Here is a 72,089-nt window from a genome sequence, read left to right as displayed (position 1 = left end):
CCAAATTTGATGAAAAATGGAAAGCAGGTTTTGATTAATGTACCTAGACAAATGGAAATTTCGTTTATGGTAGAGGTTCATTTTGATCATGATCCGATTTCCCTGCGAAATTTCTCAGTTAATTTCGATCACAATCAGAACTCACATTTTTCTAGTTTGTTCGACTGTTTATTCAGTTTCTTCAAGCAGAATAACATTTTCCGTAAGCGTTAATCATAAGCGTTGTTGTTTTAGTATTTAGTTTATTTCACAACTTTTGGTTGCATGCATGTGTTTAACTTGAGCTTAAAACCAATTCGTTTTATTAGTAAAAAGTATCTGATTTACAACGACACTTCGAAAGTCACGTAATATCTCAGTAAAAAAATAGCTTCAACAAAATAAGATGTTTACAATAAAATTGTGGAAGAAATTTTTAATCATTCTCGTCATTGAGACGCCATATAAAAAATGTTAATGTAAAAAATAAATTTATATAAAGGGAAATTTAAATAATTTGAAAAATAATTATGTTATATTTAGCAGTTATTCAGCTGTACAACAAAAGTTAAGTTAACTAGAGGCATTGTCAATCTTCTCCTTAGATGGTTCCTCTAATTTGAAAGAAATTCCGCAACATGTTAGCATATAAATAAATGATATTACTCTTTGTTGCCAATTTTAAAAGAAAAAAAAATAGCCATTAAAAATATAAGTTTTTCAAGTAATTTTCCAATTAGCTACTTTTTCTAGATTGAAGATTTTAACGATAGAATTGTAAAGAAATGTACACACATTAATAAATTTAATTCACATATTAAATTTGTCGAGCAGAAAAGGACATGCTTTTAGGTTTTTTCAACTTAGTTTTTTGGTGTTACAAAACAAATAAGTATTTCGTCTGAATTAACTAAAAACTCAAAATTTATGAATATGTATGTTAAAAAATACTTTATACAATATTAAAAAATTTTACTAAAAATCAATTACTTTTTTTTCAAGAATTAAATTAAATTCAACAATGGACATCCTTAAATAAAATCCAGTGATTCTCTCTACCAGATCTAGCATTTTTCGAATCCTAGTTGCAAGAGAAGTAAAGTATAGCTAAATACCTTGATGGATTATAGTTATGTCACAATATTTTAATTATATGCGGTCAACAAAGTTTTAAGTATCCAAGCCTAGTTTTTTCTAATACATTGTTCTAGTAGTTAGTTTCAAGTTCAGTTCTTGTAACTAGAATAAACAACTACGGCAGTGATTTTCCTAGAAAAAAAAATTATTGTAGTTATAGAATCTATATTATCTAGTTAAACTAATTATGATATAACTAGAGGACCTTGTAAAGAAATATTACTAGAATGTAGTTACTTTTTTCGAACTAGGTGGCTCCAATCGAGTGACTCAATCTAGTTATGACTACTCGCTAAATGATTCTTATTTACTGTATAAATCCTGGATAGAGCGTGTCAATTGGATTTATAAAGTACATAAAACATAAAACGTTTATATACGCATAATATATGAGTCGTAAAATTAATACTTTCTTATTGGACCGTTCAATTTCACCAAAGTTCAAACAAAATTATTAAAAATTTGTTAATTAGTTTCATTCTGTTCTTTATTTATTACATATTAATATTATATTGTCCTCTAAAAACGTTACGAAAACAATTTTATTTAAAAACTTTTAATTTAACAACTGAAATAATTTTTTAAAGTAATTTTACTACTTTACAAACTATTGGTTTAATGCATGTTATTAAATGTTTGCCATATTGAATATTCAGCTACGTAATCATCGAAAAAGTACTTGTCTTTCTACAAATATAATCTACATAAATATTTTTCTGGTTATCAACATTTTAAGGGATCGTCTAAAATACAAATTTTTCTTTTTTTTTTCTGTGCGTATGTATAATATTGTATATTAAAATATCTAGTGAGAGCATTTTTAAAGTAAAACTGTAAAAAAAAACATAAAATATCGTTTGACTCTTTAAAATATCAGTTATCGCATTTTTTTTTATTTGTTTGTTCTTTTGGTGTGTTTTTAAAAGTGCACTGCACTGAACTATCGGTATAAGATTAGTGCAACGTGTATGCATGCATAATAATGATAAAATATTGTTGATGATATTGATGAAAACTAGTTCTTAAATATTTGGTTTGCTATGCACTTAAGATCACAATTTCTGGTTTCTCAAAAACAAAACAAAGTAAACAAAAAAAACAGAAAAAGCTGCTTGCTAACTTGTTTCATTTTTCTTAATGTGATGCAGCAGCAGTTATTTTTATGCAATAACATTCCATTTTTATGATGTATCCCGTTACCAAATCATTTGGAAAATATAATTTTTTTATTGTTTTTTTTTTTTTAGAAAACTGCAATAATCTTTTTTTACTGACTTGTCTTAAAGGCTATGTGTGACCTTTTCCATTTATTTTTATTAATTCATTCTCTACTCGTTTTAATATTTTCTTTAGTTATTTTTTTATTTATTTATTTATGTACATATTAATCTACTATTATTACTTACAGTGAAACTTTCTTGTGAGAGTTATTTTGTATGTTATTATTATTATTTCTAGACACGCATACAAATATGTTTTCATTTTGAAATTAAGATTTTAAAAACCTATAATCTTGCAATTAAAAAAAATTAATTAATAAAATTTTATACACTATTACTAATATACATACCTACAAATATAAATACAATTTTTTAAATAACATAAGAACAAAATTAATTAAATATAATAACTTAATTGTCAAATTATATTCTTCAATAATTCTGGCCAATGTATTCGCCTCATATTTCAATAAATTATATAACATACATATTTCAAAATTTATTTATACTATATATTTTAAATATAGTATTCTTACAATAAGATGAATCTCAAAAACTTAAGTGTGTACTAAAATTAGTTCTGAATTAATTTTATTTAAATAATGCAGACAAGAAATGTAGCGTATTTTTTTATATTTATGTTTGTATATGTAGCAATTTGTGTATATTGTTAATACAAATGGAATTGTCAAAAACCTGTTGAATAAATAAAAAACAATAACAGAATATCAAATGATAACGTAGATAAAATATAGATCAAAATAACTCCACTCTTAAAAGGTTGTGTAAAAAATGAAATACGAGTACAATAGAATGGATCAATTCTTGATTAAAAAAAAACCTAGTGCTGAGTTATTGATACTGTTACGCAATATTTCTGATAAAACTTTTCTATTCAGAATTATAAAAATTTGAGCATCGAGGAAATAAAAATTGAGTGTTTGTCTTTAACAATATCTCACCAAATTTTATTTCAAATCATCATTTCATTTATCTTTATATCAAATAAAGATATTTAAAATTAAATTTATTTTAATGAATACCAAAATTATTGACACTCAAATGCAACTATTGTGTATAAAAGCTCAATTATTGACATAGATAGGACTTTGTGGTTGATGAAAAATTAATATAAAAAGGAAAAAATTCAAATGCATTGATCCAACAGTTATTCGCTCGATTATTTACAAAATTAGACAAAACATTTTATACTAATTTTTCATACTACACAAAGTCTATTTTACACATTTCTGTTTTCCTAAAAGATAGAATAAAAGTGTATATTGTTGTATACCACTTTGAAGCATTGATTACTGAGTCACCCTATTGACACTTCATGTCAATAATATTAATTTAGCTAAAAATTTGTTGTCAATTGTTGGCACCCCTATTTTATAACTATATACATATGTATGCATTTAATATTTAATATACGAACTGTTTTTTTTTGAAACTCACTTTTTGCACCAACCTGAAGTATGCTTTTTTAAACATTGCGGTATAAATTAACGTTAATTAGCAATTTATTTTAAATACAAATTATAATAAAAATATACTAATATTTATACCTATGTACCAAGATTAATAGATAATATATAGTATATAAGATTTACGCATTACGCATTTTTAAATTCTTCTGAGACGCACAATAATAGAAATGAACTAGACCTAAATATTAGAAGGCAATTATTATTTTGTTAACTTTGACGTATTATTAATATTGAGGCTCTTTGAAATTTACAGGTTGAGCAAGAAGGGACACGTTTTATAGTTTGCATTAAAATTGAAGCAAAACAAAATTTTATTAGAAATAAAATAAAGTAGCTCGCATTTATGGCATTAAAATGTTCTATAATCTTTGGAATTCACAGAAAGCTTGAAAAAAAACATTACAAATTCTGAAAATTTCGCCACTCTGAATTCCTCTGTCCCATTAACATTCGCAATAAACGTACATATGTATGCAAACTATATAAAGCAAGCTGATAAGGAATAATTAAGAAAATATAATTGTAATAAAAAACTAGTTATTTATCAAATAAAATATATTAAATTAAAGACAACAAACGTAACAAAAACCAGAATAATTGATTTGAACTTGCGAGTAAGGAAAAAAGAAATTGTCTTTATTTTTTTTCCTTTTTTTTAGTTTTTTCATGCTCTCACTGTTAAGGTTAACATTTCGATTCTTCACAAACGGTTCGCACAATACTATTCTGGTTATTATTGTGGTTTTTATAATCAAGTTTATCACTAGAATGTTTAGAATATTTTTATTCACTTCTTTCTTTTTTATTTTGATTCATAGATATTTCATGATTGTACTTGTAAACATAAAATGGTTTTCATTTAATATCAATTCTTTAAAGGCTCCGCAAATTTTGCATAACGAATAAGAATCTTGCAAATTTTCTTTAAATAATACATAAACAGATTCGAGTTAGGAGCTATTAAATATTGATGGAATACAAAACAAGTTTTTAAAATTAACCATTTGTTGAATTACAGAAGACTTGTTTTTATACACATATTGTTAAAGTTTCGCTATTGCATTATATTATAGACTCACGGAGGCTTAGTCCGTTTTTGGTCGAAAAGTTGATGGAAAAATTTAAAAAAATATTAGCTTTTTTCCAAAATTATTATTGAAAGACAACGATTATTGCACATAATTTAATCATAATTTCATAGTAATAGTTGAAAATCAAACCTATGAAACCATTCTATAGAAACTTCACGGATATGTCTGACCTATAACTGGACACACACCTGCCAAGTTTCATGAATCTGACTTTATTATTTTTCACAATATTTAAAATTAGCTTTTAGAGTTGTATGGCAGGTACCCGAACCTGTCAAGCAATTCCACTAAAACTTCACAAATATACATGATCTATAATTGGACACACAACAGCCAAGTTTCATGAATCTGATTTTATTATTTTTCCCAATATTTAAAATAAGCTTTTGGAGTTGTATGGGAGCTACTCGAACCTGTCAAGAAATTCCACTAAAACTTCAGAAATATGTCTGACCTATAATTGGAAACACGGCTGCCAAGCTTCATGAATCTGACTTTATTATTTTTCCAAATACAAAAAATTTGCTTTTGGAGTTGTATGGCAGCCACCCGAACCGATGCAGCTATCCCACTAAAAGAGCATGTGTAAAATATGGATACATGTATACAAAATTTTTTATTTATACCTTTATTAATTTTTGAAATATTTAGAATAAACTCTTTGAGTTGTATGGCAGCTACCCGAACCCGTTGTCCGAATTAGTCCAATTACAATAGGGCTCGTCCTTGGCACAAAAGAAACATATATATGAAAAATATATGTCTACGGACGGACGGACAGAGTGAAACTAATTAGTACTTTTTTCAAATTTTTTTTGGAGTGCGAAAATTCATTCAAGATTCACTTCCGTGTTCAATTCATAAAATTAATGTTTTTCTCTTTATAAAGGTTCAATTTCAAATTAATGCATAACTATCACACTATAATAATTTAATATTGTATGTATATAATTCTATGTATATATTGTATGAGTTAATTGTCATATTTGTTTTTAATAAAATAATATAATTAGCTTCTTTTAAATTATAATTTTGCTACCTTCATTATTTTTTACTTTTTAGAAGTTTCGTGCTTTTCGAGTATTGAGAAATAAATAAAATTCCATGTATAGTGTTTAATAATAAACTGAAATTCTAATACAATGTAATTTCGATAAACAAAGTTATTATATTTATTCTCAAACAAGGAAGGCATACTAAAGAATAAATGTTTAGAATACTGACTTTTAACACAAATGAAATACTGGAAATGCAACTACTTTAGGTTTTTTGATATAAAATTTACACATGTAACTTAAGCTTTTTATATAAATGCATAGTGATTCTTTCGAGAGCATTAATTAAAATTATGTTCTTAGTAATAAGTGTGTGTATTAAATATATCATATATACATTATATTTCGGAACATAATTTTTAAACTATTTCGAATATAAAGCATAGCACTCACCTGAAAAGAAATGCAAAAGCTTTATTTCAGAAATTTAGTATAATTATATAGAAATTGTCCATACCATGAAAAACAATGATAATATAAATAGCAGAGAAAGGTTTTTTAAGACAAATTGATACATTCTTTGTGATATTTCCCTAAAGCAAAGTAAAATGAAAAACAACTTCTTATCAAACAAAACTAAAAAAAAAATTTTGTATCACCTATAAAGTACGAGATATTGAAATTTAATTTGAAAGATATTAGTTTTTTTCCTGAAAAGTTATTTTTTATTTCAGTTTATTACAAGTTAACAAACCATAAATGCTGCTGCACCGGGAATTGGCGGATGTAAGTATATTGACGGAAATAATAAGGGTAAAAATAGTGTAATTGAAAAAATTATTTAAATTGTTGCTGTATATTAGAGTTTGATATAGTTGTTTTGGCAGAATAGTTTCTATGGGAACTTTAATAATGGCTTTTTTTTCGGGGGCTATTTTCTTTATTATGTATAACAAAAATTATAGCGCATTATGTACATATGTATATACATGCACTGTAATATTGATATTATTAACGGGCGCAGAACATGCACTTTAATTTACAATTTTATTTTTATTTTCTAATTCAGTTTATTCATTATACAATTTTTAATTAATCTAAGAGGGTTTAAGTGTTGGGAAATTCAATATAAAACACAGGTGAAAGAAGTTGCATTAATAAATAAAGTACAAATAACATATGTTTAATTTTTTTTACATCATGATTTTAGTGACCTTTCTTTGAAATTATATATATACAGGGTGGTTATATATCATTGTTTAGTGCATCAAAAATGGGTAAAATTTTGATGTGGAACTACTTGTCCAAACTCAACGGTTTCCGAGATACAGGGATTTTTACGCATTTTCACGAAATTTTTACTCGCTAGCGGCTCCAAATCAACAAGGTTTTGAAAGGGCTATTAAAGGTCTTGAAAGCAACGTATTACTTCATTTTGTACTTTATGTACTTTTGGAATGACAGACTTTCGAACGTTGGAAAAAATCTAATTCTTCCCTTCTTTTATTTTTTTATTTTTCGCCAACCCGATAATTCGTATTAAACTTTTTGAAACTTTGAAAAAGAAATTTCTGAATTTGCTACAATAATTTCATATATACTTTTTTGTCAAATTTAAAACATTTGCGAGGAATTGGGAAATATTTATAGCACAATAGAAATAAATTCTTTCTTATTTTGAAATCTTTATCTTTGGAATTTGGAAATATTTTATTTGGTCGTTGTCTATCAAAACATTTTTTATTCAGCTGTATTTTATTTTGAAAACAAATAACGTTGGGTCAAACCAATGGTTTGTATTGTAGCACTTTTGCCTTCAACAAGTGAAAATACTGCTTTTAAAAACAATCTACGTATACTTACCATCCTGTTAAAATTATTTTCATTCATATACGAAACAATTTCTACGCTTGCATGCATTTAGGATGAACAATTAATGCAGTCTTTCAAATAAAGAAAAAATTAATGTAAGTTAAGAAAAATAATTATATTTTTTAACGGCATGTAATTTAACGTTACCTTTCTGCGTTTATAGAAATTTGAAAAAGATTACGGTTTCGCAAATATAAGGTAACAAATATTCAAATTTCACAAATTTCTAGGGGCAATAACTTGAAAGGGGATGGAGATGAAAAAAAAATTTTCTTTTAACGAAATGAACTATTTTTTAGTGTCTGAAAGTTGTTAAAATTTCAGACTTTTACAGCCTGGGGTTTAGGAGAAAAACGACATCAAAAATTTAAAAAAACGGATTTTATATAACGGTAAATTTTAACGGCCATTTTATTTTTTTTAAGTTCAAGTGTAGTATGCCGTGAAAGAAGTAGTAAGCCACTGACTTTCTGCGTTTGCAAAATTTTAAAAATGCATACGGTTCTACTACAATAAATGGATAAAAAGTAATATTTTTTGGGTTTTGGGGTAGTATAACTTTTAGAGGGGGGGAGATAGGTAAAATTTATGTTCTACGAAAATTAGTTTCTAGTAAAGATCTATGTACATATAAAATTTTAGGTTTCTATCTGCAAGGGTGTAGAAGTTTTGTAAACAGATGCACGGATGGACGGAAGCACGGACAGAGTGAAACTAGCGCTTTTTTTTTGGAAAAGTGCTGAAAATGACATTTTTAGGGTTTTGGGGGGGGGGGGGGGATAAAAGTTTTCTTACACGGAAATAAATTTCTAGTAAAGATCTATGTACTTATTAAATTTCAGCTTTCTATGTTCAAGGGTGTAGAACTTTTGTAAACAGAAACACGGACAAACGGACGGACAGACGGACGGACGGAAGGACAAAGTGAAACTAATAAGCACTTTTTTTCATAAATTTTTGGAAAAGTGCTAAAAAGAGCGAAAAACAAAATTGCTATCTATTATATTCTTTTTAGAATTCTTTTTATAAAAAGTATTGAAATATGTTTGCCCTACGAAAAGATAGAAATTGTTTTTACTTTCAGCAAAAATATTACGAATTATCATATATTTTCTTTACAAAGCTCTTCAAAATGGCTTATGACCTGACTTTAGATATGCATATTTTTGTCAGTGCATATTTATTTCTTTCGCATGCAACATAAGAGGATACACTAAAATTTTGATACAAAATTGAAGCAATAAAAATTCCTAATGCAATATTTCAATCTAGCATTGTGTCTTTAAAATAATTATTTTCTTTCTATAAAAAGGAATTTGCTTTGCTTTTAAAATTCCTTCTCATAAAATTTTTAATATCAAATTCTTTTCCCACTTATTTTCACTTAAACCAGTTAATCTAAGGAAAATTAACATTCAAAATGTGGTCATAATAATGCATCCAGATATAAATTTTGGTTAAAATGAACAACCAATTAAGAGCGATTTACTTTGTTCTATTGTGATAAAATAAAATGCGCGCTATATCATGTCCCCTCTTTTAAACTTATAAATGTAGTTAAAAAATGCTGAACTTTTATTTTATATTATGTAAAGTAGAAATTAATCAGTTTTAATGAAATAAAAGAAGAAGATTTATTTAAGAGTTTCATTTGCGTCTAATATTTTAGGTTACACGCTGGTTTTCTTTCATTATAATGCTTTTATTAAGTATGCATATACATAGCATATGTACATACATGCATTGGTAATTATGATATAAGTACATTTTATAAACTTTATTTTATATTACATAAATAATTATCATATAATTAATATGACTAATAATTTAGTCAGCATCTGTAGGGCTTTTTATGTAATTTTATTAAAATAAATTGGAAATTAAGGTAAAAAATTATTAAATCGAAATAAGGTCCCCATTTTTAGCACTTTTTCAAAAATTTTTTAAAAAAAGTGCTTATTAGTTTTACTCTGTTCACCGTCCGTCCGTCCTTCCGTCTGTTTACATGTTTACAAAAATTCTATACCCCTGAAGATAGAAAACTGAAATTTAATACGTATATAGATCTTTACTAGAAACTTATTTTCGTAGAAGAAAGATTTTACCTATCTCCCTCCTCTAAAAATATACCCCCCAAAATCCTAAAAACGCCTTTTTTAACTATTTATTGCAGTTAAACCATAAGCACTTTTCAAATTTTGCAAACGCAGAAAGGCAGTACCATTATCTAAAATCCGTTTTTTTCAAATATTTGAAGTTATTTTTATTCGAGACCCCAGGCTGTAGGAGCCTGAAGTTTAAGCAGCTTTTAGACCCTTAGGAATAGTTTATTGCATTAGAAGAAAATTTGTTTCCATATTCACCCCCTCTCAAGTTATCGCCTCTTGAAATTTGTAAAATTTGAATTATTGGCGCCATATATATTTTCGAAACTGCAAGCTTTTTCACATTTCTATAAACGCAAAAAGCTAACAGTAAGTTCCATGACATTAAAAAATATAATTGTTTTTCTTAACTATCGCAATTAACCCTTAAAATCGAGTATTATGTTAACCCCTCTTTATAATAATTTTTGCTTTATTTTAAAGACTGCATAAGTTGTTCATCCTAAATATATACAATCGTAGAAATAGTTTCGTTTATGAATGAAAATAATTTTAATAGTGTAGTAGGTATACATAGACTGTATTTAATAGTATTATTTTCACTTGTTGAAGGGAAAAGTGCTACAATACAAACCATTGGTTTGACCCAACTTTATTGATATCTTGAATTAGGGCAATTTTTATAAACCCAAACTTTTTGACATCATTTAAAATTCTTATAACGGAACTGAACATATAAATTTAAAAATAGAGCATTTTAAATTTAGCTTTCTAATATTCATCTATTCCAGTTGTTAAAATATAACGCGATACTTTTTCATTTTCAGTGGTTCGGATGGAACAAAGCGAAATTCCATTACGCGCAAGGGTTTGTTAAGCCTTTAAGAAACATTTTTCTTTTCATCTTTAATCAAAAAATCGTGAATTAAAATATATTTTAATTAAATAATTTTAATAATTTAAATATTTAACAAACATTATTGTTAAATATTTAAATTATTAAAAAAATCGAGGTAACGATCGCTTATTAAGCCCCACACATAAAATATTTCACATGAAAGTTGAATTTATCGCGAAGTACGTCACTATTACAGACACTTAATTACCATAAATAAATAAAAAAAAATTTAAATGTAAATAATTGATAATTTTAATTATGAATAAAAAATATTTGAACAATAAAAATATTCTAAAGATTTCCAGCGAAATGAAATTGAATGTTTTTAGGTTTCCGATTGATGAAATTGTACAATAGATTAATTAATATTTATTAAAATATTTTATCTAAAGTGTAAGTTTTTAATATCAAATGAGAGGCGATAGCCTGTAATTGTTAAAAATACGCCAAATAAAAGTCGCTCCAAAAATATTTTAAATAAATTATTAAAAGAAAAATTTTGAAGCAAAATTAACTGTATTCTTTTTTTAATTAAATGTTTAAGGAAGTTAAAAGTTTATACCTATAGAAATTTTTTAATTATGTTAAAAAACCATAGAATTAAAGTCGTTATTATTTCATTGCATATTTTGAGCACTGTAATAATTTCCAAAGGCTTATTTGGATGTTATGAAAAATTATCTTTAAAGATGACCCTTTAAGATGCTAAACTATTTTTTTTTCTAATTTTAAACAAAAATATTTTGGGTAATTCCAGTTCGTTCGCCTCTTTGTCGCATCATTAAAGTTGAAAATAAATTCATAAACATTGAAGCTTTAATTATATCAATCGAAAGTGAAGTATTTTTACATCCATATAATATGAACATAAGTATAATAATTTTTTGCAATAAAAAATAATTTTTGGAAAATAAATAATTAAAACTTTATTATTATGTTAAAAAAATTTGATACTTTAAATAAATTAAATAATTCGTTTTAGGACATGAAAATTAAATTTTATTCAATTTTTTATTACGATATTCGTGTTCAGCAATTTGCTGAATTTTGTGAAAATTAATTTATTCGATTACATTTTATTTAATTTTTTGAATTTAAAATGAAAAGATAGAAGTTTAATCTAATAAAGGTAAAAGTTTTATTATTAGAATAAAAGATGGTAGAATTGGAATAATAAAAAAATAAGAAATAGCTTCATAATTTTGTCATACATATAAATTAAGACTACAAAACTACGATTTCCAAAGTACACAATAGTAGTTTGGATTAAAATTTCAGAACCGGTAAATTTTATTAAGCAAAATAACACTTTGTACAAACTCCCAAAAGTTTTGTTTTTTGGCCCCATTTTGTCATATGTAATTCTCAGGCAAATAGTACTGCATCCCAAGTCTCCGAAATAGCTCCAAATAGAAGAAAGCGAACGCAAAAAGTTTACACTAATTTTTAATACATTAATTCTAGTTTCTTTTTAAATATTTTTATAGTTTTATGCGATAGATATCCAGAAGTATAGTTCTGTTGATTTAGCTCCAAATTAACCAAGAAAAAGAAGTGGGAAAGAATTGGAATAGATTTCTTTATATAGTTCTTAAAATAAAAATACTAATTGTAAATGTCATCGTGGTAAATTCGTAAGCGAATTTCACATAATTGTTTGTAGTCCATCCGTTAGGAAGAAAATTTTTCACTTCTTATTAGACCCGTAATTTTAAAAGATTAACAAAATAATTTTCAAACGAAACGAAAAATTTAAAAGTTTACAAGCCATCCATGTGTCACCATAGGACGTTTACCAGCAAAACTATATATCACACTTTAAGGAAAATTATGTAATGACACCTAATTTCAAATGCCGAGTTTTCAACAGCGCTGCACTATTCCGTAGTAGAAAAACCTAATAAACTACTTTAAGCGAGATGTTTGTTAGTCTTTATCCAAATTAACATTTTTCTAGGTGTACTAAATAAAGGTTAACAGGTTTTCTCAAAATTTTAAAGAGGTATTGAAAAGATATTTTCATATAATCTTGAGCTACATTTTCTCTAAACTAAAAAATACATTTTGTGGTCGGTTATGTGCTTGTCAAATCAGGTTTTTTTATTTTTGTATACATAATAACACCACTTAATTTTTACCAAAATAATTAGATAACCCTTTTTTTAATTGATAACATTTTTAATAACTTCTTAATAGTTAAACTTTAGAAAAACAAAATGGCCGTTATCTAAAGTCTTTTTTTTCCAAATTTTTGATTTCGTTTTTCTTCTAGACCCCAGCCTGTTGAAACTTGAAATTTTAGGAGCTTTTAGACATTAACAAATAGTTCATTTCGTTAGAAGAAAATTTTTTCCCATCTCCCTCCCCCCTCTCAAGTTATCACCTCTTGAAATTTGTAAAATTTGAATATTTAGCACCTTATATTTTCAAAATCACAAGCTTTTTCAAATTTCTATAAACGCAAAACGCTAACGGTTAATTCCGTGTCATTAAAAAATATAATTATTTTTCTTAACTCACACAATTAACCCTTAAAATCGAGCATCATGTGAACTCTTCTTTAAATTTATTTTTGCTTTACTTCAGAATGCATAAATTCTTCATCCTAAATGTTTGCAATCCTACAAATAGTTTCGTTTATGAATGAAAATAGTTTTAATAGTGTCGTAGGCATACATAGACTATATTAATTAAAAGCAGTATTTTCATTTGTTGAAGGGAAAAGTGCTACAATACAAACCATTGGTTTGACCCAACTTTATTTTAAATCAATCGAGATTTTTCATTATTTCTTGAATGGTTGTCATATTAATATTTAATAATGTGGTTTCTGTGCCTTTAAAATTTGCTTATAGTTTTTCCTTACATATACTTATTTTTACATATTTATGTATGCAAATTTATACCTTAAGAAAATCCAAAAATTTTTTAATTCTTCGAATTTCCCATAATATAATTTTTTTTTATTATTTTTGTAACCGAATGACAGACAAAATAATATTGTTGCATACTAATATATGATAAATGCTATAGTATGTATATAAATTATATTTTTACATATTATATTAATTTTATATATTAATTATAAATAAATTTTATGTACAGGTCTCCCCAATTTTCAATTTTTTTTCTTTACACTATCTTTTAGGCAATGTATATAGATACATTAAATTCGTTTTCGTGTACAAATTTATATTTCACATTTTGCATTTTTTCAATAATTTCAATATTGAATATAAATACATGTAGTCTCAGTAAGTATATGTGTATGGTATTAATAAATATACATATTCTTCTACTGTAAAATTTTTCAATCCATCAAACTCATCCCAAAAAAAAAATACTCGTTTACATTTTAGCAGTTTTCCAAAAAAATTTTTAAAAAAGTACTTATTAGTTTCAATATTTTCGTCCGCTCGTCCGCCCGTGGACATTTTTACGAAACTTCTACATCCTACAAGATAGAAAGCTGGAATTTTATATGTACATATATTTTTACTAGAAACTTATTTCCGTAGAAGATAATTTTTGCCTATCTCCCTCTTCTAAAAGTTAAAATTCCATTTATTGCAAAAGCATTTATTGCAGTGAAATAATAAGCATTTTTCAAATTTTGCAGACTCAAAAAGTAGGGTCTGACTTTTTCTATCGCGGCATCACATACTTGAACTTCAAAAAACAAAATGGCCGTTAAAATTTACCGTTATCTAAAGCCCGTTTTTTCCAGATATTTGATGTCGTTTTTCTTCTAAACCCTAGGTTGTAAAAGTCTGAAATTTAACAGCTTTTAGACGCTAATAAATCGTTCATTTCGTTGGATGAAAATGTTTTCCTTTCCACCCCCTCTCAACTTATCGCCTCTAGGAATTCGTAAAATTTGAATTTTTGGTGCTTCATATTTCCGAACCCGCAAGTTTTTTTTCGAATTTCTATAAAAGCAGTAAACTAACGGTAAATTCACGCAATTAACCTTTAAAATCGAGCACTATGTTAACATCTCTTGAAAGTTATTTTTGCTTTATGTTAAAGACTGTATGAATCGCTCGTGCTAAATATATGCAATCCTTAATGAAATAGTTCTGTACATGAATAAAAGTAATTTTAATAGTGTAGTAAGTATACCTAGATTGTTTTTAGAAGCAGTATTTTAACTTGTTGAAGGGAAAAGTGATACAATGCAAACCATTGGTTTGACCAAACTTTATTTATTATAGCTTGGGGTTAAAGTAAAACAGAAATAAAAAAAATTAAAATGTTGTAATGCAGCAAACAACAACAAAAATTAAAAACGGAAAAGCGAACAAAAAGAATTGCAATGTTATTAATGGAAAGAGAAATTACTTTTAATTCATTCTGAAATTCAATATGCAATATAACAATAGTCATTTAAGTATCTCGTCGTGATGCCCGAAAACCAAAAGAGAAAAAAAAGGAAACCGAGGACCAAAAAAAAAAGAAGTTCGTATTCGTTTAGGCAAATTCGTTTATAAAATCCGCGGCTTTAATTTCGTTTCACTAATGGCTGTCCCATTTATGTGTATGCACTTTATATGCATTTTGACATTTCGCCGCTGAAAATCGCGTTTGTTCCGTTGCCAAAAAAACAAAATAAAAAGACCTTAAAATCGTTTTTTTGACATCCTCTCTTTCCATATGTATGGAGTTTTATATGTAGGATACTGAACATTTGATTTTGCCGTTATGTTGTTATCCTGGGCTAATAACGGAAATTGTTCTCTGAGCTATTCCGCAATTGTAAAATTTTATATTCTTGTAAAGACACGGGCAAGAAAAAATTTTTCAAAGACTCTATAAGATATCCCTCAAGGAACGTAACCTGAATTTCTCAATATTTAAAAAACCCTGTACAAAACATTTACTCTTCCGTTGTCTAGATCTGACACATGTGGATTGCGTTCTTGTTATTATTCTCCAGTTATCATATTTAAGTCGTTTATATTTCTTTGGACAAAATCAAGCAAATAACTTGACATCACCCCGGACGCAGCTTTGTTTATGACGGAAAGAATGCAACAGACAAGTCTTCACTTAATTATATCCTTCTGTAGCAGGATATGAAGTTTGGCCTAAATGGGGATGGATGGGGATGGGCGCCACTTAAAGAATCTCAAAATCTTTCTTTGACAATTAATACACAATCTTGTCACCATATTGATTGGAAATAGTTTGCAAATTAAACAATATTTACGATGAAAATCCTGTTTTATACTAAGCTGTTTTAAAACTAAACTATAAATTTAAACAGAATTTGAAATTCGTTTTCCATTTGTAAGAATGTAAAAAACAAAACCTATATAATACGAAATATTTCGAACTTATGTATATGTATATCTTAAGTTTAAGAATAAATTGCGATGAAGCATTCATTTTAAGAAACACAACCGATTTTTCAAGCAATTAAAGGCATTAGTTAAACTTTTGAAGAAAACGCATATTTAAAGTTCAAGTTGAAAATGAATACTAATAAAAGAATAACATGCGTACATAAATAATATAAATTTTGGTGTATTATGTGTACATGCATGTGCATATAATTAAAAAAATTATAAAGTTATTTTAAAATAGATTTTAATGCTAAGGTTTAGATATGATCGTGAAATTTGTCGCTCATACTTATCTCATTAGTGTCCGATTTGTATCTGTTCTGCACACATAAATTTATCACATATCAAAATATGCACTGCTTTGAATAACACTCTCATGTTGTAGGGTTACAAAAGAAGTTTAACATATTAAATGAATTAAATTTGAAATAAAAAACCATTTGCAAACCTTCCAAAAAATTAGTGCACTTTCATATTAGTAAAGGCAGAACTCTGCTAAGTAATCTAAATCGCAAAATCATTTCAAATCTATAAGTAACGTATGTCCATATATAAAATGTTATATATACATATACATATATTATGAAAGTGCAATCGTAAAAATTTGTTAAGTGTTAGTAAGTTAATAATCGTGAATACAAATACATAAGTAAACTGGTTTTCAAATAAAATACCGAAGAATAAGATTTGTTTTAGAGAAAAAGAATAGAAAAAAAATTCGAAAGTTATTTTGCCTCTTTTTTTTAACAAAATTTTTTTATTTTTATTATTTAATTTTAACAGCATCTTCTCAACATCATCATCATCGCCCGGTGCAACAGGTTCAATTGTAAGAGCCAAAAATAAATCATTTCTTTTTCTCTGATTTTGTTTTAATCGATGATTTTTTCAGTTTTTACTCAATTCGGTTTTAAACACGGTGACCATGTGCTTTTAATTAAAAACGGTACGAAAAATTTGAGAAGAAAGTATAACATTGATATTAGTAAGTATTGCTAGTGTATTCAGTATTTAATACAAATGCATAATGAAATTAAGTTTCATATTATCAAAATTACTATATAATTTTATCGACTACATATAGCCACTTTGTACAAGGATTTTTGAAGAAACCCATTTTCTTTTCAGAAGCCTAAGAATATTGTTTATTTTAACTGTGGAAACTAATATGGTTCACCACAAATAAATATACAGTACTTAATTTTTATTTTTGACTTTAAAACTTTGACTCACGTTTTCTTGTTTTCTTTTTCGCATTTGATTTTAATATTACCCATGGTAATATGTGTTAAAGAGTATTCAAAGACGTCTAAAATTCAATTGTGAAGTGGTAAAAAATCTTATGCCGGCGTTGAAGAATGTTCAACATTTTGTTGTTTTCGTTTGTGTTCCATGAATACTTTTATCTTCAATATGAATGCAAAAACACGTTTTCATTTTCCTTTTGATTCATGATTTTTTTTTTGTATGTGTGAATTTTTGATTTTGTTGTGTTCTTAACAAACACTTGAGCCTTTTTTCTGTTTGAATTCGTAAAAATGGTTTGAAAAGGAAGAAACCAAAAAAACAATTTTGTCTGTGACATTGCTTTTATTCGTAAGACAAGTTAAAAAGTCGAAAAACCTTGACTTTTTAAAGTATGCAAAAAGAAAAAAGAACAAAAAACAAAAATAAACAAACAAAAACAAAGAATAAATAAAATTATTGGTGATGATTTATGTATAAATTTCTATTAGGTAAATATAGGTAACTATATAGGTGAATATCGTACTCTAAGGACTTAACACAAAAAGTAATAATACTCGTAATAATACATAAATGCTTTAGTATAATCTTCGCACGCTAATCGAGAATATTTACAGAATTTTTGAATTCGAAATAACTTATAAACCTGAATATTTATATATGTATGTATATATGTATATATACAGTGACGGATCTACTACATATGCAAATTAAGCGTCTGCAAAGGAGGCCAAAAAATCGGGGTGAAAATATTCTTTAATTTAAATAGAAAGCTTTTTACAGCGAAATTAACTTGATAACATATACTTTTACGCCATTAAAAAATAAAAAGCTAAAAGTTTAATTCCAATTTAATAAAAAGCTAAGGATTGTGTATTATTTTGCTTTTTTCATTGTTTAATAAAACAATTTACAGTGCATTAGAATTACATCTACAACAATGTGAATGCATACAATCAGCCTAGCAATACCATTATAAATATATAATGCGTTTTATACTTTGTAAAAATGAACCTAGTGATCTTACTAAACCGTTACACTATTTTCTTACATATTATTCATGTACATCTATACATAATTTTTTGAATCTTCTCTATTATTTCTAAGATTTTTCAGATTAGTTTGAACATTACTTGATGAAAATAATAGAAAAAAAACACGAAAATTTTACACATCCGATCATAAATCTTTTATTTAAGGATTTATATTTAACGTATTTTGAACTTTTTGAAGGCTTTCTTAAGAGTAATTTAAAATTTTAATATTTAGTATTTTAAAAAATCTCGATATTATACACATTTTTTAAAGAGCTTCAAATTTAAATTGTGTTTATATTTAAGTATAAATGAGGAGAGATTTATGATTTTTTGATGTATACATTTTGTATTTTTCAATAAGGTAAGTTGAGTAGTGTCGGCTAACGAGAATGATAATGAGAGTAATATAATGTAGTATATTCTAACAATTTGAGTTAAGGCGGTTATTAAATGGTGAAGGCAAAGGTTGTGCTTTTATTTGTCCCGCTCTTTGTGCATGTATTTTAAGAATTTTAAATAATTATGAATGAAAATATTATTATATTTAATTGATATTTGAAACATAACTTCGGAATTTTACCTGCTTTATAATAAATATGAATTGAAGTATTTTGTTACTTCTTTTAAAAATTTAGCCATTTGAAAGCTATATAAAAAGGGGTCGTGCTTTCAAGTTTCTATCTCAGGATTGAGATTTTTTAGATATAAAGAGATTATATGTATATCATCAATAGAATAGTTAGAATAGTGTACAATATTAAGATCTTTCAATAGACATATTAGAATATGATACATTATATACTTCTGAAGTATGGAATACTTCAGAATATAAAATATTGAATATTTGTGAATTTTATTTCAGCGGAATGTTTCGCAAAATAGTTTCAACTTGGTGACTTAATAGATATTAGCATGATATTATTTCAACTATAAAATTCATATACATATGTCCGTGTATATACGTAATATGTTGGTAATGTATTTTCTTCTAATTCGTTATGGTCATCTTTTCCTATAACAATTTAAATATATTAGTATATGGTTTGAGGAAAGATCATGCAAAAAAAAAGTGGAAACTTTTACAATACCTACGATCAATGATCATATAAAAAATCTAAATATAGTTAACACGTTCACTTCCAACGTTACCATAATATCGCAAATTTATATTTTCTTATAGAAAAGAAAGTTTCAAAAATATCTTCTTGTAGAAAAAAATGTCTAAAATTTATAAAAAAAAATTGATTTCAGAAATTTCCACAAATAATGAATCCAGTATACAACCTTTTGCATAAAATAGAAAAAGAAGAGTTCATAATTTAGTTATGCTCTCTTTTTGGGAGAAATTTTTGTGTCTATAAAGGAATTTTTGAAACTTCAGCGATAAAAAAAACCTAGGAAAGTCAAGCTTTTGATATTTTTTTATTGTTCCTTATTAAAAAACAAATATGATCGAAGTTGCTTTGAATTTTTTTCTAAATTTTGAAATCAAACATTTTCTCTGCAATTCAGTACTCTAACATTTGGAAGGTAGGTCATTTTTTTAAATTCGAAAGTAAATTTTTCTAGCGAATTTACCAACCGCTTTTTTTTTTAATTTGAATGTTAAATATTTGAATAAAGTTTTAGAATCAGCAAAGTTAAAAAAAATTAGTCAATAAAATTACTTTCTTCTTTGCTACATATTACTTCTTCTCTACTACTCTTTTTATAATTTGGTTTTCAATATTTTTTATACATATCCGATTGTCTTTTAAGTTTGAGTGAGCTAATTGCAAAAAAGTAAAGCAAAATAAAAATATAAGTGAGTTTGTAATTGCATCGAAATTGGAAAAATTTAAAAACGAAACTGAGAAAAGCTAAGATTATTTTTCATAAAAATTTCCCAGAAAAGATAGAAAAGCAAAACAAAAATAAACCAACAATTGATTTTCTTTTTAAATTACAATAATTACTGCACTTTTTTTAAATTGAATTTTCACCAATTTAAAATTGAAATTAATATTAAAAATTAAAAAAACGTGATATAGGCTAATATTTTCTGTCCTTTCTTTATGAAACGTTGCACAGCTGAAAAATTTCAAGTGGAATATACTTTTTACCTTTTTCGTTTATTTTAAAGTAAAACACAATACAAGCGCGATGTACAATAATTTTGTTTAAGAAACAAATTTATTAATTAAATTATTCTGTGAAAATTGGTGATCTAAATTAAATAATAGTAAAAAGAAAAATTCAAAAAACAAATCAAAAGTGCCGAATTTGAAGGAAATATAAAATTGCACATGACTTACATTCCATTGCCATATGAAAGTTATAAAATTAGCTTAGTCATACACTAGTATATGATTTAATAAGTATTTACTGTATAAAATTATCTTTACTGTAAAGATACCGCCTATGCTTTAAATAAACAGTATAGTGTGTGCTTCTAGTATCAGAACCCATTTCTATATCTTTGATTCAGAATCGAAATTCAGGTATTTCCAGTTAAGTTCTTCGTCTGTTCGTTGTTGAAATACCTAATTAAAAACAGAAACATCTCAACTAATTTTAAATATTATATATTATATAAACGACATTGTTTATGTATGCACATATGTATATACATTTCAGGCTATAAAATTCGAATCTTATATCTCAATAGTCTTTTAATATTGCCTGTAGCTTTTCGGCGATTCTTTAATACGCATACATACATATATGATATAGATACACATTTTAAAACTGTACACATACATTATGTAAAAACATTTATTTGCATATTATGAACAAACAGGTACAAGTGAACAAGTATATTGTGTATACAATATGCATACTTATATTAGGAAATAGTTTACGTTATTAAATGTTAATTTTACATGGAACACATTTGACCTTTATTTACCTGTACAAAAATTATGCAAATTATTCTGCAAAAAAATTAGGTCAATTAAATATTTTTCAATTTGAGATTCCAACAAAACATTTGACTAATAGATGAAAAACAAATTTGAAGAGTTAGAAATTTTGGTTCATTTCAATTTTTTTAATTTCCTTTTTTTTGTAATTTAATTTTTTATCATAATATTTACGATAATTTACTAGTAATTTTTACCGACCGTATTGTGTAAACAATAGGTAGGTTATGTGATGGCAACAAATTTTGCATATCGAGTTTTCGGTGGGAACGTACTTCTCCATAGTAGGGAAGTGTAAATAAACTATTTTTAGCAACCTGTCGGTCTGTCGGTCTGTGTGTGCACGCGTGTATCTCAAGTTCGGCTGAACCGATTTTGATGAAATTTTATATGTAAGTTTGTTTCCACCATGGCACGGATCGATCAACTTTTGGTATATATCAGGCCTCGGGAACTGCACTTTTTAGCGGGCCGATTTTACATTTTTCACCATTTTGAAGAAAGTATTCAACCGATTTACTTGAAATTTCATATATAAGCTTTGCTCGATCATACGCAAAAATTCCTAAGTTTTGGAAGAAATCAGGCATCAGCAACTGGGCGTTTACTACGGGCCAAATATACATTTTTGTGTATATAAAGAGAAATAATCAACCGATTTCATTGAAATTTAATATATGAATTCCTCACATTAAAGCAATGAACATATAATTTTTTTGGAAAGATCAGGGCTCGAGAACTGATTTGCGGGCCGATTTTACATTTTTCACCATATCCACAGAACAAATTGATGGAATTTCTTGAAATTTGATATTTGAGTTCTGGTTGTTACCGAAACTAACTGGCGAGCATTTCAGGGAATTCGGGTAGCACAAAGCGAAACTCTACTAAGAGCCAAATTTACATTTTTCTAAGTATGTTAACTATAAGCTTACTAATGTTCTAAAAATTGGAAAGAAGTATTTAACAGACATTTTTATAATATTCTGTAACACTTTCATTTAACTAGACAATACACAATGCGGTCGGTTATGTGCTGACCACATCAGATTTTTTTGGATTTGTTACTATATTTTGAAAATACAAAAATTAAAATAACTGTCTAAGTTTGATTCTAACAAAATCAAAAATCTGCCTTGTCATTGATAACAAAAATGTTGTCAATAACAGGAAAGACTGAATTAAGTTACTGATACTTTCAGTTATGATGGCATAAGAAAGGAAATCTCTTTCGACAAGAAAATAATAACTGTTAGCATTCAGTTTTTAAAGAAGTTCAATAGATATTAAAGTATAATAGACTTGACTCAAAGAAATGTAGGGAATAACTAGGGAAGTGGAAGAAGTACACAATAAATTATTTTTCTAGAAGTTGATTTAACGATATTTATAAACTACTAATTAAATTCGAGTTGGCGTATACATGCATATGTAGGAGGAAAATCTAACTGTGCTCATTTAGATACAAAAATATCACCAAAAACTGATATTCTAGAGAGTTAACATGAATGGGAAGAGGAATAAACTAAAAGTACCTTTTAGAAAAATTATGTTGACTAATACTTTGAATAGTAATCTTTTTTTGCATGATCACACATCTTCAAGAACTAAAAATTTTCCACTTTTAACTGTTTGTTATTTGTTATATGTATGAATTTGAAAACTCGGCAAGCGAAATTTGATGTTATAACATAACTTTTGAGCATACTTCCATAAATATATTATGTATATACAGCAATCCCTCCTATAACGTAATTTTTGGGACCGAACAATTTTTACGTTAAGTGAAATTACATTATAGGAGGTCCAACTAATATGACTAATATGCATGTACATACATATGTATGTATGTACTTGATATTTGCCTAAACTAGTAAGTTGTCTGTTGGTAAAGAAAGAAATTTAAATGAAAAAAAAAATAGATTATTGCATATTAAATTATTTTAAAATTACGTAAAACGAGGTAAAAATTACATTAAGTGAAAATAGGTAGGAAAAATAAAATTTACATATATCGAAATTATATAGTAGTATATAATACGTTATAGGAGGGATTGCTGTACATAATTATTTACATGAAATTTATCTCTCATTGAAATTTCCATTAATATATCTTTCCATGTTTGATTTTAAGAATCAATAAAGATTAAAAATCTGTCACTAATTCTTTCTCTTTTTTTCACATTGCCAAAACTCTTTTCAAAGTAGCATGATCATTATTTAGATTTAGATCAATTTCATATTCCAAAAACGATTTTGTTTTTATTTTTTTACATTTCTCAATTCAAACTTTTAAACGTAGCAGAAAATTTTTACCTACCTCCCTCCTCTAAGAATTATTTTACTTATTACTGTAGGGAAACCATAAGCATTTTTCACTTTTAGCTTGTTGTACCGATACCATATTTGAACATTAGAAAAACGAAAATTTACAGTTATCTTTAAAATTTACAGATATCCAAAATCCGTTTCTTGCAAAATTTTTCGAAAGTGTTTTCCTTCTAGATCGCAGGTTGTAGTTGCCTGAAATTTGAATGAATGTGTTAAAAAATTTTAGGTATCAGCAGCTTTTAGGTACTAATAAATGATTCATTTTGTTAGAAAATTTTTTCCCACCTTCATCACCTTTCAAGTTGTTGCCTCTCGAAATTTGTAAAACTTAAATTTTTAGCACTTTATATTTCCGAAACTGTAAATTTCAATAAATTCTAGAAGCTAACGATAAATGCCACGCCATTTTATATGATTTGCCAAATATATAATTATTTTGCTTAACTTGTGTAATTAACCCTTAAATTCGAGCACTATGTTAACAACCCTTTAAATTGTTTTTTATTTCAAAGTATGCATACATTGCTCATTCTAAATGTATTCAATCTTTGAAATATATTCGTGCATGTATAAAGTTAATTTTCATAATGTCGGCTGTAGTACAAGATTAATGTCACATAGAAAAATGTACGAGAATTTGTGATATAAAACGAGTTGTAAAATTAAGTGATGCTCGCATAAATTCACATTATGTGAAATTAAGTGTATAAAATATTTTTACCTACTTAACAAAAATATAAACAGATAGAAAATGAAAACTTTTTATAAATCGTAATTGACAGAGATTTCAACGGGTACATTCTTAAAAGAAAATTCGATCACATTCAATAGCTTTGTAAAAAAATGCCAACAGATGTCGTAAACCAAAACATTTATACTTTTTGTTTAAAAAAGCAAGAATTGTTTCGCTGATTTTTTTTTTTGTAATTTTTATTTATCAAATTTTAATTATGAGATTTCAAGCGAGTGAAATCAAATGAAGTTAGACATTCTGATGTCGAGAATTACGTGGTTTTAAGAGAGTTTGTATTAGGCCAGTTTTCTATTAGCCGATTTTGAATATTTCACTTGTTGAAAGGAAAAGTGCTCCAATACAAACCATTGCTTTGATCCAACTTTATTTTTTTTGCCTTTGGTTGGTAAATATTTCAAATTCATTAAACTTTAAAAAGTTTAGAAGGAGTTTTTACTTATACCTATTCTTATTGTATTCTAAATACATGGATTGCACTGTCATTTTGCTTACCTCAAAAATAAATGAAATAATTAAATTAGAGCTCATAATATGACCAAACTGTAAAGATAGAAAAAAACAAACACAAAATTAATAAAGCTTTTTTGGAAACTATATAAGTATGATAATAATATTTCTATTGAATCCGAGCATTTGCGGCCGAACAAACAGAGCAGCATTTCAAAATGACAATTTGCTTGAGTCACGTATATATTTTATTTTTAAACAAGAACAGATTGCTATTTTTAAACATGAAATTATATTACATATGTAAGTAAATCAACAAAAATCTTTGGAAAATTAATTATTATGTTGAAATTATTTCATTTTATATGTAGTCATAAGCAATGAAAATCTCCCACAAATCAAAATCAAAAATAATGTGTAAGAATCGTTTCCAAAGAAATTACAATTACCTGCTATTACACACATGTACTAAGTATTACATTAATTATGCGAATGTACGTTAAAATGTTTACTAATGTAAATTTCAAAGTGAAGTTTTATGATTACATTTTGTTCGTAGATCCTCAACTGTTTCAAATATTCGTTCGAAATTCAAAAATATTTCAATATTTATGAAATATTTAAATTTCATGAAATAATAACATCTAATGTCCAAGCTACTGATTCTGTCGAAATTCGGAGCGCATTTTAGGAAATAAAAATACCAAATGAAATCAAATTTTAAATTATTCAAACACCACTCAATAAATTAAATTTAATATACAGTCTGGCACATCATATTTATACCACTATTTAAATAATTTATCACCAATTCTAACTTAATTGTCAATTCCCTACATTATCACATCATAACTATACATTATCACATGTCTATAAAACTAAAAACCAAAATAAATTTATAATAAAAAATGAATCAAAATTAAAATTAACTATAAAAAGTCAAACATTTTTTATTAGTGTCATTTTTCATTTTTGTAAAGAAATTTGTTGGACCAAAAACAAAAATTAAGAAAATATTTAAGACTGATTATTGGAAAAAAAATGTTTACACCCTCAGTGTTTTACAAACAGAACTTGTTCTAATATAGAACTTGTAATACAAAATTGAAATAAAAAATTTTTAAACAAAAAAAACTTAAAATGATGTAAAAGTAAATTTATCGAATTCATACATACATCCATACATATATATTTAAATTCCATTATTAAATTAAGAGCAAAGCCAACAACCTTATAATCGACATTTTCTTGAAAAAATTTGAAAGGAAGTGCTTATTAGTTTCATTCTTTCCGTCCGTCCATCCGTAAACCCTTATAACCTATCTTTTCAAAGATAGAAAGCTGAAATTTTGTATGTGAATAGATCCTTATTACAAACTTATTTGGTTAAGTAGAGAAAAATTATTTCCTCTGTCATCCTTTCTAAAAGTTATAGTTATTAAAAATCCTAAAAATACCAGTTATAGTATCTAAACCACAAATATGTATTTTTTAAATTCTGTAAATTAAAAAAAAATAGTAACTGGTACAATATAGTCAAACATCAATATGAAATGAACCGTTATCTGAAAACCGTTTTTTTTTAATTTTAGACATCGTTCTTAGCACCTTTCCAAGAAATTTTAGAAAAAAAGTGCTTATTTATTGCAGGGAAACCATAAGCATTTTTCAAATTTTTCTAACGCGAAAAAGCTGTGGCTTGCTTTTCTACCACGGCATGCCACATTCGCACTTTAAAAAAACAAAATGGCCGTTAAAATTTACTGTTATCTAAAATCCACAAACTTCTTAAAAATTTTGGAATTTTAACAGCTTTTAGACACTAATAAATAGTTCATTTCATTAGAAGAAAATTTTTTCCACCTATCACCTCTCAAGTTGTCGCCTCTTGAAATTTGTAAAAATCGAATTTTTGGCATCTTATATTTCCGTAACAGCAACCTTTTCCAAATTTATATAAATGCACAAACGTAACGGTAAATTCCATGCTATTCAAAAATATAATTATTTTTCTTAACTCACATAATTAGGCTTTAAAATCAAGCATTATGTAAACACATCTTTATATTTATTTTTGCTTTTTTTCAAAGCTGCATAAATCCTCCATCCTAAATGTATGCAATCCTTGAAATAGTTTTGTATACGTAAATAAAAGTAAATTTAATAGTGTAGTAGGTACATAAATTGTCTTTAAAAACAGTATTTTCAGTTGTTATGTTAAATGAAAAGTGCCACATTACAAACCATTGGTTTGACTTAACTTTAGTGTTCTAGAAGATAAGTTGTAGGAGTCTGAAATTTTGTCAGCTTTTAGATGTTAATGAATAGTTAGTTCATTTAAGTCGAACAAAAATTTTTCTTAAAAATTTTACTTAAAAAATTAATACAAAAATAATTTACAATTATATTACAATTAATAAAGTATACAATTTTGCAATGAATTATGTAATAGTAAGATTGCAGAAACTGTAACAAGAGATTAAAAAAAGAATCATCCTGCATCCATCGTATAAATTCGAAATCTAGAAATTACAACACGTTATTTTGATCTTTGATTTTTTACTTTCTTTATAGAACTTGTATATTTTGAACTTATTCGACAACATAGGGGGTCACTTATAAAAAGAGTTGGTCTAGCTTGATTAACTCTATTCTTATAAATAACGTTATATAGACATAAGAAATACTCGTATTTTAAATGTATGTTTTTACACTTAATAACGATAATTTGTATAAGACAAAATTTCTCATTTAAAATAATTTCTTGTCTATTTTACTATCCAACTCCCTTTTCAAATAATTAATTGACTATAATTATCATATTTTAATAAAAATGTGACGACCTTTGGGTAAATTGTGTATGGGATGAGATAGTTCAGAGATGATATTTTATCATTTATTTATATTTATACTCTGCACTTCGTGAAGGGTATAATAACTTTGGTATGGAGTACGGGTTCCGCTAGGTACCATATTTCAAAGAGTTTATTTTAAATATTTCAAAAACTAATAAAGGTATAAATATGAAATTTTGTATACATGTTTCCAATTATATTCTACATATCTTCTAAAAATGTTAATAGGATTCGAATGGATGCATTACAACTTCAAAAGCTAATTTTAAATATTTAAAAAAATAATAAAGTCAGATTCTTGAAACTAGGCAATCGTGTGTCCGATTGTAGGTCAGAAATATTTCTAAAGTTTTGGTGGAATTGCTTGACGGGTTCGGGTAGATGCCATAGAATTCCAAAAACTAATATTAAATATTTGGCAAAATAATAAAATGAGAACGAATTTAAATTTAGGTCGTCAAAAATTTCGTCTTGCTTGATGAAATGTCTTCCATAAATTGATGTAGTTGGACAACTTGCAATTAGTTAACACTTCGGCGAACTATATACAACATTTTTTTAATTTTTTTATCAGGATCTTTAGCCTTACAGAAATGAAAATTACAGATTTCGTCACAATTGAAAAGTTTGATCTTGATCGAGACCCTTCCACCCTTTCCAATTTAAACAATACCCGTATGACCAAATTTGTCCACTTTCAATTTTAGTATAACACGGCTGAAAAGGACTGAAAAAAATCGATTTTTTTAATATAACTGTCGAACCGACAGGTTCCATTTTTACACAAAATTTTGGCTTAATTTTTATATATAATCATAATGAATTATCTACTATGTTACAAAACTCAAATAAACCTCACAAAATATGTACATAGCTTTTTTGTGAATTTTGTGAAATCATTTCAGTCTGACTTTATAATAACCAGTTGGAAAAAAACATACTATACATTATTAATTAATCTTTAAATTAAAATCAAGACCACAAAATTTCATACATAATCACTTTAACACAATTTAATTATTAACAAGTATTAATTTCTGAAATTTTTTAATCTAGTTATATTTTTAACAAATGATTAAACTATAAAATATAGCTATGTACACAGTGTATTCTATTTTCAAGAATTTTTGAAAACGTTAAATAAGTAGGTATGTACATATGTACCGGCTTATCACCAATCTCCTTTGTACTTATGTACATGTTAATACATACTTACTTACTAATAATTTTCCTTAATGAAAATAACTGACCTATAAAATGTTCTAAATTGCTTGAATAAATAATGTTTAAAAATGTACATTTATATTCACGAAATCATGTAATTGGTCTATTTAAGGAAAATGCATTTCGAGCGTAAAAACTGACATTACAGAAAAGAAAAAGTTAACACACACGTTTTTGTTTACTTCAATTTTTCTTCAACTGTAACTGAAAAAAATGGTTACGTTTTAGAATGAAAAAATAATTTTCGAAATATGTACAACTTTTTTTCCACTTTCTCATATCTCGAAATCCGATTAAAATGAAATTTTTCTCGTTTAATTTTTTTATGTTTTTTTTCCCTTATCGCATTAAAGAGAACTAAATTTTAAAAAATAGAAACAGAATAGAAAACAAGTAAAAACGTTTCAGACGGTATAAACCGACTGAATAGTACCCTGCACTTTGGCAATCTGAGTTTAAAACTTTGTTTTTGAAATATTTAGAGTTAAGTGGACACAGCTGCCAAGTTTCATGAATCTACCTTCATTATTTTTCCAAATATTAAAATCAACTTTCGAAGTTGCATGGCAGTTACATGGCAAGCAATTCCACCAAAACTTCAGAAATATATCTGAACTGAAACTGGACACACGACCGCCGAGTTTCATGACTCTCGCTTTAATATTTTTCCACTTATTTAAAATTCTCTTTTACAGTTCTATGGCAGCTATCCGAACTTGTCAAGTCATTTTACCAAAACTTCAGGGTTATATCTGACTTGAAGTTGGAGACACGTTTGCCGAGTTTAATGAATCTAGCTTTAATATTTTTCCAAACATTTAAAATTAACTTTCGGAGTTATACAGCAGCTACCCGAATCTGTCAAGCAATTCCATCAAAACTTCAGAAGTATATCAGACCTGATATTAGACACACGACTGCCATGTTTGTGAATCTACCTTCATTATTTTTCCAAATATTTAAAATTAACTTTCGGAGTTGTATGGCAGCTACTCGAACCAGTGCAGCCATTCCATTAAAATTTTCACAATACATGTAGAACATAATTTGATATCAATACCTCTATTAGTTCTTGAAATATTTAAAAAAACTCTTTGAGTTGTATGGCAGCTACCCGAACGCGCTGTCCGAATTGGTCCAATTACAATAGCAGCCGTGGTTGGCACAAAAGAAAAAACTTGTGAAAGTTTGGTGTCGATTGATTAATTTGTTTTTGAGTTATCGTGCGATCGGACGGAGGGCGGACGGAAGGACATGTCTAAATCAACGCAGAATTTTACGCTGAGCAAGAATATATATACATATCGATATCGGAGACGACTCCTTCAAGTGATTACAAACTCCATACCAAAGTCAATATACCCCTCACGAAGTGCAGAGTATAATGAAAAGAAAAAATATTCATAGGAAGTCTATGAATAGCATTTAGTTATTCTAAAAGCGAACTGGACGTAAATTGGAATTTTTGGTTTTATAAATCTACTTTGGATATTTAAAAAATTCATTACTCTTCATTACTTTTACAGCTATTTATTAAACTTGCGATTCCATTTATAATGCAAGTTACAAAGTTGGAAGTGCATGCAAATTTGAGTTATAACTCATATGAATTAAGTATTTAGTTTTAGAAAAGTGATGACATACTTGACAAAATTGTGGCTTGAAATTATAAAGTATACGTAACGTACTTTTTTATAAATTTGTCAAGCAAATCTGCAATTTCAATAGTGTAACACTACTTATTTAGTATGTTATTTAAACTTATTAATTATTTAATAAGTTTTTGCAAAATATAAAATATTCATGAATATACAGAAATATTTAAACCCGCATTAACTCATTAATGTTACTTTTTTGGGTTTCTACCACAAATGAAACACATAAGTAAATTTTTATAAAATGAAAAGAATAACGAAAAACTAAATGTTCAAATAAATGAACTCACAAATCACCTTGATTTAAAAGAAAGATTACATAAAAAGAAAACAAAACAACAAAGAAAAAAACTAAAAATAAAAATTTTGTCGACCTGAGTTTTAAGATCCAATTAGTACTTACTTAATCTTTTAACCGGTATTTATTCACACAAGCGGTATACATAATATATATGTTACACATAAATATGTACGTATGTATAACCATTTGACGCTTTTTACAAATAATGATCTTTTTTTGTTTCTTTCCTTTATATTACTCCCATGAGTTAATCATTAGAGTAATTTATTTTCTTATTCTAATTGTACAGCATTTTCAATAAGAAAAATTTTAACTTACTTATAGTACAACACATCTTATCGATTACGTTTAATTTTAGAACAAAAATCTTATACTTAAAGGTTATCAAACCATCTCTTTTTTAATTTACCCTTAATTAATTCGATTTTTTTGGTTGTCATAATTACACCTTGAATTATTAATAATTTGCAATTAATCGTGTAATTACATACGATGCAATAAATTTTTTTATGTAATTTTAAAAGGGAAGCAAGCATGGTTAACTTATTAAAAGTATGTAGGTACATAATTTTGTTAGGTAGATACATTACAATTTTATTGTCTTTCTATCTTAATTAATTTTCTATTTTCCTTTTATTTTTAACAAGTAGGTAAGTAATAATTTTCTCTGGTTATTTAAACTTTTACAGTCAAATCTGTAAGACGGAACATTAATAGGACACAACCTGTCTAAAACGAAACATTTTTGACATTAAACTTTTAAAAAAAAAACTTCGTGTCAAAATCAACATTTAAGACGGGAACCTGTCTAAAACGGAAACGGACATATTTATGCACAATTTTGACTAATGTCACCCGGATTCAAACGGATTTTTTTTGTACTAATTGTAACAGATGTTCAAATTTCCAGTAAGTAAGTTTTCCAAAGGTATTTTTTTTTAATTTTATCTAATTTGGTAATTTGTTTAATTTATTTTAGCATCAAAATGTCGAAAAACATACTTTGATATTAAAAGAAAAGTACGTAGTAATAAAGAATGATGACGTAAACCACCTAAATATAAAAGAGAAGTTAAAATACAAATGTGTAAAAACTCAGATTAACGATGTCTTACAAAACAAGAAAAAGGAATTGGACTAAATTTAACGTAGCAGGAAATAGAAAAGGGAAACAAATACAATCAATAAAATAGTTTATGACTGGCTCCTTCTAATTTGGAGCAAAAATTTACCAGTTTCAGGTTAAATGTTAAAATAAACAGCTTTTAAAGTAGGTGAAAATTTTGATGCTTCACTCAAAGCTTCCAATAGCTGGCATGAAAGTTTTCGAAAGCGGTATAATGAAAAATTTTTACAACTTTTGCAGGGATGCTAAAATATTGATCCGCTAATTTTCTATAACTACCAGAAAAACTTAACGATATTATTAAAGACTATGAACTAAGAGATATAACGAACGGGGATAAAAGAGCTTTATTTTTAAAGCAATTCCAGATAAAACAATGGTACTTGAAAATAAAAAATGCAATAAGGAAAGCAATCAAAAGAAATAATCACAACTTTTTTGCGTAGTTTTGCGGACGGGCAGTTTTGAAAACCACTTGTAGTCGGTAACAAACAGCCTGGATATAACAAAGGTACTTGTCAGTTGACGTTTGAATAAAAATACTTGAATGACGTCATCTCTAATGGGAGAGTGGCCAACAAATTTCAATGACTACTGCGAAATCAAAATAAAAAATTGCCATTGTTTTTAGATAATGCATATCGATGGGTGGAACACCCATACTTGGAGCTTTCAAACTTTAAACTAGCATTTTTTCCCCTAATTCAACCAGTATGCTTCAGGCTATTGATCAACGGGTTATTCAATGTTTCAAAGTTTATTAGAAGAACGATCTTTTAAATTTTTTAATTTCTGAGATGGAAAATATTAAAAATGCTTCAGAATTAATTAAAAAGGTAATCGAAAGAACAGTTGTGAAAATATTTTTAATTTCATTTTATTTTTAGGTAATATTATTTGATGCAATTTTTTGTATAAAACAAGCTCGACATTTCATCCCACATGTGCTAAAAACTGCTTTAAAAAACCACGATTTATCGATAGTAATGTTACCATTTCTCTGTTAATGATTAGCAACCATTAATGATCCAAGCAAATTTTGCTAACACTAGCCACTTAGACGTTTTAAATATGGAGAAATAAGTGCATGCTGGGGATGCTAATATCAATTTGGATACTAAAATACATGATGCAAGATTATAGAATGAATGATATGGAAGATGGATTCATGATATGAAATATACTCGCACAACCTTGACCAAGCAATTATCACGCATAACAATTCAATTGATTCGCTTACAAATTTAAAAATTTACGCTTTTCAACAAAATAATTTAGATATGCTGGTCCAAATTTATAGATGGATAAACGATTTAGAGATGAATAGAGCCAAAAATCATGCGACTCAATCCACCATAACTGATTTTTTTGAACACCGATATGTGTGGAATATTTGTCGTTAAATAGCTTTGCATATGTACCTTTAATTATATTTTAATAAAACAGTTTAAATTGTTGTTTTTGTTGAAATTTAGTTATGTTGCAATGATTGCAAAATTTTATGTTGTGCAATTTTATATTTTACATGTAGTAAATAAAAAATCAACGAAAAGAATTAAATTTTTTTTACTGCCACAAGTCTGTCAAAATTTTGTCACACACTTGCTTAAGACAGAAACCTGTTTAAGATGGAATTTTTTTTGGTACCGTGGCGTTCCGTCTTAGACAGGTTTTATTGTATAACTAATTCAAATGTGTACATATATGTATATATATAATAATACGTAGATAAAAATTTCAAAATGTAAAAACAACGTGAATATAATTGTATGCCTATGCATATTTGTGTGTGTATGTATATGTGTATGGTACATATGAATATGCAGCGTTCCATTTTGATTTTACAGGACACCTGGAAAATGTCACAAAATCTGAAAAATCTAGCAACGTGAAGAGAAATCAGACTTTTATATTTACGCACATTTTTTTGTCATATATTTTATTGTTTTTTAATCATTATTGTTTAATAAAACAAAACAAAAATAAATAAATCAACTGAATTTTTTTGTAAAGCTTAATATAGCTTATGTTTATAAAAAATTATTCTTATTACAATTAAATTTAAAAAATGTCTAACATGATATTTGCGAAAAATTATTTAGTTAATTTTTTATACACTCTTGAATGGAATCTATTTAACATATTTTCATTAATTATGAAATTATGACAGGTACATATATTGGTTTTTTGTTTTAAATTATTATATAATAATATTGTATGTCATTAAATCATTACATAAAAATATTAATGTCTCTGTTGACAGTTTGTTTTTATTATAGGCTTTATTGTGCTTTATGACAGAAAAAGTTTGTTCGAGATGTGCTGACTACACTGGCAAAGACTAAATAGACTAAACTATTTCAATCTGGCAGACTTTCCAAAATTCTGAAAAATCAGATAAATCTGACAATATTGGCACCCTGAGGGACCCTGTTTATAAGCATTAATCAATCATCTATGTACTCGTATTACTTAGTACATAATTTTAATTTCATAAAATTTTAAAAAATGAACTTACATACATATACGTTAATATATTTGTGTTATAATTATTTGAATTGAATATTTGACTTGTTAAGAGTTAGTAAAATTTGAGCCTCGTTATAAATGACTTTACATCAGAATAACCAAATTTCAAAATATTTGTTTTAATTGTTCATACAATGTATATGCACTAAGTCCTCGAAATGCGAAATTTTTAGTTCCAAAAATTTATGTCGTAACTCGAATTGTCACTTAAGGAGGAAAAAAATGTGTGAAAACAATCGAATTAGACAAACTGTTTTATATTACAATTTACCTATTTTTGTAAAAAGAAGAGAAAACGAGAAAAAAAAAAGTAATTTCAACGACTTTTATCAGACACATTGGCCCTACTAATGTATTCGTTTGTGTGAAATTTCAATACCATAGCTTTTATAGTTTCTGAGATATAGTCAAATAACTTTTGAAGTTGTATGGCAAGTACCAGAAGGAGCCAAGTAATTTCAACGACTTTTCTGAGACACATTGGCCCTACTTATATTCGTTTGTGTGAAATTTCAATACCATAACTTTTATAGTTTCTGAGATATAGCCACGGACCGACGGACAGACAAAGTTAAATCAACTCAGAATTTGACGCTGATCAAAAACATACACTTGAATCTATATCTAAGACCGTTATTTCTTAGCGTTACAAACGGTAAGGCAAATTTAATATACCCTTCAAGCATACGTTCGTACGGGTATAAAAAACAGCAAAATATAATAACGAAACCAAAAAAATCAATGTTAACAAAAATAAATAAAATTCTGATTAAGAATTTATTATTGAAGTATGTATATATATGACAAGGTTAAATATGTATATAAGTAACTAAAAACAATTTTATTCAAAAATCAGTAAATTCTGTCAAAAAAATTAAAAAACTTAATATTGTATTAGCTGAATAAAAAATGGTCCAAATTTATATCATGTCGTAACTTTTATATTAAAAGATTTCGTGTCTCAAGGACCTAGTGTAATAGATATAAATTCTCATTTCTTGTTAACTTCTTTTGAACCCTTACAAAAGTAGATATATATATTGTATTCATATATATTGGTAGTACATGCATGTGTATATTAATAAATAAGTTTCTTTCCCCCTGAGTGAAATATTTTATTCTAAAATAACACACACACACAATTTCTAATATAAATACAAAATAATTTAAAATATTTTCGAAAAATTACATTACACAATAAGCAGCTGCATCGCTTCAACATCGTTTATGTTGAAATTATTACCACTTACAGCTGAGTTCTTCAAAATTTATTTATATTTCTTTTAGAAATTATAATTCCAAAACAGAGAGCAACTCTCATTTTGCTTCTATGATTTTTTAAAAAATGTATAAAGTTTATATGAAGGAAAAAAAATTTTAACCGTCCTTTTATGTTTTAAGTCATTTGCATCTAAAAATATTTAAAAAGATTTTTATATAAGTAAACAAAATTTAAAGTTTTATTTTGATATTTTCATTAAAACATTTCGAAAAAATGAATGCTTTCATTCATAATAAATTTTCTTAAAAATATGTTTTCTACAATTTGTGAAAATTCAATCAGTTAAATTATGAAAAAAATTTAAAATAAAATTTAAACTGAAAAATTTTCATAAGGTAAATTCACCAAACTCGTAGCATATTTTCTTTTTATTACAAAACTTCACTGAAAACAGCTTTATATTAAAGAAAACATTGGGTATTTTTAATATTTCAGTGCTAACCTAAAATAAATACAAAATATGTTGGACAAATCAAAGCCTTGAAGGCTTTGCACAAATTGGATGTTTGATAAAAATCTAGTTTATGTCATCTAGTCAAGTAATTCTAGTTTAAAATAAAACAAAAATAAATGTTTTCTTTCTAAAATCAAAAACTTAATAAATTAACGAATTATAAATTATACTTCACATTATTGAATAAATATTTCTTTAAATTATTAAAGTAAATAATATTCACACACATATGGAGGGAAACTTTCATTTGTTCTTTCAAATAAGGATAACAATTTGGAATTATGCATTTCTTTCTTCTTGCAAAATTTTTCCTTTTTTCATTTTTCAAATTTTTTTTATAAATTTTTTAAACAAATTTTTTTTTAACACTTTTATTTACTTTTTTCTCAACACTTTTTTTATTTTTTGTCACCTTATACAAAACAACCTTTATTGGATGTCTAATAAGATATAAGAAGTAGTTACTAATATGAAGTAATCCAGAAATTTAAATAATTTTCAAATCTAAATAAATGAGTAATTCCAAAAATTTCAAATAAAAAAATTATTTTATAACTTAATATAACAAGTACCGTATACCCATTCATTTTGCAAAACGGAACAAGTGCTAGGTTCATTATTTTTAAAAAAAATTATTTTTTTTTTATAGTGCTCAATTATTTTTACTTCCATAAGGTTAACTAAGTAATAATCCAAAACTAAAATTTAAAAGGTTCTTTTATATATTCAAATATAGGTATAATTTGTAAAAAAAATGTGCTATACGTACCTCTATTATTTGTTTATTGTAGTAAAATTTTTTACAAAAAAATGTAGTTTTTAAAAAATTAAATAAAAGTTAAGAAAAAGCGATGTGTCAAAATTTTTTTTAATTTAGTTTTTTTATTGTTTTTGTTACTTAATTGAATTTTAATTTTTAAAATTAATATACACATTTTTACTTATTAAATTTGTCTTCCATAAAAGATAGTTTGATTGAATTCGAAATTATATAAGTAACTGTGTTGTTTGTGTCATGGTTAACATTTTTAAATTTTTACATTTAAAACACTTTTCTATTCATTTTCACATTTAAAACGATGAAAATTCCGAAAAATTTTTCAATTTAATAAAAGTCAAATCTTATCCTTTTTAATATTGTGTAATTAAATTTTCACTTCATGATCCTCAAAACAAGAAAACTATTGAGTGAAAAAATATTTTCATAATTCATATGTATGTAGATATATAAGTATGTATATCGAGAATAAAACAATATTAAGACGGAGTAAAATTAAACTACGGATGTGGGTAAAGGAGTACTCCTCTCTTGGCCATAAAAGATACCTTTAATCCATATTTTAGCAAATATGTATATCATTGCTAATAATTGTTTGTAGAACATATACAAATGTAAGTATCGAATTCGCACATATATACGAGTATACATATTTTGTTGAATTAATAGAGTCTGACTGAATTTTTAGAGAAATGGTTAACGGTACAAATCGCTTCATATTCGATGTCTACGTCTATCGTATAAGATAGAATTTTATATGAATTAGGAATCTTAATCTCCTATTTTTAAAATTTAGATTTATCAAGCTTACTGATTTACGATTATTAATTTTAACCCAGAAAACAATTATCTTATTTAGAATTATCTTATATACTCATATTTAGATCTTTAGTCGATAAATTTAAAGATGTATTTCTATTTTATCGATTCTGAGTTAATATATTCAAAGGAGTAAACAACACATTTGCAGATAGGAGATATTTTTCTTTCTATTTTTATACAACAAATTGTTAAATTTGAATACTTTCGTTTAGGCAGTGACCATATATAACTATTTAGCAAAAGTGTAATGCAATAAATAAAAACTTTTGTATATCTAACTAATACGAGTATACTTTATTCAAATTGTCATTGCAATAAAAATGCTCTTCAAAAATATACAACGTATAAATATTTTTTCTTATTAATATTAATTTACTCATAATGAGTTAATTAGGATGTAAAGGAATTGAAGGAAATTATAAGAAAAAAATTCGAAAGATCATGTTAAAAATTCAATACTACAAATACACCTGACCAGTATTTTTTTTAAATTTTAAATTTTCAACAAGTTAAACGTGTTTTCTATAATGATATACGAAATTTAATACACGTACGTATGTATGTATGTACACATATCTATGTACTATATTCAGTTGATCGTAATGTACGCAATACCCACAAAATTTTAAAACTATTTTTTAAAACTATAATAACGAATTGTACACATAAATATTTATTTAAATCATTTCAAAATATAAAATTAAATTAATTCTTTTTTATTTCTCTTCATTTTTTACTTTTTTACCAAAAAAAATTTAAGAGAATTCTTGAATATATTCACGGTAATGCGAAACAAGCGCATACATACATATTACATACATATATTTTTAACGAAATCAATACATAAAACTAATGTTGCCGATGGCGCAAATAAAATATTTGTAAAACAAATTGGAATCACTTTTATTTTATTATTATAATTATTGTTATTAATTTATTCTTTTTTTTTATTTTTGTTATTCTATTATTTTTTAGTTGATAATTTTTTTTTTTACAGTGTACCATCAGTTGGCAAAAATCGATATATAAAAATATTTTATCAATTTGGCAATGAAATTCTATACAATTTTTGCGGTTTTTTAAACACTTTTTAACTATTTCTCTTACACACTGCTATTTAAACTTAAATATTTTGCATTAATTACGATTCGATTATGATCAACTAAAATAAAAAAGTAATAAACTATTTTCAACTCAAATTATGAATATTATTTATGTATGGATAATTTTTAATGTTAACTGTGTCATTCCATTAAATTTCGTTGTATTTATGTATATATATGAATATTTACAGTAATTTGATGTAGTAGCGTAAAAACATACAATAATCAAGCCGCGACTATTATTTTTACACCATTTCTTCCAACCATCGAAATACTACTGAAGAAAATCGAAAAATAAGTTATAGCCAATGAATATCGTATTCGTATAATCGTATATACTTAGTTATTTAAAATAATAATAAAAAACAACAAAGAAATTATGTGATGTGGATGTATGGAACTTGTTTAATTTGAGAGAATGAATTTTTAACGAGGATTTGTTGTTTTTCGCTTGCTATGCTAGGCCTAGCTACTCTTTAAAAAAAAGAAAAAAAGTGAAGAAACACAAAACCAACACAAAACTATGTTTTCGCTTTCAGGTTGTTGAAATTCAATGTTTAATAAATTAAGGGATTCGTTGTTGAAAATCGTAAACATGTGGTATGGTATGATATAAATATTTGTCGATATGCATAATATGGTGCTAATGAAGCAGGGCTGTCGTTTGGCTCCGATTTAAAAATTTGTGTCCAAGGCTCTTCCATTTGCATTTTGGCTTCAATCTTGTTTTTTTTTCAGCCAGACCCAAAAACAATATTGATAATTATTCTCGAAAAAATTTTTCAGTTGAAAAATATAAATTCTAAATACAAAAATTTTTTTGCACTATTTAAAAATTTGTTGACAAAACCTTGGGTAACGAAATTATGTACGAGTACATATACCTTTTTCTGTTAATTCAAAAGCCGCCACCTATCTTTTTTTAGTCAAGCTAATCAATTTGTCAGTTATAGTGTCAAATAACCGCACTTAGAAAAATTCGTGGACGTCAGCAGTTGAAGTGTGTTTGCTTAGAATTTTCTCAATAAACGATAATTTTTGTTTTTCCGCATTTTTTATTTTTCTATTAGTACGATAATAATTTTTTTTTATAAAACATACTAGTAGACATTTTTTGCCCCTTTTTTGAATATTTTTGCTCTCAAAAAAATCAAACGACAGCCCTGTAATGAAGTAAATATATAATATTAAGAGAATTAATAATTTGTGAGAAACAGCGCTACCAAAACTGAATATTTATTTTCAAAATGAAGATTTTTTAGTCAAAATGAAGTTTTTGAATTTTAAATTTAGAATTAAAATTTTTTACACTTTTTTTCCATAATTTCCAAAGTTTACAAAAAGAAAACATTTTTGATCAAAAAGTCAATTTGATAGGCAATGCATGGGAACGCTACATTCATTGTAGAAAAATTTTGATATTCTCCGCTGCAATTAATTAATTCTATATTAATCGACTTGGTGCATTAACTAAATGCGCAACGATTTATGACATTACACCCAATTCTGTTTTTACACGAATTGGAAATAACACGAGTAAACACCAAAAAATATTTCTATTTTTACACGACATAATTAAATTTTTTTCTACTTAAAATAAGCCTGTTATTTTGATTGGACCAGAAGTAACTGCAACTGGTCGAATAATTATGATTACTAAACGACAATAATATACAATTGAACTGTTTCCAGTGATGGCAGTGATTTTGTTGTCTTTCGCAAACGTGTGCGTTTATTATCAGACAGTGACAATAAATAAAATTGTTTATTGTTTAAATTTTTGTTATGGTTGTACTCTTGTTATTTAAGTTTTTTATCAATGAATTTCTGATATAATATGTACAATTTATTTTATTATAATTTATTTTATTTAATGAATTAAAACGAAAATAAATTCTTAAAATACAACAATAATTTTTTTTTATATAATTTATATAAAATTATATTTTCAACTGAAAATATCGAAAGGAAAAATTCCATAAAAATTTCATAAAACTGATTTTATGTGTTCTAAATTCATATCATTTATGAATCATTTCTATATAAAATGTAGTAACAATAACACACAATTCGACAAGCTCCTAACCAAATAGTAAAATATATTTAAATATTATTTTACAATATCGTTAAACTTGGTGTAGGTAAATATGTATATAAATATAAAACGGCTTAAAAATAATATTGGTCTTTCTCCTTCTTTAATAACTAAAATTTTTCAATTTTCAATTATTTTAATTTATCAATAATATTATGCACTTATTCAAAAAATTTTTTATTTTGGTCCTGCTACTCGAACTATCATAATCATAAATAGCTTTACAATATTGAAAATATCACAAGTAGTTTGTAAGCGGTTCCGTCAACCAATTAATTGTAGTTTAAGAACATATTTCAATTGATGCTTAGTATTTTTGCCATTACCATTTTACTATTTTACCATTGTACTCGAAGAGAAATGCAAAAATACTGAGCCGAAATTATGAGTGAAATATTATGTAAATTATTAAAAAGTAAACAAAGTGAATAATATAGGTTACAAAAATAAACACTTTTCAAAAAATTTTTTGGTACCTTAACATTTTTACTTTATGAAATAAATGAAAAATGTTTTCATCGCGTGCCGGTTTTTGTGACATATATACCGGTAATAGTAGTGAACACGAGGTAAATGCAAATATTTGAAGTATATGATCATTTATAGGGGATCAATCAAATCCATTTTAGTTACCTAAAACTGAATATGATTGATTTTTATTGGAGGTCCCAGAGTATCATTCCCTTCAATATATTTTTACTGAGTTCGAATTTAACTCCACCACGAGTTACATCCGGATTGCTTTTCATCAGCTCTACTAATTTTACGACTGAAAATAATAAACTAAAAATTTATGAAATATGAATTAGTTATATACAAACGCTACTTTTGTTTTTCCATTAAAAAAATATTGTTACAGACATTATATTTTAATGTTGTATAGATATTTATTGAAAAGTTTTTTTTTTAATTTATTTATAGATATTTAAAAATTATAATTTATTTAATTACTAATGTTTTACCTTTTTTTCATAATAACCTCCATCATAAACTATGAACTGAAAATCACAACAAAGTTTTGAAAATTATTTCTAGTCATATACAATGACATTTCTCAAATTCAAAACTAGACGAATAAAATCAACAATGACATTCATTTCGCGAACCATGACCACTTCCATGATAAGTCAAAATATTATACAGTAAAGTAAACGTTTTTTAGTTCAATCAACAAAGTGTAACATAATCTGTGAATTACCTTTATCTTCTCTTTATCAAAACTGTACTATTAAGAGATACCTTGATAAAATTATACGTTAATACGATCCATATTAGAGATTTAAGAGAAAGAAAAAATTTGATCTCGATAAGGAAAATTACAATATAAAAAAAAATAACAACTTTTTTTATTTACGTTATACTGCATAATTTTATTTGTAGTAACGTTCATGAATACATAATAATATTCATAACACAATATTTTTTTCTGTCCACAATGTGGAAACAAAAATTAAATTATAAAAATTGCAAATATCTTTAGTTATTGTTACCAGACATTGTGTGCAAGCCAATATATAAATGTATGTATGTACATTCAATATTAATATTAACATTTTACAAACCACATTGGAATTTAGTTTTGAAGCGTAGAGGAAAAACCAGTACGAAAAAATAAGCATACCTTGCAGGTTGGTATGTGAGAATTTTGTTAAATTTTCCAACCAGTTATGCAAATATACATAAACATAAGATAAAGCATCTTATGTGTATTTTTTAATCATTAATATTTGAAACTTCAAAAGCAATTAGATTTTTAATTTATTAGAATGTATTCATATGTATGCACTTGTGTGCTAAGCTATGTTATTACATTTTATTCAAAATAGACAATATACTCATCAGAGATGCAAAGAATACTCGGCGAAGACTTCGTACTTTGAAGGGGATAAATACTTTTCTTAGAATTTACATAAATATTCATTAAAATTATTTTATACCACTGTTCACATATACCCACATTAAACTAATATATTGTTATTAATATGAATTACCAAGAAAACGCCCTCATGGCACTCATTCTTTTTTTGAAATAAGGCAAGGAAATGCCTTCACGATAGTCATTTCTTTTTCATATAAATTTTTCCACTTGTAACAGAACTTCAAACTTTAACACTTTCCGAAAAAAAAATTAAAAAAGTTGATAATAGTTTCACTTTGTCCATCCGTTGGTACGTCCGTGTTTCTGTTTACATCTTTTAGCGCTTTTTTCTTTGAAATTTTAATATTGTTTTTGTTCTAGATGATAGAACAACTCTAAAATTTTATCAGCTTCTACAAAATAAAAGATAATAATGAATTTTACATAAAAAAATAGGATAAATTCTATATAAAAACATAGAATAAATTCTATAAAATAATATGTATTATAAAACTTGTTTTCATTTAAAATTATTAGGGTTTTATTGCAATAAATATATACCAGAATTTTAATTTTAACAACAAATTATAACAAGTATTAAGTAAATGGGGTCTGCACCTGCGGCCTTTTAGAACTTTTTGTGTGGCCTGCTAAACGACCTAAATACTTTTAAAAAAATCAATAAACGAAATGTGGTTGACGACAAAAATGTACTCAGTAAAATAGGTTTCTCACAGAACAATCAGAAACCTATTTTAATGTGTGGAAGATTTATCCTCACTCTCCACGTGAAAGTCGCTAGTTAACTGCTGTATGTTCATTTGATCATTTTGCGCATTGGACACGTTGAAATTTAGACCGTAAGAACATTTCAGGTGATTTTTAATTTATTTGATAAATATGAATCTCAATCCTGTTTAAGCTACATTTGAATGTGCGGCCCGTATAAAAAATTTTATTTTGAAAATACCACTACAAGGTAGATTCTCCTTAGGTATATTAATTAAAAATTTAAGGAGAAAGAAAACAAAAATATAATTTTTACAAAATATCTAATTGTATTTACATATTGTGTATTATTAATGTTGTTTCCGAGCATTTATAACATCGAAATTTATTTATGTCCTCTACTAACTGGTTTCTATTTTAATTGAGGTTATGAATATAAAAGCAGAAAAAAATTTTATGCTGTCGATATGGCAAAAGATTTTTTGCAGTTCTACCAACAAAAACGGAATGCTTTTTGCACTAAATTACAAAACCGTGCTGACCATTACAGATCTATGGTAAAACTACAAACGCGAAGCAACCTTAATTTTGCATCAGTTTAACAAGATTTTCTCTAAAATACCTTTACAATTACTTTTTTCTTTAAATTTGTAAAATGTTGAATGTAGAGAATACGTACATATGTATATTATGTATAATCATTGCGTTAAACAAAATAAACAGTTAAATAATATTAAAACATATTATTTATTTTCTTATCAGTAACATTTTTTATTATTTTTATAATTCTATGTTAAATCTTGTTTTTTATGTACTTCAATATAAAAAATAGTACCATCTAAACTCTAGATTATATATGTACATATTGCGTACATGCATATGTGCAAGTTGCAGTCGCATAAATTTGGAGAAATGGTACGTAGCTCATACAGTACCTAGAGTGTACATACATATACATAAAAAATTCTCGAATAACATGACACGCAGGATAGTGAATAATATTAATATTCCTTGAATTCAATCTCAAAAGTCATATAGTATAATAATTATGAAAAAATGTGCTACGAGTATCAAACACATTATTGCGTTTATGTATTATATGTACGGCGTGTTAATAATAATAGAAATACTAAACTATGTATGCATGTATATGTTCTTCTTACAATATTATTATATTATACTTGATTTGTCTTAAACTCTAAATTAGAAAACATCTTTTTTACTGTTGCAACGGCAGTAGAATCTTCTTCTGGTAAGTTGCATAACACTTTTTTAATTGTTTCAAAATAGTGGGCATAATATTTTATTGCATCTAGTCATGTCCCCCAGCGCGTTATAATAGGTTGGAGTAGAAGTGTTAAATTGGGCATTTTTTTGACTCAATTTTGAATTGTATTTAGCAAAATAGCTGGAAAATGGCGAAATAGGTCAAAAAAGCCAAAAAATATTAAAAAAAAGTTCTTAAACAAAGGTGTTATACCCGGAAAAAGGTTGAAAAAGATTTTTACAAATCAATGCCAAATAAAAGTAAATTTTCTGAAACGCATTTGTTAATTGGTAAATATGTCCTAATAAGCACTACTAAAAATATGTTAAAACCTAAAAATTTGTTCCCTAGTTATTACATTTGCAAATAGGTATACATACACAAAAATTGCGTAGCTCTTGAAATAGTTTTTTTTAATATCTTGCACTAATCAACATACATTACATTACTACAGGAACGTTGCTTACTTATGCATACATATATGTACATGTTTATATATACATAAATGTCAACAAACTCAAAAAAGATATCGTAACGCAATTCAAGTTCAAATGTATGTACATATGTAATGTGCATTGCTATTCAATTTTTTTTATTTGGAAAAAAGGTTTTTAAAGTTAAATTCCGTTACAATTCAATTTCATTCCTTTTATATTTTCAAAATATATTACTACTTTGTATTTATAAAATACAAAGTGGTAATAATTGAAATTAAATACATATACGTATAATGATTCAAATTATACAGTAATTAACAATAAAGTTAGTGTGGTGTAGTGGATAAACCAAAAAATTTTATTCATACGTACGTTTCCTTTAAATCTGGCAAGAAGTACGTATATAAGTATATTAAAATAGAAATGAAACCATCGCAGTTTTCTCCTATGCACGTTTATACTTAAATAATTGCATACATATTTACATATGTATTTACCTAGACACAAATTTTTTCGGATTCATTTTCCTTCTCTAATACACTCTTATCTTGGAAAATATTTAAATTGATCACAAAATCTTGTAAAAATGTAAAACACTAATTAAAAATAAATAAATAGTCAAATTTAATAATTGATTTAATATAAAGATCCGTACATTACCACAATATATGCAAGTAATAATTAAAAAAGAAATAAAAATTAAAACAAGATATTAAAAATAAAATAATGAACTTCATTTTTTACGGGGGATTTTCATTATATGTGATGTTAATTTAGCTGGTATTTCTTCATTTTTTTCTTTAATAATACTGTTTCCGTTTTTATTGTCGCTATTATCTTCAGAAACATTTGTTACATCTAATTTTTCATCTTCATTCCTATTATTATTCCCTGCTTCATCGTCATTATCCGTTTCTTTAACTAATTCTTTCTCTCTTTTATTACTTTCTTCAGTTTCTTTAATGATTGCTTTACTCTTATCTTGATTTTCACTATCTAGTTTACTTTTTTTTTCGTCTTCCACCAGCACTTCTTGATCCATTTTATTTTGTTTTGTATCTTCTTCAACATTTTCTTTTACTTCAACATTCTCTTTCAAATCTTTATCGGATTCATTTATTTTTTCATTCTTTTTTTCAACTTTACTTTCTGTTTCTGTGTTTTCATTTTTGGAATTTCTTTTAGAATCCTCAATTTTTTCATTGTTCGTAATACTTTTTTCTGCATTCGATTTATCTTTTTTTATATTTTCATCTTCTTTTGCTTTATCTTGATCATCTTGTTCTTGTTCTTGCTCTTGTTTGTCAGTAGGCTGTTCTAAAACAGGCTGTTTATTATTGATCTTATCGTCATTATCATTGTTGTTTTTCTTAACATCTTTCTCATTTTCCTTTTCTTCCTCCTTCTGATTCTCATTATTTCTTCCATTATCTGATCTGTCAATAATGATTTCATGTAGTTCTTTGGGTGAATTTTCTTTAACATTTCCTTTATCGTCGTCCTTATTTCTGGATTCTCTTGAATCAGTTTCTCCACCACTTCTATTAGATTGCTGGTCTCCTCGAACAGACTTCTCTTTTTCCTTTTCAGATTCGAAATTTTTACCGTCATTTTGGATTTTATCTTTACTCCCATGTTTAACGGTAGATTTTGGTTGTTTTTCATCATATTTTATTTCTTCACCTCCATTTTCTTCTGGTTTCTCTAATTGGCTTTCTGCTAAATATATATAATAATTTTATTACTTTCTAATAAAAATAATTTTAATTTAATACTTTCTGAATTGACTTCATCTTTTGTTTGAACTTCTTCGATGGAACCGACAACACGTTCTTTTATCTTTTGATCATTTTGTTCCCCTTTACCTGTTTCTAACTCAACAATTTCTTCCTGTTTTTGAGACTTCGTATCCTCACGTTTATATTTTGTAAGTGGTGAAATTTGTTTTTTTAATTGGTTTAAACTTCGTTTAAGTTTAGAATTGTCTTCAATATTTTTATTATTTTGCGCTTTGTCTTCTACAAGTTCACTTTCAGTTGGATTAATTTGAATTTCCATAGGTAAATGCACTGGTTTTATAACAGTTTCTTGAGCAAAATTATCTTCTGCATTAATGTTTGGAGTTTTTTCGTAGCTTAAAGTATCCAATTTAGTATTAAAATTATCCTGGAATTTTTTAGAATTGTCTACACAAAGTTTTTTTATATTGTTGTTTTCCAGAAGTTCACCCAAAAATCTTAAAGTTTCCAAGTACTCAGCTTCTTCTTGTGTTATCGGCTGATTTTCATTTTCTTGAATGTCAGTTAAATACTGATTTTCCTGAATTAACTGTTTTAAATAATTTGGTTGATTAATTTGGATTTGTTCTAAAATATCAAATATATTATTCCAATCATTCATGTCAACCTCACTTTGAGAATTTAGTTGAGCATTATATTTGAGGTCGTTCAACGACATTCTATAATTTTCTCTAAAGGAAAAAATTTAAATAAATTAATAGATAATTGTTAAATAATGGTGCTTATTCTAAATATCAATTTACAATTGATAGTGATATTTATCGAAAAAGTTTTAAAAAAACTTTATTATCGAAAATTGAATAAAATAGAACACAATAGTAATATCGAATTTTTAAATATCACTATACGATAAATAACATTATCACTTAGTGAATCGGCACCCCGAATAAGCTCATATTTCATGAAGCTGTTTGATTAAACTAAGCGTCTGTTATATTTGAATACAAACTTAACACTTCTGAAGGATATATTTTCAGTAAATAACAATTTGAGCATATTTTTAACGTTCTATAAACTTGAGACAAATATTAAGTTTTCAAAATAATCCCAAAATTTTTCGGAATAACTACCTTTTATGACAAGCATTTTCTGCTAAATAAATAAATGCAAACAATATAAAAATTATTTTAATTAACATTATTCTTTTTGTATAATATTAAATATAAACCTTTAAAAAAGTTTTTTTTTTTAAATAATAAGAAAAAAACTAAAAATTTTAAAATATAATAAGTAAACTAACTCGAATAATTTAAATAAACTAAAATTTTGTGCAATAGATTTCTTATCTTTATAAAGTTTTTTAAAAAAGAATTTGCACATCACTGCAATTCTTAAGGTTTTATTATTTAAACAATAATAAAAAAAATCATATATTTGTTTATTTCAAGAATAAAAAGGTCAAGTTCATTGGTGTAATGTTACTATAAATTTATTTTTGTTTAATTGAAATTTTTACTCAAAACACAACAAAACACATTTAATTTAAAAAAACTGGAAGGTTTAAAATTAAATTTTTATGTAAACGTGTTATAAAAAAGTTTAAATATTTCAATATTTGGAAATTAAGATAAATATATTTAAAGCTCGTGTCATTCGATTTGAAAAACAGAAAGATTTAATAGAATGACCTTGAGTGCGATAGTAAGTGCAGAAAAAGCCACAACAGATTACAGTTTAAATAACATTATTTTCCTATTTCATTGGTTTGAAATTTTAAAAATTCTAAAACTGAGTTTCTGGAATTTATTCCATTTCATTTATACTTTTCTTTCTTACTTAATATGTAGATATTTTAGTACTATTTGGTAGGATAACACTAATATTGCAATAATATTATGGAGTATGATATCGGTATTCACCCAATACCTATGTTTAATGTCATTCATTCATTCACATTTCGTTTTCTGAATAAGAATAAAAAATCTTAGGTCTAAAACAGGAAATTATTCTTTGGAACTCAGAAACTAACAAATTAATGTTAAACTATATTTATTGAAAAAACTGTTAGTATAAGGGGGTTCACGTCTCCTCGTTGATATTTTCTTTATAGTGGATATTTTCTTGATAATTGTGTTTACACAATGAGTTTTACATCGATGGTTGGTATATCTTGCAAACAAATTTGGCAGTATACTCTATTTTCTTTCGGTGATAAAGTTTTCTAGGAGAATCTAAAAATGGGAATTTTGCTATTTTTCAATTCTGGCAAGAAAATATTTTTTTACTACCAATTAATGAATTTAATAGGTCTATTGTTCTAGTACTCTCGTTTCAAATTCAGATTTATATCCACTATATTAGTAAAATTTCAAATGAAATAAAACTAGTAGAACGGTCAACGGTCAGTTCCCACAAAAACACCATTCAGCCCATTTAATTTAATATAAATAATCATCCAATAATACCCACTAAATATTATTATTTTGTAATACTAATATGTAATTGGTAGAGCTGCGTACAAACCGTTATAATTAAAAAAAAGATTTTATATTCTATTAACAAAATTAGCTTTTTAGTTTGACTAATGATGTATAGATGGAGTAACAAATATTTGCATTATTACATTAAAAAACAAAAAAAGAGGCATGTCCACAATTTTCAAGACTCGAAAACATTATCGTATTGTTACCATAGATAAATTGTTAATTTTTGACAACCTAAGTGAAACATGTGACATTTGTTAGTGAAATAAAAAACTAAATATTGAAGAACTATGATTTTTTGTTTTTAAATAAATAATAGCCGAGCGTTTGTTTACGTTCTTACAACTTACATAAAAATGTCTGAAAATAGAAGAAATCGCAGATACAGCAGTTACAAGGTAAGTAATTTAGAAAAATGGTTCAATAGTTGTATTTGGACTGTGATAAACTTATATTTTAGGACAAATCTGCAAAACAAATTGAAGACCCTCCTATTCAACCGAAAATATTATTAAAAGCTAAAGATAAAGAAACTACATTATTAAGCGGTAATGATTCTAATATCCAATTTCTAAATTCCAATGTAGCAGCTTTGCAAAATAAAGAACATCTCTCAAGCTCTACCGCAACATCTACGCCAACAGCTTCGAGTTCCGTTACAAGTAATATATCACCCAGTACCTCACAACCAATAGAATCACAATTTGGTCAAAGTGTAGCACAAATGACTAAACCAATAACAATTTTATCATTAGCTAACAATCAAGTCAATTCTAACACGAATAAAGTTCTAATAAAATCGAATACAGATTTTTTAGTTGTTGGCGTGATTGGACGTCAAGGCATTGGCAAGTCAACGATAATGAACTTTTTAGCTTCGCCAAAATCTGGTTTAGATTTTGCTGACACAAGTGATTCTATAGCCGTTAACGCTGAAGAAATTTATAAAAAATTTTTTAAGAATCGTGAAGGAGTATTTCCAACCAAATTTAAATCCGGAAAGTCACCATCAACTCCTAGAACTGAATCATTACATATGTTTATTACCAAGGATCGTTTGATACTTTTAGATGGGCCTCCAATTTTGTCTAACCCTGGTAAAAAAGATGCCACAACAAATGAAGTGGAAGATATTAATTTAATCATTTTACTTTTAACCGTTTGTCATTTGCTAATTGTTGTGCAAGACGATTACTTTGATTTAAATTTGGTTCGTTTATTGCAATTTGCAGAACTATGTAAACCAAGCGATTCAGACTCAAAATCATTTTCGAGTGACCACTTACCAAATATCTTGTTCTTAAAGAACCATGCTAAATATAAGGACTTTTTAGCGGATGCAAAGTTGAAATATGAAAACTTGATAAAATATTGTTTTAAGGATTCTAATTTAAAGATATTTTTTGGACAAACAGGGGACAATAAGAAGAGATCCAAATTTATGGAAAATGATACTGTAAATTATTTTATATTTCCAGAAATTACAGGTAATTAAAAGTGTATTTATAAGTTATGAAGAAATTATATTAGACCTTTTGCTTTATTTTAGAGAATGAACTTTACTCTTCCAATTTAGATATATTAATGGACGAATTGCGGCAAAGGGTTTTTATGAATCCAAGGAATAATATATTAAATTGTGAATACAATGAAGCTTTATGGTTTGAAATATTTTCAAATAGTTGTATGAGAAAAAATGAATTTTATTTGTCAAAATATGAAGAGATTAGAAGGGCACATACTAATCCTCATACTGATCAGAATGCTCAAAATTAAATTTAATTCTATAAATATTTATTAATATGATACAATGAACAGTGAGTTTTTTTACTTATACATTATATTAATTTATATTCAATTATTTACATAATTAATAATAATTAAAGTTCTTAAAAATCATATTCGCAAATTAACAAGAAATTTCCTTAAAATTGATTAATTACAATCTAAATTTTCTATTTAAAAATTGTATCCATAAACATACATTTTCTTTGTTCTATTGGTTTGTAAGAATGTTGGTATACGCTTGCTAATCTCCAATGTTCCGGGTAACCACCTTGTCCGGCTCCGCCCTTATAACTTTTAAACGGTGGTACTAATGTACTAATATCATATTTTTTTCTCATATATGGATTTCTCGGCTTAGGGACAACTAAAATTTTCGTCCCTGTTGAACATGACGACATAGTACTGCAACCGCTATCAGAACTAATTCCTCCGGTAACATCTCGTTTGGGAGCACCGGCTTTAAACGCTTTCTTATATTCTGCTTTCTCACTTTCTTCAGGATATGGTTGAGGAGCTACTTTATAACAAAGACGCATTGTTTTTTTAAGAAAACTTGGTTGTTTTGCTCGAACTTCTTTAGGTTTACCACGGTACTTATTACAAGAATGCAAAACTTTACCGTATGATTGAACTTTTGGTTTATATTCTTTTATTTCGAAGTCTTCATCGTTATTATTATTGTCATTAAGTTTGTGCATATTTTCTTTGTAATATTGTGGTGCATATTCACTTACTTGAAATTCTGATAAATTTGGAGAACTTTTAAATAATTTTGTGTTATCTACTAAAATATCCCCTCTGGAAGCACTTTTTGACCGAAAGTTATTATTTTCAGATTGTGCAACAGCTTGTTGCATTTCTTCAGGAAACACAACTGGAGAAGTACCACAAGTACATTTTAAATCTGTTTTCTCCCCACCAAAGTTCGATTTTTTTTTAATAATATCTTTATCGAAAAATCCTGGATCTCCAAAGGTACTTGTAAAAACTCCCCCAGATCTTCCTGTTTCATTAGGTTTTGGACTTCTAGGAGTTGTGACAATTTGAAAAACCGCAGGTCCCGCATCATCTTCGGTACCATCAATATGACGGGTCCATTTTGGTTCATCATTTGAATCAGCAGGTCTAAAATCCCAACATATGGCTAAATCCATTTGGCCCATTTTTTTGTCTACCACTGATGTTCCAGGTCTGTGTACATTGATGTATTGTTTGTTGTAACGACTTAAAGGTTTTGGAACTACCCCACATGTCTGCGGGCGATAAATTTTCATTTTCGTGCAATGTGTTGGACCAACATTATATGCACCTACACCAACAGCTGTTGGTTTTGGGACAAAATCTAAAGCAAACCCTGGAAAATTATAACCCTGTGCTTCTAATTTTTTAAATTGTTCATCCGTAATACGATCAGGTAAAGGTTGATGTTCTAAATTTTCTGCATGCATTTTTCTAGCAATTTGAAAATTATATTTTGCAGGAATAATCGGTGACGGTGTACGATAGTTAGGTTTTTCCGGAATAGGTTTTACAGATAAATAACGCATTTTGTCTAAGTCGTCTGTTGTAATGTTTGTTTCACCTAAAGCTTGTCGTAATTGATGAACGTCTGTTGGATCAATATCTTTTCCTAAAACGTGAGGAGATGGACTTCGCTTTTCCTTTTCTTTTGTAGCTAGTAAAGCTACTTTATCGTTACACTGATGCTTTTCAAGAAAAAATTCATCAGGTTTATCTAATTTCGGTAATTGACCTTGATCTCTTAGTTCCTTTTGTTCTAGCAAAAGTTCCCGAGATGGATGTTGGTCTTTTGGTTCTGTAAAATCACCTGGAACGTATTCTAAATCTAACGACTGAAAGTAAAACGAAATAAAGAAAAAAATTTTTATGTTTATTTATATCTGTAAATCAATTTAAAATTTTGAACATTTGAATGTGATTCATTTGTGCTATATGGGAAATTTAAAACAAAATCTGTGATACGACTGTGATATAAGCATTCAAAATAAAACTGAATTAAACATTCTTTTCTTTATTAAAAACACTTTTCAATTCTTCAACAAATTCCGGTTACTCCTTTAAGAATAAATATATATAGAATAATTAAGATATTTAGATTATCAGCTCAAAAACTTCAAAGTTAAAACAAAACTCAATCAAAACAAATATTTATGATAAAAAGGTTTACTTTAGCTTTTTTAATTTTCCTTGATTTAGGGTGTTCTGAATATTTTGTGTCCGGTTTTTTATTACGCGTTGCCCATTTGTTTTTGTTAGTTAATGATGAATTCATATCTTCAATTTGTTTTTGCGACAATTTATCTGGTAATTGCCATGTACTCTTGAAATTTCCCCACGGACTGGTTTTTGGTCTTGGTATATGCGGCAGTAAATGGCCATTCTCATCAGATATTATTTTTGTTTTACCGTATCTTTGTAATGGTCTTTTTGGGAAAACTTTTGGTACCTCCCAGTTACGAAGCCTTCGAGGTGCAAATTCTTTATCAAACTGTGAACATTTTCATTTTTTATTTTAGCGAAAAAAAAAGAAAATTAAAATACAAGCTAAATAAATGGGTACATTTTATACAAAATAGAAAAGAAATTAAGAAAATAATTTATAAATATTGTTTTGGAAAGATACTGAAATAATAACGAATATAACACTATTTAAGTGACTTTCTGCCGCTAAGGGGCTAAATTTAATTCTTGATTATTTTCTTAATAAAAAAAAATCAGTACAATTTATATTCTGTGAATAATTTATATATGTATGTGAATAAAAATATAGATACATTGCATAATATTATATTGCTATAAATATATTGTCATAATATATATTGTTACTTATAGAAACACAGAACTTTTAATATTATAAATAATATAATCTCAGTAATTACGCACGACACTACTTGTTGTCTGTTGATTGCAGATTAGGAAAAAGTTTTTAATTTTTTTTATTAATTTTATTACTACGGCAAGCAAAAGCCAATGTTTATTTCTTTAATCAATATATAAAAAGCAATACATACATACATATGTAGAAATTATCAATTGAATTCTCTTAGGAATTGCGATATTCAATAACACTTAGGTATCATTATCTGGACAACCTTTTGAATAAAACTACAATGGACATCTGCTTCTCTTAAATATTGAATAATCAAAAAATCAAATTGATTGTATTACTATATAGAAATTTAAAGTAAGGTATACATTGACTCCCACTATAGAATTCAAATACAATTTTTTGTTAACTGATATAAAACTTTTGTCAATCGTTTTGAAATTTATATACAACAAACATACACATGTAATACAATTATTTGTGAAAAAAAAATTTATACAAAAACCCGTCAAATCTGTGAAGAAGTTCTCTGTTCAAAAGACAAATCTATTGACATAATGTATTGATATTCGAAAAATTCAAAGATTGTTTTTGGAAATATACTGTGTATTCGAGTCGGGTGATTACCTATAGTTTTTAAATTTTTGTTATTAAAAATTGAAAACTAGATCTCTAGCCAAATTTCTACTTATGGTTAAAAAATTTTTAAGTAAAATTAAAAGTTAAATGGAAAATTTATGTATGATCAGTAGGTAATCACTTCCTAAAATTTAAATAAATATTTCCCCAAAGGATCACAAGTTTCTTTCCTGGCCACACACGTCTGTACTTTATAAATAGATCATTTTGCTGCCATCTACATTTTGTTACGCAATTGAGTTCGTATACAACAAAAAAGTGTTTTAATTTGGTTTATTAGGAAAAACTTAATGTAGTCAGCAAAATGTGTGAAATTGTCAGTAAACATATCTTACAAGCGGGTTCGACTTTAAATCTTATATACGATCTTATAATGTAGTTCTCGCCTAAAATTTAGGATTTTTTTAACATTTAATTTCCCTTTGATTATTCTTCTATTTTTATATATACTTATGTATATGTATAAATAGTATCTATAAATACGTATGTATATGTATGTATATGTATAAACCAAAATAATAAATTCAATTTTAAAAGTAGACACTGCGTGAAATTACATTAATCGTCAACTTTTCATGTAAAGCACTTGTTCCAATTGCTTCCATTAAATTTTTTTTTCTTTTTTTTTTTACGGTGTGTACGAATTTTTCTATGCGCTCAATATTTTATGTAAACGAACCAAAACATATTTAAGGATAATTTTTATTATTAGGATTAAATCTTAAACCTTTATGTAACAAAACAGTCAACCCCTCTTGAATTTTTGAAATTTTTTTGCAAGTTCAGATAAAATAAAAATCATTTAATTTTTTTTATATCTACAAAGTACGTATTTAAAAAATATAAAAATCCTTGCTTTTCATAATTCAATAAATAATGTTATATGTATGTATGTTCATATGTGAAAATAATGTGCAAATTTATGTAGGAATAATATTGCTACGTGTGTTGAAGATTCTTGTATACATATACATAAATTCCATGAGTATAGAGGTATTTAATATACTGAAACTACGCAGGCAGGGTATAATGCGAGTTTTATTGCAAATTTTCTACGAATGTAGTCTTTGTTAAAGTGAAACCGAAAATCTTGTGATCCTGCAGTGTTTTTAAAAAAACTTATTTGAGTTAATAAATTGAGTTGACAAAAGAAAGACATTTAGCAAATTTGGTAGTCTTTCTTTTATATTAAATTCAAAATGAGGAAATTACCGGTGAACCAAACAATTTTTTTTAGGTCAATAACAGCTATCATCGATTAAGCCGGCAATCGGTACTCAGAATCCTGTTCAATAACTTTAAAGTCGACAATCTACGCTAAACATGTTTATGCATTGTATGTATAGAATATCTATTAAGTGAAATCGTCTTCCATAATAGCACAGGTGTTTTTGAATGAGCTTATTAAAGACGAATCGATTTAATTACAGTATACTTTAATTACAGTAATTACAGTAGAACCCATTTTTCGCTTTCTAGAATAAAAAAATTGAAACACATGGTGATAGTATATTAAATTCAAAAAAATTGAAATTTTCCAATTTCCAAAGCAGTAAATAAATTGGGAGTCAAGTTGTAAGTAAAACGAATAATTTATTTTTACAGGTTTTTTAAAGTTAATAGCAAGTATGACTCTTCCATTTGAATTGCGTATTTTTAAGTTTTTAAAGCAGTTTATGGCAATTTCAAAAATTTTTTGTCAAAATTTATTAAATGTTTTTTTTTCACTTATTATAGTAAAAAGCGGAGTATTTTGGTGATTTATTTTTATATAATTATTAACTAATTTATTTTATTGTTAAACAATAAAATAAATTACTTAATAATTATTGTTTAGTAAATAATTTATTGTTTTTCATTTTGCTTAAATTTTATGATTATTGCAATTAAAATAAAAGTAAAAAATAATTTTCAATTTTAAAACCTTTTGTAAAGGTACTGCCAAAATCTTGATTTGAATTCACAAATTTTTTTTTTTATAATTGAATTTTGTGAAGTGTATTGAACTCAAAAAACTATCTAAAAACTATCACCCTGTGGGTGTAAAGTCATACATAAATTTTTTTCAAAATAAATTATGAAAACAAAAAATCAAAGTAAAAATATAAAATATTTGTGGAACGTATGTTTGAACGTGTGTTTCAACAAAGAAAGACATATGCTGACACGAAATAAATACACAAAATAATTACGTTTTATAAATTAAAACACAATTTGATAAATGTAATGAAATTTGATTCCGACATGAAATTATATCATATAAAGAAATTCAAGAAATGAAATGATAGTTACAATAATTTAATAAAAATGTACATATTTAAATTTTTAGATTTTTGACGCTCTTAATTGTAAAGTATTCGAGCATTTTGGTTAGTAGTCCAGAAAAAAGATAATTTTTATACAATGTACAAAATTATTCCAAAAATTGATATCAAATTGGTTATCAACTTTAAAATGTTCATATACATAATTTAAAAAGAAATTTTAATAATCTCCCTAAGAATTTACTAATTTTTTAAGATATAAACATGTAACGTACGTCAATGTGTATTTTTCTAATTATTGTATCTCTGAGGGTCTACTAAAAAAAATTTCGTATCGTATTTACACAATTTTGTTTGGTTCATACTTTTCCTAAAGAAAATTCCCGCTTATATACAATTTATTTATAATTAATCTTGAAATATTAAATGTATTAACTTATTATAAATCAAAGTATTAAAAAAATTATAAAAAAGTAAATATAAAATTTTATTTAATTTCAAATACATACATAATTTAATAATAAATAATATTGCATTTGAAACAGATGCCTAAATACCATTTAAATGGGCCAATTAAACAATTAAGTATTAAGCATAACAGAAAAATCAAACAAGTATACGCATAGATATTAAAGTAACTAAAACAATATTATTCTTGTTATCCTCATTATCCTTATAACATCGTATTCCCCTTCTCTTATTTGGTTTTTTTTTATTTCATTTTTTGCTTGTAATAATTTTCATAGTATTTAGGAATTACCTATAATTTTCTATCTAATTTATACCATATAAAAAAAAAGTCAATGATAAATGACTATCGGATTATATTTTTTGGTTAAATAGAGGAAGAAATGTTAAAACACGAAAGTTGAAATATGTACGAATGTTTTCTTCATAAAAAATTTATTCTACAAAAGTAAATATAAATTGAAAGTGCAATTCTTAATGGATTAATACTGAAAAAAAAACAACAAAGTTACTTTTAACACATGTCCATTGCAATTTTATGATAATTTAAAAAAAGAACAATTTATTTGAAAATATACGAAAAAAAAAAAAAAAATAAAAAACAGGATTCAATTGTAAAAAAAAATATTCAGAACAAATATTTTTGTTTTTGTTTACTCATATTTGGAAAAAATATGACAATTTTATGTTAATTAAGTTTTTCAATTTGTAATAAATGATACCAAATATGCCAATTTTTTATCGGGTTGTATAAATCGGATTGTATAAATCGGGTTGTATAAACCAATTCTAGACAAATTGGGAAACAAATTTTTGCTATTACTTTTTATTTTAACCTGTTGAAATTTACTAAAAAATTTATTTTTATTTTGAAGCTGTATTTGAACATATAAGAGTAAACTAATTTTGGTAATTTATTATATATTTTTATAATTTTTAATTACGAGATAAGAGCAATCAACATTATAGTGATTTATTTTATTACTTATCAATGATGTGTTAGAAGAGATGAAAAAGTTTTCATATTTTATTTAAAAATTTACGAGTTTCTTATGTACACTCGTATCGCCAATTCAAAAATCAAAAAATAAAAATTCTATTACATTAGCTATTTTTTTTTAGTCTCGATTAAAACAAAATTAAATAACTGTAGGTAGATTTACTTTTAAGAAAACAAACTTAATTTTATTAACGAAATTCATATTAAATCTAGTCAATGAGAAATTAAAATGAATCTATATATTGTATTCATGTTTTTCTTTTTTTATTATCTGTTTTGTAGGTCTGAGCCAGACCAAGAATTTGGATTCGAATCAAATATTTGGGTATCACAGAATTTAAGAATAAAAAATGATAAAAATGCAGCTTGAACAAAGTTTCTATAGCAAATTGAAAGTGAGACGACGAGGAAATTGACTTATACTAGTAAATATTTTATATGAATTCCTGTTGAAAAATTTGTGCATTTTCTTTTGAAAATAAAGGCAGTATTGAGAAAGCTGTGGATAAAAATATTGAAATATATATATATACGGAAAAGGTGAAATAAAACTAATGAAAACAAGCCTTCAATTTTTGGATATGTAAATGAATTATAAAATCTTGTATGTACTATACCAATAATTTTTTGTATTAGATTAAATTTTTTAATTTCATTTAAAAATTCGAAATAATGTTTTGTAATGTTTTGAAAAATTTTAAAGTACACTTACTTTCACTAGAGTTTTTGAAATTACAGCCTCTAGAGGAAGTCTAAGAAAATTTTACAAAATAATTCTAACTTAATTATTTTCCAATTAAAAAATATACAAATACTAGACTCTTAAACAGTTATTTTTACTTTAATGTTAACGTAAGATATTTTACTGTTGAAAATGAAACAAAAAAAAAATAAATACAAAAAATGTAGTAAAAAAAATCATATAAAAAAGTATAACTTTAAATAATTCAATACAATAAAAATTCCAAATAGATAATCCTTAAAAGTGATAAATTGATCCCTGGGGCTTATAAAGAACAGCATGTTAAAGGATATTTAAACATATTATACTGTACTCGTATAAAACTTTTTCTTGTAAGAATTACACACTTCTGTAGATTGTCAGAATTCACCCCCTTAACTTTATTTTGCTAATATAATACGTGGTGTTGGTGCGTAAAATTATTTTACAATGCATATTACCTAAATTCAAAATCCTGAATATACCCTTTAACATAATTTTTTGTTTGGCCTATTGATAATATCTTTCTTTTACATAAACATACTTATATGCATCGATGACAACACTAAAATTGACGCAACACTTATATATATATATATATATGAATCTATTTAATGTATCAATTTATTTAATACCATTAAACAAAATGTAATCGTACATGTATTTCTCAAATTAGAAACGAATCTTTTTTAGTCAAAAGATATTTTTTCAACTCTTGAATAAAAAAAAAGATAAATATAGAGGACTAAAGAATGTCATTTAACCCATGAAATTTATTGAAAATCATTTTCATTTATAATTGAAAATTTAAAAAAAAAAAGTGTTTCCTAATTGTTTTTGATTATTTTTTAAGTCTATTGTCCTTGAAAGCTTGGAGAATGAGTTATTATATTTTAAAATTATGCGTATCCCATAATTTTTTGCTGCTTGTTTCGTTAGACTGACTGCCCTACTACACTACATCCAAAAATTAATTTCGAAACGACTTGCAACAATTTGATAATAAAGATCTGTATCGTTCAACAAATTATCTGTTATTAAACTTTTATTTTAAAATTACTGAACTAATAATATCCTTACTCACGTATATATTCAAATAATTACATTCGTTCTTAATAAGTACATCCTTTTGTAATTTATAAGATGATGAAACATAATATAATACTGGGAGTACAAGTAACCATGGAGTGTGTAACTAACTTGGTGTGAAAATTTAATTAGCAAATAAAGTGATAATATAGATAGAAAATAAGTTGAAAATTAGAGGGTGGTATTTTATTATTATGTTGATAGATAGGTGTAAGTACAGTTTGTTATTGATGTTCTAAACGGACGTACGTTTAGTGACTTTAACACGTGTTTGAATTTTTGATTCAATTTGCTATTTGTGGTTTTTTTCTTCTATAATGCGATTACTATAATATATAGAAGTACTAAAGTACCCATAGCAAAAGTTTAGTTTGATGAATGATGAGTACTAATTTAAATATCATAAATTATAAATTGCATAAAATTTTGGAAGCCAGCTTTACCTTACAACATTCGCGGTGAATTCGTAAAATATTGTGTTTGCATTTTAATTAATTGTAAAATATAGCATTTAAATTTGTAAAACCGCGAACAATAATTTTATTTCACTGTATCAATTTACGTAATTTTAATTTGCTTATTGTACTCTGTTATTTACCCTCATGTTAATTTACATACTGTTATACAAATTTTGGTCTGCAATGGTTTTCATAATTTATTAATGAAAAATATTAAAAGTAACAACTATATAACAAATTTTATTCGGTAGCCCATGAGTTTTTTTATCAAAAAGAATGCTGTAGATTTTAAGAGTCCAAGAGTACGTTTTAGATTTTCAAGACAAATTTTTATTTATTATGAACCCATTTTTTAACCTGAGTGTTAATTAACTCAATAGAAAAATGTTTAAAAGCCTTATAGATAGATTTGTAAAAATAATAAAGTTCGGTCAATTCTATAGTTTGTATTGTAGCACTTTTCCCTTCAACAAGTGAAAATACTGCTTTTAAATACAGACTATGTATACCGACCACACTCTTAAAGTTATTCTCATTCATAAACGAAACTATTTCTAGGATTGCATGCACCTGCGATGAACGATTTATGCAGTCTGAAATAAAGCAAAAATTAATATAAACAGGTTACATAATGCTCGATTTTAAGGCTTAATTGCGTGTGTTAAGAAAAATAATTATATTTTTTAATGTCATGGAATTTACCTTTAGCTTCTTGCGTTTATAGAAATGTGATAAAGCTTTCGGTTTCAAAAATATAAGGCGTCAAAAATTTAAATTTCACAATTTTCAAGAGGCGATAACTTGAGAGGGGGTGAAGATGGAAACAAATTTTCTTCTAACGAAATAAACTATTCATTAGGGTCTAAAAGCTGCTAAAACTTCAGGCTCCTACAGCCCGGGGTCTCGAAAAAAAACGACAACAAAAATTTGGAAAAAACGGATTTTAGGTAACGGTAAATTTGTCCGGCTATTTTGTTTTTTCAAAGTTTAACTATAGTATGCTGAGACAGAAGAAGCCAGCCACTATTTTCCTGCTTTTGCAAAATTTGAAAGATGCTTATGGTTTCACTGCAATAAATAGTTAAATAAAGTTGGGTCAAACTAATGGTTTGTATTGTAGCACTTTTCCCTTCAATAAGTGAAAATACTGCTTTTAAATACAGTCTTTGCATACTTGCCACACTATTAAAAATATTTTCATTCATATACAAAATTATTTCTAGGATTGCATATATTTAGGACGATGCATATATGTAGTCTTTGAAATAAAGCAAAAATTAATATAAAGTGGGGTTAACATAATGCTCGATTTTAAGGTTTAATTGTGTGAGTTAAGAAAAATAATTATATTTTTTAATGTCATGGAGTTTACTGTTAGCTTTTTGTGTTTATAGAAATTTGAGAAAGCTTGCGGTTTGGGAAATATAAGGTGCAAAAATTCAAATTTTCCAAATTTCAAGAGGCGATAACTTGAGAGGGGGTGGAGATGGAAAAAAATTTTCTTCTAACGAAATGAACTATTTGTTAATGTCTAAAAGCCCCTAATTTCAAGTTTCTACAGGCTGGGGTTTAGAAGAAAAACGAAATCAAAAATTTGGAAAAAAAGACTTTAGATAACGGTAAATTTGAACAGCCATTTTGTTTTTCTAAAGTTTAACTATAGTATACCGTGCTAGGGGAAGCAAGCCACTGCCTTTCTGCGTTTGAAAAATTTCAAAAATGCTTATGGTTACATTGCAACAAATAGTTAAAAAAGGCCATTTTTAGGGTTTTGGAGGGGTATAACTTCTAGAGGGGGGAGATAGGTAAAAATTTTGTTCTACGAAAATAAGTTTCTAGTAAAGATCTATATATGTACATGTAAAATTTCAGCTTTCGATCTTCAAAGGTGTAGAAGTTTTGTAAACAGACACACGGATACACGGACAGACGGACGGACGGATGGACGGACAGAGTGAAACTAATAAGCACTTTTTTTCAAAAATTTTTTAGAAAAGTGCTAAAAATGGCATTTTTAAGGTTTTAAGGGGGTATAACTTCTAGAGGGGGGGAGATATGTAAAAATTTTCTTCTACGGAAATAAGTTTCCGGTAAAGATCTATGTGCATGTTAAATTTCAGTTTTCTATCCCCAAGGTTATAGAAGTTTTGCAAACATGTCCACGTAGAGACGGACCAACAAAGTGAAACTAATAATCACTTTTTTTCAAAAATTTTTTATAAAAGTGCTGAAAACTAGAAAAATTAAGTATTTTTATTGACTCTTAATAATATAATGATTCAATTCATTCTAACAAGTCAGTTCTAATAGAAATATGTACATATTAACCATTTTAAACAGCATTTTGGATGCTTAGTTTTAGATTTGTAACCTTAACTTTACAATTATTTTTACACTAAAAAAATAATTATTAATATTTTATTAATAATTATTTGTTTAATGTAAAAATAATTATTAATAATTTTAATTAATTACATTAAAAAAGTTCAAGCAATATACATATTTGTTAAGGATTATTAAAGTCCAACGACTGAAACTAATTATTTTACATACTCTTAATTATTAAACAAGCACTTTTAGGATAAACATACATATAAAGATTTAATAAAGAAGAAAATATTGAGTATAATATTAAGTAATTGACGTAATATGCTTTACTTTAAAAATGAAGTTTATACTTTTTAAGTTTAACATGTCCTACAAATAATTTTCTTATTATTAGAACCATTAATTATCATAGACCAGAATAACAGCTAATCACCAAGTAACAGTCAACTTTACTGTTAAAATTCTTAAAATTCTTATTTTTATCAACGTTGGGTGTTTAAGAGTTAAAAAACCAAAATAAATTTGTATTTCTTGTAGTAGAATAGCAACATAATTCTTTAGTATATATTATTATATTATTTTCTTTCTTCACTAGGAAGAGCATAGGGCTAGTACATGGTATCGTAGATAGTCAACCCCCAGTCTCATTGCGTCATATAGTTTTAACTAGGTTAGTAACTAGTCGTCCGTAATGTTTTCTTATATTGAATATTTAAGATTAACATTTATTGTTTATTTTTCTCGGTTTAATATCAAATATTATGGATGAAAATTATTTGTATGCCAACTTTTTATTTTATAAAAATTGTATATTAAGCTATAAAATTGAATATTACTTTTTATAGTGACCTGACAGGGTTTTTAACCCGAACCTTCGGTTAAAGGACCAGTGCCATAACCACTGCAAAGGTCAGGTTAATGTATTGTATGCAGGCGCGGTTCTGATGTATTCGTCGCCCTAAGCGGTTCCTAAAAAGTGCGCCCCCCCCCCCCTTCAACCTTTTCACCTATTTTATTACTGTGAACAAAATTTAATAGGCATTGCACATTGTGCATCATAAAGCAGTTTCTTGTAACCTTATTGTGCTGAATTATAGAATTAAAGTCTGGAACTAAACTTTCAATTTTTTGTTTTATAAATTCAAAAACAAGGTAATTTATTTAACTGTACGTTTTTTTATGAAGTTATGATCAGATTTATATCAATCACTTAAACTTAATTTTTTGATTTTAACAACCAAAAAATTTACTTTTTGACGTAAGTGAAACTTATTGTAAAAGGTTCTATAAAAATTATATCAAATGAACTTTTTCAAAGCTTATTTGAATATGAAAAAAAGTAAAAAATTATTTTTATTTTTATTCGTAATTTTATTTTTATTTTTATAATTATTTTTATTTTTATTCGTAAAATTTGGCTTTTTATTTCACAAATCGCCTGAGAAATGAAGCAGCGTATAAAAAAAGTTTCGACTTGCATTCAAAAATTTAAGGAAAATCAAAGTTTCGTTCTAAAATTTATGACTTGAAAACTAAGCTTTTTATGAACATTGGTACAAGCTTTTATACTGTTCATTAAATTTTTTAGACTTTATTAAAATAAATGCATTTACTGGTATTTATAGGCTTGTTTTTTTGAAATTTCAGAATGTCGTTTTGCTTAACTGTTTTAATTTTGGAGATAAATGTGTGAAGCAAATTATGCGCCATTTCATTTTACTCTTATTTTTTGGATGACTTACACTACATCAATTCAGCATAAAAATTCTTAACATTCGCTTGATTATTAAACAACATTTTTTCAATTCAATATAAGTAGTAGATTTTATCAAATAAAATTTAATTCTGTGATTGATAACAGTTTTTTCAAAAACGAAAGCAGAACATAGTAGTAGAAATTCATAACGATCATGTAATTTTAAAATTCATTCAAAATTTTTTGTTGTTTAACAAAAACAAAATATTGGTATACACAATCTCAATATCAAGCTATGCTTTCCATCATTTAAGAATATTGCTCTCATTCTCTTTTTCTAATTTCTTTCTATTCTCATTCTTAATTTGTGTTTTTTTTATTTTGTTCTTGTTGTTTACTAATGCAATAGTATACAGAAAAGTAATACATTATAATAATGTGTTTGTTTGTTTGGTGAGTGGGCGCCAACTAAGCAAAAATAAAATTTTGCATGTATGAAACAATTTAAATATAATGTGTACGAACGAGTGTAGCCACTAAGCATAATAAAAACCTTGCTTTGTGATATAATTATATGTGTACGAGCGAGTGTTGATAGGGAGCAATCTCAGCAAAATAAAAATTTTGCTTTATGAGATAATTATATGTGTACGCATGAGTGTTGATCTTATTCATATTAGACAATATAAATTATGTGTACATGTGTATTTTTGAATATTTTTATTTGTTGCGTACATTGCTTCTGTATGTATGTATATTATATGAGACGATTTCACTTATATATATGAACGATTGAATGTATACAGCTGTGTGAAATAATATTCTGTGTTTATAGGCATATACAGTACATAAAAAATAAGAATGAAAGAGTAGTGTAGAGTAAAGAAATGTATGAGTAATTTTAATTCTATGAACATTTTTTGTTATATGGTGCAAATAGAAAATATGTGTAGGAACAAAATATTATGTTTGCATGTAGGTAGATTTTGTTAAGTTAATTTCGCTATAAATTGATGTATAAAAAAAAACTTGGAATCCTTTTTTTTGGGTGAAAATTTTTTTTTTTTAAATTTAGGGGTTTTTTAAGTTTTCAATGGCGCCCCTATTTTTTATCGCCCATTGCAAATGCATACTTTGCATGTATGATAAATCCGGGGCTGATTGTATGACTATATCATAATTATATAGAATTTTTTAAATAAAAAGAAATACATTTCATAGCTTATAATACTTTGTGTTTAATAATTTTAAATTAAAATTTTTCTGTTTTATGTAAGAATTCACAACACTTTTCCATTTGATATCTACTTGTATTGAATAAATAATTGAAAGTTATAAAAAACATTTTACCTATACACATTTAATTTAAAAACTTTTATTGTTAATAATTGTTATTAGCAACTTTTTTTCGGATATCAAAATAAACTATTAAATAGATTTTTCTTTTAAATTTATTAAATAGATTTAAAAAAAACTAGAAGCAAACTTTAAAACCAGAATTAAAATAAACGGAATATTTTGTGTATAGCAAACAAAAAGTAAAGAATGAATTCCGTTATTTTTCTCTTTGTATACAAATCGAACCCAATATAGAAAATGTTGAACCTTAACTAAAATCATTTTCCTTAAATATTTTAATTTTTTCAACGAAAATTCATTAGCTACCTAAAATTTGTTTTAGAAAAAATAAACAAATTTGTAAAAATAAAAGAATGAAAATTAGGTCGTCTTTTTTATTTGCCTTTTTGTTGTTTTTCTTTTTTTGTTCTGTATTTTACTAGATTTTATATTCAATTTCATAAAGTTTATTATGAGATTATTGAAGTTATCTATGTAGATAGTAGATACCGTTACTTTATTTTCAATATTGTATTTTTATATAAATAAAAAAATTTATAAAAAAAGAAAACTTTATTTAGATATTGTTACTTATTCTTTTTTAGACGATTTCCTATATTGCATGTTGCTCGCGAATATTTTCGCATTTTAGTTTTATAATATAGGATTTAGTTGAAGAAAAACATCTAGTACAGATAGATAAACGTATATATATATATAAAAGGTTTTCCAAATTTTATAAATAATTTTATTCCATTTAAAAAAAAAAATATAAACAAAATTTATATACATACATGAATTTTATTTTTACTATGATTTAAATTTGTCTATGTATTAAGCATATATGCGATTTGCTAGGATGCCTGATATACATAATATAATATGTATTACATACATATAACACAAGATGATCTAGAAGAGAACCACAAAAAAAATCTACCATATGATTCACCAGTTAATAGAATAACAATAAATCGCAAATTAAAAATAGCAAATAGAAAAGGTTAATGCAATTCTTCTCCATATAGTTATATGATACGGCTCAAGTAGAAAATATATTTATAGCCTATTAATTAATTATATTGGTACGTTTATACGCCTATTAATATAACAAATCTAAAATTAGCTGCAAACTAACAAAAATTGGATGTTTTAAATTTTATATATTTTTACTTGAATAGACTTTGAATATTCGTTTTTTAGTAATAAGTTTAGTAAAAAGTGAAGGTTTGGAAACAGAACTTTCAAACTTAACTCTTCAAATACGAGAATGAAGAATTTCAGTATACTCGTATAGCAAAGATCGATTAAAATTATATATTTTTTAAACAAAATTTTATTTCTTAGTAAAACAATAAATGTAGCCAACTTTTACCGAACCCAATGCATACAATGAAGAAGGAATTGATTTTCATACTAAATTTCTCTTATTCAGTTTTCAACAGAAATGTACTTTTATGTGTTTAAGCTATCTGTCTTTGCTAGTCTCTGTATTTGCAATATTCATATTACAACGACATGGCGGACTATGAAAGATTTTAAATATCTGAGTTAATTTTTAGGCATATGATGAAATGATCTAACTTAATTCGGGACACATGGTACGCTTTTATTATGTATTTATTGATTATAATACATTCAACATTAAAATCTGTATAATATTCTATCACAGGTGTATATCTATATGGTGTAGGCATACCATTTCTCTGAATATTGATTTTTGAAATCACAAAATATTTTGATGTCTAGCAATAATTTGTAATTTATTTGTCTCAACATGATGTGTAACTTTTTGAATCTATAATAATCTATGTATATTGACTTGCAAATGTAAAGAGAAAAAATAAATTAAAAACTTTTTGCGAAATAAAAAGACTAGATTTTTCCTTTCCAAAGATATGGTAAAAAATATAAAATTGGCCCCCAGTTTGGTTAACTTTTGATAAAATATTTTAACAATAGAAGATTTAAGGGCTTTAAATCTGCAATTTTACACATAATTACGTTACATGCTTTATATTTAGAAATTAAATTATCCTGTAACAAACTTTTGAATACATATAGAAAAATATAATATTTCTATAGGAATTTTCCAATTTAAAAAAATTACATAATTACATTATATTTTTTATACGTAAGATAGAATGTGCTCAACAAGTTCAGTTGCACCGTTTATTTTTCGATTGCGATATCATAAAAGTTTGTCAAGTACAGTGTTAACGCTGATGAAAGCTACATTCATATCAATCATTATGTTTTTAGTTTTTATATTATGTATATGTATATTAGTATAGTTTTATATCATAGGTTACAAACTCTTCATACAGATGTTTCAATGAAAACTTACAATATTATAAATAAGTTGAAAGCGACATAAACCATTTAAATAATTTTCCCGACATATTTAAAATATATATTGAAAGTGGTCCTAAAAATTTTAAATATATTTATACATCTTTTAGTTACAACATTGATATTTTGCTCAAGCCCTTGTGATTTTGCTGATAAACACTATGTGTTATTGCTCATGTGAATATTTAAAGAGTGTTCATTTTAACCTTATAAGAATTTCTCTGAGTACATCAAATGATCCAGCTCTTCCTTGTTAATCTTATGTATGTCAAAACCATGAAGAACTCTCAAGAACCAATTTTTGATAAAGTTGGTCTTATCTCCGCAGCCGTGCTTTTCGCATGCGGGTTATCTTGAATATCTTGAATATACAGCATATTCAAGAGCAATAAATTTTAATTTTTTAAAAACTTAAGTAAAATATACAGTTTGTCAGAAAAAAACGTTTCTTTTATAAGAAATTTTTTCTTAATTGTTAACTGATGTGTGGCATAAATAAAATAACTGTTAAATGTTCCTAAATTATTAAATACAGTAAATTTTTTATCAAATTTTATTTATATCTACACAATATGTAAATAACATATGTAGTGACACATATGTATTTCATTTTTAAATTTGTTCATAGCAATTAAAATAGTAAATTTAATTAAAATAAAAATAGTATTTCCATTAGTAATCATTGCAATGATTCAACAGATAACGATGTTTATCAGCAAATCGCATTAATTAAAACCACCCCAAATATAATAGATAATATCATTGTACAAGATATTTTTTGGTCAATTTTTTAGTTAACATACCGAGAAAAATATAAATTTGACTCTTAGTAAAGCTTCGCTTACTATGGTAAAGCTGAAAAGCTCGCTTACTATGGTAACAACCATACAGAGTTAGTTTCGGTAATAACCAGAACACAAATATCAAATTTCAAAAAATTCCATCGATCCGTTCCGTAGATATGCCAAAAAATGTAAAATCGGCCCCCAGTTTGGTTTCTGAGCTCCGATCGTTCCAAAAAATTTATATGTTCATTGTTTTAACACTCCAAATTTAAATATTAAATTTCAAGCAAAGTGGTTGATTGTTCCTCTTTATAAGGGCAAAAATCTAAAACGACCTGCAAAAAAGTCCAGTTCCTAAGGCCTGATACTGATATATCTCAAAAGTTGATCAATACGTAACATAGCCAAAACAAATTCTCATATAAAATTTCATGAAAATCGGTTCAGCCGCGGGTACACACAGACAGACTGGCAGATAGATCGACAGACCGACACCTCTCCAAAAATAGTTTATTTACACTTCCCTACTATGGAGAAGTGAATTCCCAGCGAAAACTCAATATGCAAAATTTATTGCTATTATATAACCTTATTATATACAAAGCGGTCGGTTAGAATAGTTTTTGTGTTTTGATTGCAAGAAGTTCCTGATTTGAAAGTGTTCTAAAATATAATGTAGATAGGATAAAGCTTTAATAGGGTACAAGAAAAACTCTAGATTAATATTAACGTCATTTTTATGATAATATCAAAACATAATGTGCGTTATAATTACAAATACACGTTATAATAATAATGTAGCAATTTTGTTACTTATACACTACTAATATATGTATACATATATCATATATGTATATGGATAATAAATTTTAAAAAATAAAGTATATAGCTTAATGTATAATATGATTTCCAACATCCATACACACTTTTCGTTTTTAGTTTAATTTATTGTTATATAAGTATAAACTATAAGTTGAGATTTAATTAAATCAGATCAAGAGGAAACTTACGTTATTCATTAAAAATTCTTACTTATAGGAACTTAAAAGCTTGACAAATATTATTGTGCGAAAGAAAATATGTATATGCAATCGAAAACAAATAAACAAATGACAACTATAAGTTTAGAATTCTGATTTGTACGGAATTATTAGTTAGTTGGTTAATATGGCTGATGCGGCAAGTAATCCATACCCCAAATAGAAGGAATGTGCCGTTTTCATAACACTACCGCATGACAATTGAGTTATCATCGAACATACTACAAGAATTCTCTTATATTTAAGTCATGCGGTTCTTGTAATCTGTTTAAATCACCGCGTATAGTGGTCTTATATATCACGTAGATCTACGCTAGCCCCTGCTAAACGCTAAACATATTAAATGCTTTGCCAACATGACTTTAGGCACAAAAATAAACAACACAAGAGACCTTGGGATAAGATGCATTTTTGTTTACTCACACAATATTCATATAGGAAAAAATTAAATTACACCAATTTCTTCTGGTGGAATTTATGCCATTCTCAACAAAATTAATGATACACATACACACTATTACAAAACTTTTATTTTAGTTTTGTTTAAATTTTATTAAGGTAAAATAATCGACCTTCATATATTACCATAAAAAAAAAGTTTTGAATTTTTAAGCATTTAATTAAAAAAAATGTAATTTCAGTGTTAAGACGTTATGTTATTTTCATATTGTAGCATAATTTTTTTTAGTCACTATTGTAGAATACGAAACCGGTAACTTTAATTGTTCCATTTTTGGTGATGAGGACTCTCAAAAAATCAAAATCCCTTCAGAAATAAAATTTTATAATGAATTTAAAAATTTACACTTTTAAAACGATTGACGCTTTGGGCACCTATTTTTAGTATCAAATCAAAGTTGGAAGGTAATTTGTGAAATGAACTTAGACTGAAATATTAAACACCTAACAATTAATATTTTTGCATATTTTTGAATCCATATTGCTATAAACAAGTATTTCTTTAGATTTCTTCCTCTATTCTTTATTTTTTAAGATAATATTATACATATACGTAATAATATGTATGTATGTATAACATATCTGCCATAATTTTGAAAAAAAAATTTCTTTTTGTATTTAAAAATAATTATAAAATAATTCTAATGAAAATTACTAACATTTTCAATTACCGCTAAAAATTGCGACTAATTTTTTAATTTTTCCTTTCTAAAAACTAAAATTATCGTCGGTTCGTTAAAAAACAATTTAAAATGCAATGCACTTTTAATGCAGTTAAGCTGCTTTTAACAAAAAATTATTTATTAATTTTCCGGATATAAAATTTTCAGGGACATTTTCTATTAAATTTTGACATACCTACACATACTCGTACATTACATATGAATATACAATTTGCATATTACTACCATTCTGAAGTTTTTCTATATAAAACTATAAAACTTTCTGAAATTTTTCATAGTACTGTAAATTTAAATCCGAACATATTTATAAATAATACCGCAATTTTTTTTTTGCTTATTGACCAATTTCATGAAATGTTTTTAATACAAAATAATAATATGTACATAATGTAGTTCTATATAGGTATATAATATTTACATATAATTTAAGTGTAATTATATTTTCATATTTTTCATTTCAAAATGCGTCTCAACTGCGCATCTTTTTCAAATGGCTTACTATCACCATGGTAATAAACACAATGTCATTTATTTATTTACTTTTTTATTT

The 72,089-nt window shown here is 26.1% G+C and overlaps 3 protein-coding genes across 3 annotated transcripts; 1 reads left to right on the top strand and 2 right to left on the bottom strand.

Moving 5' to 3' along the window:
* Positions 1–46,094: 46,094 nt before the first annotated feature.
* LOC129618833 (myb-like protein X) lies at positions 46,095–48,279 on the bottom strand. Its single transcript, XM_055533852.1, has 3 exons — positions 48,231–48,279; positions 47,137–47,831; positions 46,095–47,080 (listed from the first exon to the last, which is right to left on the bottom strand). Exons 2-3 carry the CDS (start codon positions 47,816–47,818, stop codon positions 46,095–46,097), a joined length of 1,668 nt encoding a protein of 555 aa, XP_055389827.1. The 5' UTR covers positions 47,819–47,831; positions 48,231–48,279.
* A 1,562-nt stretch (positions 48,280–49,841) lies between these two features.
* On the top strand, positions 49,842–59,285 carry LOC129606151 (protein SMG9). The gene is made up of 4 exons (XM_055516701.1): positions 49,842–49,981; positions 50,044–51,070; positions 51,133–51,400; positions 58,873–59,285. The coding sequence occupies exons 1-3, from the start codon at positions 49,940–49,942 to the stop codon at positions 51,357–51,359; spliced, it is 1,296 nt and encodes a 431-aa protein (XP_055372676.1). The 5' UTR covers positions 49,842–49,939; the 3' UTR covers positions 51,360–51,400; positions 58,873–59,285.
* Positions 51,414–56,323, bottom strand: LOC129618824 (uncharacterized). The gene is made up of 3 exons (XM_055533840.1): positions 56,303–56,323; positions 53,560–53,880; positions 51,414–53,224 (listed from the first exon to the last, which is right to left on the bottom strand). The coding sequence occupies exons 1-3, from the start codon at positions 56,321–56,323 to the stop codon at positions 51,539–51,541; spliced, it is 2,028 nt and encodes a 675-aa protein (XP_055389815.1). The 3' UTR covers positions 51,414–51,538.
* Positions 59,286–72,089: the final 12,804 nt, after the last annotated feature.

The sequence above is a fragment of the Condylostylus longicornis genome, unplaced genomic scaffold (genome assembly GCF_029603195.1).
Source record: "Condylostylus longicornis isolate FDR11 unplaced genomic scaffold, ASM2960319v2 ptg000001l, whole genome shotgun sequence".
NCBI classification, from domain to species: domain Eukaryota; kingdom Metazoa; phylum Arthropoda; class Insecta; order Diptera; family Dolichopodidae; genus Condylostylus; species Condylostylus longicornis.
This window is presented reverse-complemented; position numbering and strand designations above follow the sequence as displayed.

Excerpts from the sequence above, each read along its gene's own strand:
- LOC129618833 (XM_055533852.1), bottom strand. The coding sequence starts at position 47,818 with ATGTCGTTGAACGACCTCAAATATAATGCTCAACTAAATTCTCAAAGT. Across the intron at positions 47,081-47,136 it reads AGATGAAGTCAATTCAGAAA|CAGAAAGCCAATTAGAGAAA; the intron begins GTATTAAATTAA and ends ATATATATTTAG.
- LOC129606151 (XM_055516701.1), top strand. The coding sequence starts at position 49,940 with ATGTCTGAAAATAGAAGAAATCGCAGATACAGCAGTTACAAG. Across the intron at positions 49,982-50,043 it reads GCAGATACAGCAGTTACAAG|GACAAATCTGCAAAACAAAT; the intron begins GTAAGTAATTTA and ends CTTATATTTTAG. Across the intron at positions 51,071-51,132 it reads TATATTTCCAGAAATTACAG|AGAATGAACTTTACTCTTCC; the intron begins GTAATTAAAAGT and ends GCTTTATTTTAG.
- LOC129618824 (XM_055533840.1), bottom strand. The coding sequence starts at position 56,323 with ATGGGTTCTACTGTAATTACT. Across the intron at positions 53,881-56,302 it reads TGGGTTCTACTGTAATTACT|TTTGATAAAGAATTTGCACC; the intron begins GTAATTAAAGTA and ends AAATGTTCACAG. Across the intron at positions 53,225-53,559 it reads GGAAAATTAAAAAAGCTAAA|TCGTTAGATTTAGAATACGT; the intron begins GTAAACCTTTTT and ends TTTTACTTTCAG.